General features: G+C 35.8%; 3 protein-coding genes and 2 long non-coding RNA genes across 5 annotated transcripts; 1 reads left to right on the top strand and 4 right to left on the bottom strand.

Annotated features, from left to right (window-relative positions):
- Positions 1–5,132: 5,132 nt before the first annotated feature.
- LOC124439250 lies at positions 5,133–5,794 on the top strand. Its single transcript, XR_006946330.1, has 2 exons — positions 5,133–5,305; positions 5,500–5,794. It is a non-coding gene; the product is annotated as an uncharacterized LOC124439250 (long non-coding RNA).
- A 3,141-nt stretch (positions 5,795–8,935) lies between these two features.
- On the bottom strand, positions 8,936–12,451 carry LOC124439100. Its single transcript, XR_006946272.1, has 5 exons — positions 12,336–12,451; positions 10,752–10,826; positions 10,331–10,414; positions 9,687–9,724; positions 8,936–9,005 (listed from the first exon to the last, which is right to left on the bottom strand). It is a non-coding gene; the product is annotated as an uncharacterized LOC124439100 (long non-coding RNA).
- An 892-nt stretch (positions 12,452–13,343) lies between these two features.
- LOC124438070 (laminin subunit gamma-1-like) lies at positions 13,344–30,333 on the bottom strand. The gene is made up of 14 exons (XM_046988061.1): positions 29,184–30,333; positions 26,016–26,322; positions 25,000–25,274; positions 23,913–24,170; positions 23,214–23,544; positions 22,589–22,824; positions 21,799–22,032; positions 20,596–20,913; positions 19,350–19,487; positions 18,670–19,151; positions 17,222–17,528; positions 16,184–16,434; positions 15,452–15,652; positions 13,344–14,121 (listed from the first exon to the last, which is right to left on the bottom strand). The coding sequence occupies exons 1-14, from the start codon at positions 30,217–30,219 to the stop codon at positions 13,636–13,638; spliced, it is 4,860 nt and encodes a 1,619-aa protein (XP_046844017.1). The 5' UTR covers positions 30,220–30,333; the 3' UTR covers positions 13,344–13,635.
- Positions 30,334–32,806: 2,473 nt separating this feature from the next.
- On the bottom strand, positions 32,807–40,455 carry LOC124438072 (NADH dehydrogenase [ubiquinone] 1 alpha subcomplex assembly factor 3-like). Its single transcript, XM_046988063.1, has 5 exons — positions 40,274–40,455; positions 39,950–40,154; positions 37,400–37,466; positions 36,824–36,924; positions 32,807–33,536 (listed from the first exon to the last, which is right to left on the bottom strand). Exons 1-5 carry the CDS (start codon positions 40,327–40,329, stop codon positions 33,444–33,446), a joined length of 522 nt encoding a protein of 173 aa, XP_046844019.1. The 5' UTR covers positions 40,330–40,455; the 3' UTR covers positions 32,807–33,443.
- Positions 40,456–41,795: 1,340 nt separating this feature from the next.
- Positions 41,796–47,711, bottom strand: LOC124438071. The gene is made up of 6 exons (XM_046988062.1): positions 47,227–47,711; positions 45,382–45,448; positions 45,168–45,294; positions 43,133–43,233; positions 42,696–42,810; positions 41,796–42,159 (listed from the first exon to the last, which is right to left on the bottom strand). Exons 1-6 carry the CDS (start codon positions 47,273–47,275, stop codon positions 42,043–42,045), a joined length of 576 nt encoding a protein of 191 aa, XP_046844018.1. The 5' UTR covers positions 47,276–47,711; the 3' UTR covers positions 41,796–42,042.
- Between the last annotated feature and the right edge of the window lie 10,402 nt (positions 47,712–58,113).

The following is a 58,113-nucleotide window of genomic DNA, read 5'->3' as shown; positions in this document are numbered from 1 at the left end:
AGAGAATATACATAATATTAATCCAAACACGGTTTTTATATGCACATGAGATTTGAACTTGCACCTTCGGGTGCTTGTCCGCCGCTCTACCAGTTGAGCTCCCAAGCCCACAGGGATTGGTGACGAGTCAAATCTTGCTTAAACTGCGTATGGACGAGAGATTCTAGAATACCCGAAGGTGCGAGTTCAAATCTCGTCCAAGTCACATGTTTTTCATGTGCAAATAAAAACCGTGTTAGGAATAATATTATGTATATTCTCTGATGATGGCATGATTTTCTGACTTTCCTGCACATTTTATGCGTAAATACTATAGCAGACACTATCACAATTTAATTGTTGAAGAATTCTTGCCTTTTATAGTAATTTTAGATGGTTTAAGCAACTCGCATTTTGCAAAACATGTTTGTGTTTCTTTTATACTCATTCAGTAAATTCATTTCTTGATAAAAAGACCTTTTTCGTCTTTAATACAACTGCTAACAGACTTCAAAAAACATATATTTGGAAAAATGTTAAAAAATGTGAATATGTGGGTTGTAAAAACAGAAAAACAAAAAAGAATAACACAAGTTTTCATCGCGTGTAGTTTAATTAAAGCATACAAAGCATCAACGTCACCTCTAGTATTCCAAAAGTCCAACACTTATACTCAGAATTACATCATGTTTACACCTATAACTGCAAAACAGAACAAAACCAAATGGTTGTTTTTGCCTTTCTTTATTTCAACCAACTGCACAAAACATGTGACATTCTTCTGTTGTCAAACAAGAATATAAGAAAAGGCGAGCAAAACGCATCAACAGCGGACTGTGAAAAGATGTCTTTGTTACATTCACAAGAATTCTGTGCAAACATTTGCCAACTATGAACGACAAAAAGGCAAGCTGGACGAATAAGGTGATCTGCTAGTAGCGCGAAATTAAATAAGGCGAGAAAAATTAAAACGGAGCGAAAGTGAGTACTGCCGTGGCGTTGTCTTGCACAAAGGAACGCAATATATAAAGCAAAATGGGGCCAACGAGCGCTTCGCAAGCAAAGGCTAAAGTTATTTTTTTTCTGGACAAAAAAAAACTTTATGCCAGGTATATTTAGTGAAAATCTTTCCTGTATTTACATTAATCCAATGAAAATCCTCGTATTTCGTAGAATATCACGTTAACCCGTTGCAACACAAGCAACAACGATAAAATCACACGCAGAGCAGCGAGCGAGACCATCAATGTTTAATTACAAGTCCTTCAAACTTGCTCGTCATTCGAAAAAGACGATTTATTGTGTCTAGTAATTTGACTATCTGTCTTTGTATCAAGGGTTTTCCAGGTGTGCAAATGCGCTACATGCGATTCAAGTTAATGTGGCGCGATACAAGCGTCAGTCGACATAACATATCTCCCACTTTAGAAAATGGCGAATCCGCGCGCTAATGAAAAGAATTACGGTGTGCAAGCTTCTCATATACTCGGATATTCTTTTCACGTTTGTTTACGTTAGACAAATAAAAAAGCTAGCTTTTTAAAAACGTTTAGGGACTATATTGACACGTCTCTAATTGCCGTAGAGGGGTTACCAGGCCGACTCACAGGTACATAGTATATAGCTAACAGGTGTTAAACGTTGAATGTTTTAAAGATCAGACGCGCACATTTTCTCAGCGTAAAAAGCACGAAAATGCACTCAGCTCATGCAATACAAATAATGTTAGGCATTTTATTCTCGTTATACCAGTAGAATTCGAAAAAATAAACGCCGCGGGTGTTGATACATGTAGAAATATCACGATAGAGCTATTTATATTATCATTATAAACAACTTTTATCGTACAGATAAACGCGCGGAATTTATTGCTTACATAGAAACATGGAAACTGGTGGGTTAATCATATCGAAAATGCAAAATGTTTGCTAATATGATGAGTGGCATGAAAACTGAAATACCGAATCGTTGGACACGACAAAAGTTGGATACCTGTTGTATAAATTCAAGAACAACTTCGATTCATTAACTCAAGAATAATGTTAGTCTTAATCAAACAGACGATGTACATATTCGAATAAAAAAATCAACCCAAAATTCAACACGGTTAAAGAATCGTAAACTTGGAACAGCACGACAACCGAAACTTTTAATTGTATACCGCAGACGAGAAATACAATACTTAGTATCTGCAATGTACATCACAGCTGCAATACAACCTGATATCCTAGTTGATAAATTGTAGTTTCGTCGTCGTCGGTGCTAGATCCTTCCAAAATCGTTCTTACGGCAAATATTTCTTTCTTTTAGCCGCAATTATATCATTGCAGATGAATTTTATTTTTACATTCGACTGACGTAAAATTCTCATATCTTGCACGTATTATGTGGGCATAAATTTATTCAAATTAGAAAAACAAGATTTCAATGAAAGACCTTTTTGACAAGGGGTACACCAAAGTCAATATTGAAAGAAATACGATTTGGAAGTTTCAAAAAACTTCGAGCAAAAGAAATGTTCAATAAACACCATCGTTCAAAAGCTCGCTCGGTTTAGTCGATATATGGACGATTTTTGAAGTCTGCAAGTTGCACGTATTTTAAAGCAATATCGCACCTTGTTCAAATTCGTGCATCTTAAATCATAAAAATTTTGGTATAGAATAGGGGTATATGGCAATATGGTTTTTGGCTATGATTAGTGTTTTTATTGTCATAGTCTTTCCGTTGAGTGATGGGAGAGACATAAGTATCGCTCGCGAACAAGAGATGTCTGGTATTTCACATACATGTCTTTTAAAAAATATCCGAAGAATTTCATTTCGTATTTCCCACTTACAATGGAGGGAGGCATATTACAGCAGAATTGCCTTGACTCTAAACGGTTTAATAGTAAGGTCTGCCCAAAACAATGTCGAATAAAGATCGTTTGGCACTTTGACGCGAGACAAATACACGCATTGCAAATCTGGTGAACTATGCCAATGCGATGAATGAAAATGCTAGTTACTGCTTTCCTTTACTGCTTTTCCTTTCGGAAGACCACGAGTCGCAAGTGAATTGATTGTATAGTCTTGTTTATATTGCACACGACGGGTCAAGGAAATGTTTGTATCATTAAACAACTTACAACATTCTTCGCGTGAGTCAGACATACCTTTACGGGGAGAATTGACGACCAATCTTTATCTAACACTTCACAATTTCTCTCCTTTCTTCGATCGTTCGATGCAGACATACATCGCCGTTCTCACGACGACGTCTGGAAAGTGTCTCGAGTGAGAAAGCCAAGAACAATTCACTCGTCGAAAGCAGCTGTTCTAGCGACTGTATTTTGAAGGCGATTTATTAAACTGGATAAAAATAGCAGCCAAAGGAAGTCCGCGAACCTTCCAAAGGAAGTTTACCAAGCCACAAATGATGAAATGCTACGATCCATCAAAACAGACTTAAATCTCATTCGATTATTAATCACTCGACATAGCCTTTTGGAGTGTTTATGGAGTAGAACGGTTTGAAATCGTGGACGAAGGTTATTTCATCGACTCGCTGATGAATCCTATTTCACAGCCGAATGCAAAAGCTTGTACACTAAAGAAATCGTCTGGTAATCTTTGCAAATGCTGTTTTAAATTTCTTAACGTTTTTGATTTTTCAGCTGTGTTCCAGGTGCTGGTCTTGGAAAATCAAAACGCGTTTCCTTTCACGCAATGGGACTTTATTGTTGTTAAAAGTAAACACTGAAATGTCGAATTTCAAATTTATTCAACGGCCGCGTCGATACGGAGGGAACTGGATCTTAGCGTTGTTGTTAGCAGTAATCGTGAAAAATGTCTTTCATTATTAGTATTTTATCACACAAATAGAAATTTTAATTGACAAGCGTGTCCCTTCACCTTCTCAAACTAAAAGTTTGCGTTGTAACGTTCATAATAGTGAGCTACATGGCGATTAATTATTCGGGGTGAGGGGTTTATGCATGCTTGTTAAAATCAGTAAAAAAATGAATTTCAAAGGACTCGATACGGCATCTAACATGTCTATATAGTTGCAACTTTCAATTTCTACTCTGCGAGAGTCTGGGTACGCGTATATAATTCATATATTCTTCAGAAACATTTCATTACCATGGCTGCCTAAACGTTTCAAATACTATTTTTGCAATTTTATTTCCAGAGGCTAGTTGCATGCAAAACTATTTTCGGAAATTTTTTACTTTCCTTTTGATGACACTCACAAAGTATAAGGGAAAGGTTCGAATTTTGACTTGAATCTTTCGAGAAAAAGAGAAATTTTCGTTCCCTGGAAGAGCTGTTGGTTGCAAAGCGAATTTCAATTTTGATCGTTGGTATCCATATTTTATCCGAAGATCAAATATGTTCTTGCATTTGATCACTGGTACCTCTCGTACGTTGGTTTAGGTTAAATGTGAAAAACAAAATAACTTTTCTCTGTGGTTGTCAATATCGCTTTCTAGATAATCGGAGCTCATTAAACCGAACTGTCATTTTAGAAGACATTTCACCAATGCTTTTAAAGGAGATTATTCAGCTCTAAGAAATTAGTTGATACTGTTGACTACATCAGACAAAATTGAAATTGCATGCGTGGTACAATTACATTTGCTAGGAGGGCGAATAAATTATAATTCAAAAGATTTGCTTGAAGCGAATTGTTCGTTGTGATGGACTATTCCCAAAAAAATCCCGAATTTTTTGTGCAATGCCCAACTTAACGAGGGTCAAGATACTAGGTCTTCCTAGTGGTGAAATACCCCCAGATTTCTGATGTTTTGGTGCAATGCTCAACAGTCCGATGGTCCAGTCTGTCTAGAATCTTCTTTAAGTGGTCTGCGGTTACTTGACAAATTTTGCAGCATCAAAACATCTGATTGACGACAATCTTTGTTCAAGTTATGAGAAATAATTGATTTGCACTTCAAGGCGTTAAAACACAAAAACGTTATAAAAAGCGAAGAGTAAAATGAAATTGTAAATTGAAAGAAGTACCTTGCTAATTCAACATATTTTTGATTCATCAAACTTGAGCACCGACTTCAGGTCAAAAAAGTCATTACTTAAAATGTTCAAACATAAATCACAGAATAGATATATACAGAAGCGCCACTCAGCGAAAAATCTGTCCCCTACTTGTACCCAGTCTTAAGTGCGCATCTTTTGCGTCCGCCATTACTCCAGCCAGATAAACTGGCCAGAATGTATATAGATTAATATTATGAAGAGTTGTTTTTCGAAAATTTGACGAATTTAAATTCACTTATGGACAAAATTTTTAATGCCATCGGATAGGATACCAAGCATATGAGGTGAGAAACAGTTTTGTTGTAAAATACGTTCTTCAAATATAATTTTACGGGTTTTATAGTTTCTTGCCTTGAATTGTATGTGAGATCCATGTTTAGAACGTCTCTTATATTGAACGGCAGTTGCCCTAAGAATTTATAATTTAGAACAAAAGTAATAAATATATTTAGTGTGATTCCATTTCTGTATTTTCTAGTAAAGAGTTTCCTATTAGAATGGTCAACGGATTTGATAGAAGCGATAAAACGACCTACTGTGCGTAAAGAACGTTCTTCAGATGAAGACGTTATTGGTATAAAATTTGGACTAAACTAATTTATATTTGATTCTTGAATCGGGGCTTTTTATTTTCAATGTAGCTTGTCTGCATAATTGTAATTGATTGTTTTTATTTGTAATTGTATATTGAGTTCCTGTGGCTATCATGTCTGTCAAATTTGTATTAACTTACAAATAAAGATGTTTTTTGTTGTCTTATTTTTAATAAACAATATATGAAATTACAATTTTTTAAAGAATGAAGTTATTGATAAATTGTTACAATTAAATTAACAACTTTACCATTATGTCAAACATATTGTCAAGCTCCTACAGCTTACCTCTTTGGTTAAACTTCACTTGTGAGTTGTGACCAACAATTGCATGTGAAAAATGATTAGAATTATGTTTGATTCACCGCATTGATCAACCAGCAGAGAGAAAGTATTGCAACAAAGGGCTCGAAAATTTAATTTTTGCTAAAATCCATAAACTTCATTCAGTAAATTAAAATTTTTATTGTAAGTAATCATGTCACAAACAGAACTTATTCTGACAAAAACCAGTTATAGTTACTCTTAATGCAATCGTAATACTTTACACAGTAAAATGTTTACCAAAAGGTGAAACACAGATACACCAGAAAACTTTTTTAAAACATTTGACAGGGGGAAACTGTGCCAAGCCAACACGAATCCAATTCACAAAAGCATTCAGGAAGCTTTTTTATGTTCACTTCTCACATCATCAATAAGCATCCATGTCAAATATATAAATAATCTCCTGATTGAGTTTAAAAAGGCAGAAATAACAAAGTTAAGTCATGTGGACCATATGGCAGTATATGTTTTACAAATTGCTATTCAAGCACTTTATTGGTGGAGGCCAACATGCTGCTGCTTATGTTCCAACTTGCTCAAAAAGTCATTCAAGCTTCACAAGTCACAACTGTGATGAATACAAAATATTTTGGCATCAGATGACTTTCATAGTGGCCATGCAGCATCGTTTCTGATAGTTTAAAACACCTGGGTAGACAATTTTGGTGATTCGAATGTCCTGCCAAACGTTGTTTGAAATATATAAACTAACTGGAGGATAATTTGATTTGTCACTTGTTTCAGCCACGACCGAGATTTCAAATGTTAGAACAAATGTCTTCAAGATTCTCTGCAGAATTCTTATATGATAAAATTAAAACTGACGACAAACCATATACCGAGTACGCATCTCGTCAGATACATATCTACTTTGTAAATATTCCGAATAAACCCTCATTTATCAAAACGGACGTCGAATTAATGATAAATTGTTGAGAGCTTGATGTGTTAACTGTATCCACACAAAAAAATATTAAAAAAATGACCAATCTATAGAAATATTTGGGTTTATTTGCCAAAACCCATCCATAGAACTATATATTATATTGCGATCTGGCTGCATTTATCCAGTGAACTCGACATTTGAATAACTGGAATGATAACCGAAGCCAAAAATTGAAGCCAAAAAAATTTTTGTCGTCATCATTCGTCATCACACGTCAGGCTCTAGTCTCTCGCGTGTTCATTTTAATTTTTTTAAATCATTTGTCCCTTGGTAATGGTAGAGTTCGGATCTTGATCAGAGCGTAAAAATAACGAAATTTTTGGGAATGAAAAGGTTCACGGAAAGTGAATCAAAGTGATAAATCGAGAAGCAGGGTGAGGTGAACTTAGTCGATCTGCTTTTACGCTGCGGTTTTCCTTTAAAACATATCAAAGTCTTTAAGGATATTCAATTACTGATATCGAGATGACAGCCATTTAGTATTTCAAGCACTATCAAAATCGATGAAAGATACAATCGCTCTGTAAAAAGTAAAATGCGAGTTATAGACTCAACATATTTTATGAACCTGGATATTCAAGTTTCTTTTTTCTTCGGAAAAACAGATCTTTAAATCCATTGAAACGACAAAAAAAGACAAACACTGTCTGACACCGTTTGAAAATTTACCTTCCGACGAAAGAAAAATTTATGCTTGAATATTTCCTCGTCATATTTTCTTATTGTATTGCCTTTTTAGCATAAAGTGTAATTTTCAGTTGGCTTTTCCTCGTTACAAGTTGTAAGTTACAACGAACTCACTGTAGTAAAGTTTTAGCTGTAAAAAATAACCTTTTGCGAAGAGTTGGCCTAGTGTGTTGTTTGTCGTGATGTTGTTTATATGTTATGCTTTTGCAGTTTGTATTCAAATTTATATTGGCCGTGTATGTTTAGCACTCAGGGGAATGAAACTGACGTACAAACCGCGTGAATATTCGACTTTGAAGGACTGGAACTGACGTACAAACCGCGCAAGAGACTAGGACTTTGGCTTCAATTTTATATCTATAAAATGTATTGTAGTTATCATTCCAGATACATATATATGGAGTTCACTGCATTTATCTGGCTGGAAACATGGCTGCCGTGTAAAGTTCCCCGGATGCTGCGGACACGAACATCAAAGGTTCCGACATCGAGTGGCGCTTCTGTATATATCTATTCTGTGCATAAATCAAGGAGAAATTCAATCACCACTTACTTGGCACTTCCCTATAGAAAGCTTAAAGACGTCATTGTTCAAATATCGAAATCTATACGAACGAAAACGAAACTCTAACTAGAGAACATGATCAAAGATATATTCGTATCTAAGGGTACAGCACGTGATATCATAGTACAAAAATGTGATATCAGTGTTCTGTAACTAGAGGTAACGTTTTTTCATAATTAGTTGGACACTGACCTTTTTGACACCAATTCGCTTTATTCGACACAAATAGTGAAGAATACTCGATGGATCATAAGAAGCTTCATTTTAGCCGCGGAAGTCGTTTGACTAATTCTGCTAGCGTACACAATTCAACATGCACTTCGAAGTTTGCTTGCTCTCACTTCGTGAACAGTACGAGTTGACAAACTGGATAACAAATTTAAAGAGCCAACACGACTAGCCAATCACCATGGTCAATAGAATAAGCAATTTTCATTTAAGTCCCAGTTGCGTCGTTTCGCAACATTTCCGATGTGAGATGGTATTACTGCGACACTAGACATTTTTTGGAAACAAGGTTTACATATTTTTGTTGTTTAATTAGTCGAGGTTATTTCCGACAAGTTATTCCAACTATGACTTCAATAGAAGACAAACGCTATAACGACTGAAATAATGATAGCAAACATATTGAGACTAAACTAATACAATTTAACTTACATAAACTATGTACATTGATGGTGACTATACACAGTGCATTTATAATTATAACAGCTGTCAAGTTTAGTTCACAGAGTAACAAGAGGTGATAAAAGTCTACAATAATCACATCTATATGGGAATATGTAAATTTTTCGACAGTAACAACACAATAACGATACTCTATTGATAATATAATTCAAGATTCATTCCATCGTGAATTTCATCTAAACTTGACGTTAAGGTACAATACTTCAACAATTTAGGAACTCGGGTTTAAATAAACATGGGAACTCTGGGGATTTCAATTCATGAAGTATCGACAGATGTTTGTAGATGTACATCATCCAGTTTAGTGTAGTCCTATAAAGGACTGCAGATGTTCATGCTGACAGACAATTTGACAATCTTAGCTGCAGTTGTCTTTAGAGTCAAGTAAAGTCTCCTGAAGATGACTATTGAAGTTGACTACAAAAGATGACTGTTGAAGATGACTACTGAAGTTGACTATTGAAGATGACTACTGAAGATGACTACACATAATATAAATCCTAACACGGCTTATTTTACATGCACATGAAAAACATGTGACTTGGACAAGATTTGAGCTCACACCTAAAGGCGAGAACTTCTGACTATTGAAGATGACTACAGAAGATGACTACTGAGGATGACTACTAAAGATCACTACTGAAGATGACAATTGAAGATGACTACTGAAGATGACTACTGAAGATGACAACCTTTTAAGTGTGAAATGTCAGTCAACATAAACAACAAAGTCTTTCTCAGGACTCTGCTAACCTGGACTATCTACATCTACATCTACAAACATAAATTTCCATAATTAGTATTATTTATTTCTTCAGAAATTTATATGTTATTGCTACAATTGAAATAAAGGATACAATCACCCAGTGATATATGATCTTTGAAGATTGTATACCTGTATCAAAGTTACAAAAATAACAAAATATAGCAAAAAAATGAACAGTGTATTGAAAGAGAAACATGTAAAAGATGCATAGAAAATATCCGAAAAAGATGTCAAATTTTACTAAAGCTGTTGACAAAATCAAGAACCAAAAGCTAACTAAATCTATTGATTTAAATTAGCCTTTGAAAATTCAGAATATTTATTTGAACAGTCGAATACTTTCACAAACTTCATGTTAGGTTTTGTCAATCATATGTTCAAAACTTTCGGAATGCAATCTGATTGGTCAATATTTTTATTCGTTGTTACATTGACCCATCAGATCATTTTCTATAAGTTTGAAGATGCAAACCACCAAAAAGGAACATCTTAATGTTCATACCATGAAGGTATGAATGTTCAAATGAGTGTTCTGAACTTCTTTTGAAAAGCAAAGTGCAATTGAATGACCACCACCAAAACAAAATTCTAGGTTAAGCAACTTATACTCATGCACAATGTTAAATCACACAACTTCTTCAACAAGAAGAGTGTAAGACATTAAACATATTGGTAACTTATATGTGGTAACTTAATATATCAAAATTAATCATTGACACAGAGGATTGAACCAACCATTTCTTTAGCACTATTCTGTCCCACTTTGTTCCAGTCTGAGCAGCAACGAGTTTCTTGAGATCACCAATTGTATCATCAGAACTAATTCTCAAATTAAGGAAGACATACTATACAAGTTCAACAGCTTTCTGTGTTCATTAAATAATTTATAAAATCAACACAAAACAAATGTGGTGATTTCGTCTGTAGCTGTGTTGCATTAGCTTGTGGAAACTGATCAGAGCTTAACAAATCAAATTAATCAATCTTGCAGGACAGCAAAAAATTGACCCTAACAAACTCTTTGGAATAACCGAGGGAATATACGAGAGGTCATTTCTGGAAGTAAAACTATAAATGAAGACAACAAACTTTAACTTGTCTAAGTATTCTTGTGGTTTCAATTAAATGTTATTTTGGCATTAATGTCAAAGGATACTTGCATTTTACTCGAACTTTCTTCCCCAGTCTATCATTACATGTAACTTCCAACATGATTAACAAGATTCCCTGACTAAAAAATATTTAATAACATCAATACTGAATGACCATTGTCAATAAGTGTTCTTTTCTAAAAATATTTTAGCTTTGAAGTTAAGAAGCCTTTGTGAGACTTTGAATATCTTTATCTGGACTATACGGCATTTTTAACTCAATGGTTCAGGTATGTATATCCTGCAAGCAAGGAAAAGGAAATGATTGATGAAAGTCACAAGCAGACCTACCAACCCCTAGAGAAGCAGAAAAATTGAGTGGCTTCCAAAAGTCGTGAGATTGTCAGCAAATTTGATGTGTCAAACTACTTAAACTTACAATATCCACAATATACAATAAGTGTAAAATGTGCTTTTTTGGATATTTCACGATGAATAGACATAACTTTTCTGTAATATAAACATTCAGCTTTGCGTGTGAGAGGAATCTGACTATAAAGATTATTAATATAACGACACAAAATACAACATTCCATCTCTAGGCAGTTTTTGCATTTGTGTTTTTCGCAGAAATTTTGCCAAAAATCATGAGATTTTGGATATAACTCGTGAAAATGTGAGAAAGCAAGAAAAATAGGGAGTCTCACAATTAAATTGTGAGAGTTGGCAGGTCTGCACAAAGGAAACAACAGATAATTGAAGAGTGCGAAACATGCTTCCTCCTTACAAAATAGCGATACCAACTTAAAATGAAAAAGAATGATAGCATAATGCTATAACCAACAACTACAAACAATAAGGACCTTATCTAAAAACATTTGAGAAATTAACCTTCCACTCCTCTTCCTTGTAAACGAGACAAGCCTACTCAAAAGCAGAGACCCAAAATATGGAATTAAGAGCTTTGTCCATATGAACTGTTCAACATGCTTCCAATAAAAAATGAGCAGGAATATTCACTTGATTAATCTATGACAAACCTTTCACTTTTTAACTCTGCCATACCAGTCACAGGCCCAGGACTTGTATCGTACAAGGCTCTCTGCTTTTGAGTAGGCTTGTCTCGTTTACAAGGAAGAGGAGTGGAAGGTTAATTTCTCAAATGTTGTTATATAAGGTCGTTATTGTTTGTAGTTGTTGGTTATAGCATTATGCTATCATTCTTTTTGTTTAATAACATTCCAACTATTTAACCTTGTGACTTAAAATGACTTGATCATCAGACAACTATACTTCATATATCTTCAAATGTATTAATAAACTTATAATTTTATTGATGTATTTTCACATTTCGAAGTCTTTATTAGTAAGGGAATAGTCCGTTGCAAATCAATGAAATAAATAACAAGTAACAGACCATAAATTCGTAGGTTCATCACAAACATAGGATGTTACATGTTTGTAAATGTAGATCGTCCAGGTTGGTATAGTCCTGAGAAGGACAGTGTTTGTTGTTGTTGACTGGCGTTTCGACAACCTTAGCGGTAGTCATCTTCAGAGTCAAAAAGGATGTGTTATGAAGCTATAATATACACTTGAATCTTCGAATTTCGACAGTATTTTATATCCTAAATACACTACAAACTTACCAGTAGAATTCGCTTGATACAAAATGGTTATCGACAAATTGAACTTTAGTTTTGCCTTATTGATAAAAATTTGCTGGGCTGTAACTAACTGCGTCAGAAATTCCAGTAATGCTTTACTGCGCAGAGAAAGCGTAGCATACCTTATAAGATTACGTCACTCGCATGGGAGACACTGATCTCAAAAAAGAATTATTTAGACTCTAAATTTTAGAGGTTATTTCTTACACGGAACACAGGTGATGAGCTCGCTCGAGACGATGGACATTTGGCATCCAACTGTCGTCTGAATAAGATCAAATGAACTTCTCTGCCTAGTAACCCTGTAAATTCTGTAAGTAGTGAGATGAATTTATTCCTTGTTTTTTGCATTTGTTAGAATTATTTGTAATTATTTAAACCGTACGTAGTAAAGTAATGCGCGTCTTGAAGTATCAGAAACTTGGCTGAGAATTGTAGAGCCCTTAATCGAATTATACAATGCTGTGTTCTATTCTGCGCTGCTCCATGCAATTCAATATTGGTCAACTCTAGTCGATTCGGTCGGGGTCTACATCATTCAAGTCAGTTTAGGGTTAAAAAATTTTGCCTAAAATGTTGTATAGTGTTGAGACTCAACATTTTCAACAATCATTAAACGTACGAAACAGATTTCATCACCATACAACGTGGTTTAGTTCAGTTAATGTCCTCCAATTACAAAAACCACGTTACTGGGACTTCTAAGGCCAAAGGTGTCTGGATCAAAGGACACCCAAAATCTTCGGAGTGTGCTCCCCCAAATTTAGCTTCTTGCAATGAACGTTGATATGTCGAACGATATATGTACCAAAGTTTCAAATGAATGAACAAGCTTTTTGCTTTGACACGATCTATTTAAAAGAAAACTCGATTTCGAAGTAATTAAAAGCAATTAAGCAGTTTCATAACTACTTTAATATCCGTGACCACAATCACATAGTGAGCAGGGAACAGTCACAACTTTTAAAAACTTTCAAAGCCAATGACTCCTTACACTTTGCGTCGCGGTTCTCACGACTTTTCTAATGGTAAAAAATCCTCAAAATACAACAATAAAGTTTATTTCTAACGTTAATAAAATAAAATAAAACTTTAAATCGCATACAGTCAGTCTTGGACATTTGAGTAGATAAACACGACAATTCCGTTCTGCAATTTCCATGACCGTTATTCCTCTACAAAAACAGTCATTATAATACATGAAATCTGTATGATAACGATATGGTTTGAATTTTCACTATATATAAAGGCATAGGTTTATTGCTCTTATGTCAAATTTCTTTTAGTTGGGATCCGGCACTTCCTTTAAACACGTGCCATGAAGTTTGCCGTGGTTCTTTGTAAGTTCTACCAAAGCTTCGTTTAGTTCGCTCAGATCGATGTAGTAGCTCTTGATTTGTCGATCTATTCTTGTCTTATCAACCTCGAGAAATGCTACCTTTTCTTTGAGATCCCTTTCCATTTTCTCTTGCTCCGCAATTGCCTTTTCGAGCTCGTACAACCTATCCCAGTCCAAGTCTCCCAAGTCAGCAATTTTCGACTCGACTTCAATGATGCTTGAGCGAACTTTCTTTATGGTATCTTTGACGGATTGCGCATTCATTTTCGATTCGTTTACCGTTTTCTTCGCATTTTTAACAAGACGCGACTGATTTTTTACCCGTTCTTCGTACTTCTCGATCATTTTTTCGGCATTTTTGACGTCTTCGTAAATATTTGCGTCCGGAACGACAAAGCTGTCGACTTCCCTTTTCAATTTTTCGGCGTCCTTAAAAGAAAAAGAAGCAGTGTTGAATGTGGTCTGTCCACCTCGTTCTTCAATCTACGAAACTGCGAATTCAGAGAAATTGTGCCAAAATGTGTAGAATGAAGAGATATGAAGGGTATCGATTTGTCAATATCTACTTCCTTCTTATTGCAGAAATAAAAGATGTTTTTCACAAAAAACCGAAGTTCGAAGATTTATACCTGCTCGAGAGTTTTCACAAACATCTCCGAGGTTTGCATAAGTCAGTGCAAACACGAAAAACATCTTTTATTACTTTTATAAAATAACAATAATGCGAAACAAACATTTTCATTTTTCCTCCATAATGTATTCATTATTGATTTGCAATTCTCGTTGATTGACTGATTGATTTAATTGGTTGAGCTCAGATCTGTTTAGCGCAGGCCAATGACGAACTACCTTCACGAACCTATCGTTACCATGACGAACCTAACGTTACCATAACAAACCTGTTGTTACCATGACGAACCTATTGTAACCTCGACGAACCTATTGTTACCATGGCGAACCTATTGTTACTTGACGAACCTGCTGTTACCATGACGAACCTATTGTTACCATGACGAACCTATTGTTACCTTGACGAACCTATCGTTACCATGACGAACCTATCGTTACCATGACGAACCTGTTGTTACCATGACTAACCTATTGTAACCAATATGAACCTATCGTAACCATGACGAACCTATTATAACCATGTTGAACCTATTGTTACCATGACGAACCTATTGTTACCATGACGAACTTATTGTTACTATGACGAACCTATTGTTACCATGACGAACCTATTGTTGCCATGACAAACCTATTGTTACCATGACGAACCTGTTGTTACCATGACGAACCTATTGTAACCATTATGAACCTATTGTAACCATGACGAACCTATTGTTACCATGACGAACCTATTGTTACCTTGACGAACCTATTGTTACCATGACGAACCTGTTGTTACCATGACGAACCTATTGTTACCATGACGAACCTATTGTAACCATTATGAACCTATTGTTACCATGACGAACATATTGTTACCTTGACGAACCTATTGTTACCATGACGAACCTGTTGTTACCATGACGAACCTATTATAACCATTATGAACCTATTGTAACCATGACGAACCTATTGTAACCATGTTGAACCTATTGTTACCATGACGAACCTATTGTTACCATGACGAACCTATTGTTACCATGACGAATCTAATGTCAACATGACAAACCTACTGTCACCTTCACCCCTGTGATCAGAGAAAGTGAGCTTTGCACTTCCTACACACGTGATCCCCCACATGAGCACTTACGTCATTTGTTTTGGACGATGTTTCACTTCCGCTTTTAGCAATATTCTCAGCATCTCCGACAAGTTTTCTGGCATCATCGATCTCATCATTGGCCTTAGCGGTGTTGTTGTTGGCGAGAGATATAAGACGACGTATTTCGACTAAATTTCCCTTGGCCTTGTCCGCTCTAGTCATACTTTCGTTTACTTCTTTGTTGAAATTCTGTAATAAAAGCGAACAAAAAAACAATTGCAGAAGACTTATTCATACGGCATGCATGTTTTTGAGCAATTCCGTACTATTGGAATTACGATGGCACATTATTTGTATTAATCTCACAAAAGAATCGCGTGTACTTTTCAAAAACACGAAAAAAACTCTTAGTAATAAAACATCAACACCTGTATACGGAAATGATAAATTTAAAGCTCACACACATTCAGTGAGTTGACTTTCAGAATCACTCTGCCGATTTCAAGATTCAAAATAATAGAGCAAAAACCCGCCATAGATGAGACAATGTGTTTGCATGAGACAATGAAAGCGAGTGTGAGCGAGCTTTTACAACACAACCGTCAATGTTCCCAAGCTTAATGCTAAAGTTTTTTCTGTAGCAAAGCAACACTTCTACGAAAGCTGACCAAACCAACGCGATTCATTTTCATATTCAAAATTTCGTGCTTCGAAAAATAACCGATTAAGAGCGCAATGCATGATGGTTGGCATCGAGGTTCATCACATATTTTAACAAACCTCTAGAAGTTTAAGATTTTCCTTCGCAAGTTCCAAAGTTTTTGTACCATTAACGATAGCCTCGTCTGCCGTTCTATTCGCTTGCTTTACTTGATTCAAAAGATCACTGGTGACATTTTCAATGCGATACAATTTTTTAACTCTCTTCATCAACTCTGCGTCAGAAATATTCTGTAAGTTTGTGTTTCCTTTAAGGCTTCTTGCTTCATCTTGCAATTCCTTTGCTTCGTTTGTAGACGTCGCAGCTTCGGCTGAAGCAAAGAAAATCACCGTATAACACAATTTCAAGAAGTAGATTATGAAATGTTTTTAGATAAAACGTAAAAACTGTTAGAGACATAACAATACTAACATGACATATCAATGCTGACGTGACATATCTATGACAACGTGACATATCAACGAAAACTGACATATCAATGTTAACGTGAAATATTAATGCTAACATGACATATAAATGTTAACGTGAAATATCAATGCTAACGTGAAATATCTCAGTGTTAACGTGAAATATCAGTATTAACGTGACACATCAATGCTAACGTGAAATATCTCAGTGTTAACGTGAAATATCAGTATTAACGTGACACATCAATGCTAACGTGACATGTCTATGCCAAAGTGAAATATCTCAGTTTTAACGTGAAATATCAGTATTAACGTGACACATCAATGCTAACGTGACATGTCTATGCCAAAGTGAAATATCTCAGTTTTAACGTGATATATGGATGTTAACGTGAAATATCAAAGTTAACGTGAAATATCAGTGCCAACGTGAAATATCTCAGTGTTAACGTGAAATATCAAAGCTAACATGACATATCTATGCCAACGTGAAATATCAATGAGAACGTGATACCTCAGTACTTACTTACGTGACTCATCAAACCCAACGTGATATGTACCATCAACACAAATTCTAAATATCAAACCTAAAACACTAACCTTTCATAACAGCACTATACTAACGTATCCACGACAACTTGTCAATACATGCGTAATGTCACTATGATAAATAACAAAAACATTCTCTACCTTTAGTTTCATTGACATTGACAAAAGCGAGCGGTTTGCTTGCTTCGTCCAAAAGTTCCTCAGCCTTTTGAAGTGTGCTTGATGCGGCACTTTGACTTTTAGAACTGTTATCGTAGACGTCATCTGCAAGGGCTTTTAGTTCACCGATCGTGTTGTCGCTAAACATCAATTTTGCTTCAGTATTTTTCTGATCGAGCAGAATATCTTCCATTTCTCTGTTTGCCAATGTCGAAGCGTTCAAAGCCTCGAGTGCTTTCTTTCTCAATTCCTCTATTTCCCGCTGTTGATCCTCGGAACGGTTTTGAATCTAAAGATGAATGAGATGATAGCATTTTAATGCTTATGAAGTGAAAATGTTCATATCATCTTTATTGGCTTAAAGAAATATTCAAATGTTCACAACCAATTTGATATTTTTGACTATGATACGCTGTGTAAAACGTGTGCAACTTTATGGCCGCCATGTATGTTTGCTCAGCCGAACGGAAATATCTTTCGATAAAAACTTCACGTCTGAATGTGTACTAGTTATGACATCATAATGAGCAAACGTGGAGGCCAAAAAACGTTCGCACACGATGTGTGAAATCCCAACTTCAGACGGCTATAAAAGCGGTTTAAAATGATCACTTTCAATTATGTTTGTAGAAAAATGACTTTGATGGCAAATACTTTTAATTAAACCAATAGAAAAGAGCATGAAAATTGCACTTCATAAGCACTTTAAGAGCTAACCGGTCGAGTTCCTGAGCAATAGAAGACACTAAAGTAAATGGTGTGAACCCGGGAGTATCGTTACATGTTTGTAGATGTAGATCGTTCAGGATAGTAGAGTCCTGAGAAGGATTGTTGTTGTTGGTAATGACTGACGTTTCGACAACCTTTTTTTTTCGAATCTGAAGATCACTACCGGTAAAGTTGTGGAAAATCAGTCAACATCAACATCTACAGTCCTTCAAAGGACTCTACTAACCTGGATGATCTACATCCACAAACAAAAAGCAGACATTAGACCGTAAATTGAGATTTTTGTGGTGCATGTCATTCAAACGCTTAAGACGATTTTCTTTCTACGACACACGGACAAAAACGCATCCTTTCTATAAAACATAACGTGGTCACTTAAAGACATCAATAGATTACTCGACAGTGAAAAAATAATTGCCGATTGGGCTGCGCATAATCTTTACATATGAAAGCTTGTACAATATATTTGATTGTGTGTTCCAACATGAGACAATTGCGTAACCAGCTCGACAATTGGGGAGGGAGGGGGGGGGGGATTATTTATGCATGTATTAAGTCTATTGAATCAATTGTTTTCTGCGCATTACTAAGCCCTTATCAACATAGCGCTAGGTCTTTACTGAGAAGTATCGGATGGGTAGTTTTTTGTACGGACCGAGCACGTAGGGTGAGTTTACATCACAGTTCACAGAACCTTATACCTTATTAACAGTCTCCCATATGTTTATGATAGTCTTGTTCCAGTTAGAACTGATTTTGTAGATTTCATTGATGATCTCGGATGTCCGATTCGTCGGGCCACGTATTTCATCGACAAGTTTCCAGGAACGCTCAATTGACTCTTCGGCCAATTTCACTTCACTGCTGGCAGTCTTTGCATTCACGTCAGCTTCCGTTGTCTTAGTTTCGCTGTTTTTTAGCTTTTCATCGATAACATTCAAAGTTTGATTGACGGCATCCAGTCGACGCATTAGCTCTTGGTCGGCCTCAGAAATGTTTTCTGCTCTCAATAATAACAAATGTAACTCATCTTTCACAATGTTCAAGCGTTTTAAGAACTCCTTGTCCGGATTTGCGTCTGCGGAGCCACGGGTTATGTTCTCGCTGGACTCGTTCAATGCTTTCAAAAATGCCCGAAGCTTGTTTACCTTGATCTGAAGTTCGTCATAGCAAGGAGGGCAGCCTAAAATGGACGAAAAAGAAACAGGAAATATGACGCCCGCCAAAAGTGCAAGTACCGTATACCCTCTGATTAGTCCCAGTCTCAATCGAGAGCTTTCCTTCTACTAGACCTTCAGTTGAAACGTAGCGTAAAACAACCCCAAGATAGAGACTAAATAGAGTTAATACGGTTATCGCAATTTTGACCAACGGTGCTTACGTGTACATCCAGCAGAAAGATTGAATCGATTTTCGCCACATTGATCACATTTGATTCCTAAGACACCTGGTCGGCAAACACAACGTCCGTCCTCGTCACACGAGACGCCTAGAGATCCGTTTGGATCACAATTGCAAGCTAAAATGAGAATATGCATTTTGTTAGCGGAGTTGTTCGATTTAATGCGACAATAGTAGAAAATGGACAGCCATTGCATTATGTATTTGTATAAACGAATTACATTATGTATTTGTCTCACGAAGACTTCAAGCTTCAAGTTAGAATGAAAAATCTGTGTGCGCTGTAGTTTATTTTCACAAAGCCGAACAGCAAAGCCATGTCAGTCTAGAATTTGGCTGCAAATCAGATTGTTTGGCTGAATCAGAAGATTAGAAATGAACATTAACTATTCGCTATTTAGATTCATCAATTCTGGAGGGTATTGTACTTAACTGTACTTCACACCAATCATAAACCTTGATCATATATGTAAACACTAAGCCTATATTCGTTGAAACGCAGTTTTAAATGTGGAGGAAAATAGACGCAAGTTTCTCATTAATTGTTTAACCTAGCCATGCAGCTTCATATATCCCAGTATGTGATGTTTTTAAGTACAATGAAGTACAATACGCAATGAAAATGAAACTTTAATAGACTCGATTATACACACAGAGTTCCAAATTAACGGTATGCGCACAGATTAGAATTCCACATAACTAAACATAGATTATTGATATTAATGTCGTGAACCAAAAAACATGGTATCACGCATGCGCTGATTGGTTTATAACTGAGTTTGCATTAGCCTGCGCAAACTGATCAAAGTTACATTAAATAATCGACAAAAGGGAATTTGCAAATCAATCATTGCACCAGTCTGCTCTCGACATTTCCCAAAAGGTTTCCTTGGTTTGCGTAAGCTTCTACAAACACAGAAAACATCTTTTATTTCTTAAATCGGTGCCATGTTTAAATATAGTGCCACCACAATGAAACGCGCGGCGGATGTTTTTGAAATGAGCTAATAAATGTTCACCCACAAAATAGCGGATTAAGGGTAGGTTAGAATAACTTACCACAAATATATTTTCAATAACAGCAAATCTCAATCAGGTAATAGTTTAGTTTCAAATATTTCTTAGAAATTTCTAACCAACAACGTTGTTCCAAAAGTACTTCGAATTTAAAATCAGCTGCAATGATTCTGCCCTACCGCTTACCCAAGATCCGCAATTGCACCTACCTCGGCAGCCCTCGGGCGAGAATTGGTAATGATCTGGTAAACATTGATCACAACGTCGACCACCAACACCAGGCTTGCAGACGCATTGTCCAGAGAACATGTCGCAACTATCATTGTAAGCACCCGTCGAGTGACATGCGCACGCCTCACAACCATCCCCGGAGTTGATGTTCCAGTAATTCTCCAAACATTGGTCGCATTTCAAACCAACGACGTTCTCGCGGCACGTACACTGACCATTCTGATCACATGGTAAGGGTGTGCCATCGACGACATTCAACGATGATGAGTACGTTCCATTTTCGTGACAGTCGCAGGCTGGATAGAAAGAAGGATAGCAATGAACAAATAATGGGCAACTCTAGGAAACATTACAAAAATACGGCCAGGCAAGTGTGCTTGATATTACTGAATGGATATTGCCATTTGTAAGCGACCGTTAGGCACATATTATTTTGTGCGTTGATTTCTGGCTTAAACGTCACGTTTTGTGTGCGAAACACATAAGATAAAACAAGTAAAGTAAATAGTTTGGACTGTGAGACGAATCGTTTGACATGTCTTGTCTGTGTGTTAAACAACATCATTTATATCATTTTCGTCAGCGATGGTGACTAATCTTTCTTCTCGTTGCCAGTCTCACCCTATTGGAGTTTTTGAAGAACATTTTTCACAAAAGTCATGACAAAAATCTTAGTATTACATCAAACATACAGACGAGACATGTCAAACGTCATCATCTCACAGTTCAAAGTATTTACTTTACACAGCTACTAAACAACACGCAAAATAAAATATGCCTATCGGTCGCTTGCAAATGGTAGAGACTAATTCTCATTCATCGCAAAGAGTCGCTGGAATTGGCGACATTCATCGTCGATAGTCTGTGATTGCCAGATCACGAAAAGTAGGCAGTTTTGAAGTGGCGTTAATTTTGTTAAGAGAGAGTCAATAGTATTGATTTGAAGCTATACTGTGTACACCATTGTTCAAGTCAATTTAATGATGACTATTTAAGTGATGATAACATTTGTAAGAAAGGTCTAATGATGATGATTCGAAGCAACACTGTGTACACTATAGTCATAGTCAATAAGGTGATGCTTATTGTCAAAAGAAAGGTATAATGATGATTTTATGGTTTCATTCTGTCACATAATCTGCATGCCTTCTACTGTCGTACGCAAGCTTTTATCACGGTACCTTTGCATCCGGGTTTTGGATAAGTCAACGCATCACCATAGTAACCGACTTTACAGAGCTCGCACTGATTCTTCGGACCGTTTCGTGTGTTGTATATGCACTTTAAACAGTCGCCAGAAATGGAGTCGCAATTCTGAACAGCGTTCGCATCGATGTTACCGTTGCAATTGCATTTTCTGCAAGGATCCCCGGGCGCAGCAAAATATCCGTCGACACACGATTCACAAAGTTCACCTGAAATAAGAAATGGATAGAAACATGTTAAATGTTGAAAACTGAAAACATCACAACAAATCAACACTTTTCCGCGCTTAAAGAATGAGTGGCAACCAAGATGCACCTTGCACCCGAAGCTAAGTTTATTGAACATAAGTCTTTTTGTTATAATTTGAGCGGCGAAGTAAGCAGTTTTCTCTCACACACATCTGGGATCTGCCGCAGCCAATCCGCTGCAGGCTTGACATTTATGACTTGTCTGAACAAGTAATACACAACAACCATTACAACGCCTAAAACGGCCTTTCTACTAAGAGCAGTCTAAACTAAAGAGTCTAGAATACTAAATTACACATGCAGATGCAACAAATCTTAACTTCACGAAATATTTAGAAAGAGAAATCAGTAGTACAGTTGAACTGAGTTTTTCTGGGCAATGTTGCAACACTTTACGCAGCCTTCGGTGGCTACGCAACCCAAACCAACCTAAAACATTTCCGCCTGTTTTATTCCTCATTCGGAGGAAAACGACACTCAAAAATACAAATAAACCAACGAAATATCAAGTTATTACCTTGATGTCCTTCATCGCAAACTGTACACGTGACTTTTCCGCCAATTTCGATGCACTTTGTCCCGTATTTACACGGGCATGGCTTGCAATCATCCGGAGTACCTGCGGTTGGGTTGCCGTAAAAACCGTCTTTGCAAATCGAGCAATCATTTCCAACTGTGTTGTGCAAGCAGTCACATTTTCCCGTATCGGCATCGCAGCTGTCCGCGTGCTGGTTACATTCGCATCGAACGCATCTTGAGTGATGAAAAATAAAAATATTAATGTCCAATTTAAGATGTCTTCTCGTCGTCAGTAGCAGCACCATTCTGCACTGCGAATTCTACAACCAGATTGACTGAACAGAAACGAAAACAAGCAACATTTTTTTACAACTCAAAAAAAAACAAGGCGGCAGTTGTAAGTAAACAGAGACTTCCATTATTGCAATCGTTTGAAATTAAAAAGAATACAGAAAATAGGGTGAACTTTTATAACAGCTCGACCGCGCAACGAGGATACAAATCAATACGGCAAAAATGCCCATATGAATGTTTGCACCCCCCTCCTCCCCAATTAAGGCACTGGGGACGACAAAGAATGCTGTAAACTTTCTCACGATTCTTGGTGGAACTATATCTTTTACCTGTCATACGCAGAACCATTGACTATCTCGTGCTTATGCCCCTCGCGACAGGCATCACAGGACAATCCAACGTAGGGGGGTGGGCAGGTGCACTCCTCTACCCAAACCACGAAGTCGACGGCATTCGTATCTTTGGTCGCGTACTCCAGAGATATGTCGTCGATGATGCCCGTGCCTTGGTCGGAATACGTCATTCTGATTTTGATTTCATCCAAATGGTTGAGCAAGCGTTGAAAATTGAAGCCATTTAGCTGTGGGCCCCAGTCAAACGACGGGTCCTCGTGAAGACGATATTGGTATAGTTGGAATTCACGCGTCGGTACGGGGTTACCTGGAGATTTGAAGAGAAATAGTTAGTGTGTAGACACTGACTACAGTAAAAGCCCACATGTAAGAAACTAGACTTTAAGAACCTGTTACGCCAAAATTTCCGATTTATACCATCTTTTCATGAAGACCTGTCTAGGTTAAGATTTCGACCAGGTTCTTATTTTGTTTTCATCGCTTCAAAAGGGTTGAAACGAAAATATAAAACTCAAAGAAAACAAACTCTTCACAAAGTAATGAAAATGATTAAGAAGTCGGAATTGCCACCTTGTTACCACCTCGACACGTTAGTTAGATATCTATGGGACTGGGTTCGAAAGCATACTACCACGCACAACATACTATTTTGACGTCATAAACTACAATAATCACCTTGTCCCGTGAGAGAAGTTGAAACCATCAATCCATCTCTACTCCTTGATATCAACATGATGTCGCCTTTGGTGAACTGCATGTTTTCTGTACTGGCAACTTTAAAGCGGAAGGACAAGATCCTCGAATAACTGCTGCGTTTCTTTTTTAAATATGGAAGCGGTGCGGTGAGGAAAAGAGAATCTTGGTTGATCGACGTCACCCCCACGCTTTGTTCACCAGCATTCCACGTTCCAAGCGTTGCCGTTAGGTCCTCGCCTGTTTGAAATGAAAAGCAATATCGATGACGTTATTGCTTTGTTGGTTAATTTCATTACAAAATTATCTGTTATAGGCCAGTAAAACGAAAATTTGGCTATTAAAACAGTAGCTTCATTGAAGAGAACTTGTTACACGACAGCGGACTTTCTGAAACAGTATAGTCATATCTCTATGCATTTTCAAGTTATTGAAGTTTTGTGTTGTCTAATTTCTAGAGTGATTTTGCATTGCATAATGAGTCCCTTGAAATTTATAAACATACTTTAGTTTCTAGCCAACTTACCGATGAAATACCTATGCAGGATTTTACATCATTGACACTCAACACAGGCAGAAACTCAGTCCTGTTGATGTAGCATAATAGAAAATATTCCTAATCATTCAACTTTTCTTCAAGCAACTTTCTCTATAAATCGGACTCCATAAAACTTCAATATCTTCAGAATGAAACGAAACATGACTAAACTGTTTTTGATCGTAAAGCGAAATTACCATGGTGAATGGCCAAAGACTATAGAGTTCCCAGAAGTTCTGAAAACAAACGGAAACCCGAGAATTCTGAAACCCAAGTGACCCAGGAGAGTCGAAAAATTAGAGGTTCCGATAATTCTGAGATGAGAGCTGTTTGAAATGCTCAAAAAGCTTCTAAAAACCTTTACTACCAACTAAATGTCACTTGGTTGTTCAACATTCAACATTCATGATTCAACATTCTCTTATGAGAACGTGAAGGGTGATTTATCAAGTAAATTAAACCACAATACACCTTCCCCTTTTATTGACTCAATTTTCATCCCAAATGCAAGTATGAAATTTCGTTGCTAACCTCCGCTGTTAAATGCTCGCCATCCCTCAAAACCAGTACGGAAGGTCGATGTCAGGTTGACACTGGAGTAGCCAGCAGCTGACTTACAGTCGGATGAATGACCATAGCAGAAGCAGTGACGACATCCATCGGGATTGTCCTTCTCCAGGGCAAAGTGACCGTCAAGACACTTGTCACAGTTCTTACCAACAACGTTTTTCTTGCAATTACACTGACCGTTGTCGTCACATTGGAAGTTATCCAATCGCGTTCCTTTCACCGAGCATTCACACGGACTGTAAAAGAGCGAGAAGTTTATGTCAATTTGGATCAAAACAAAAACCTTGCAATAGTTTATAGAGCGGATACTAGTTGACGTTAGTAGAGTTCGATGGAATAAGAACAGAAGACCAACAGAAACACGAAAGCGCTTATAAACAAAAGCAATTGCAATAGTTGCTATTAGAAAATAATAAAAATAAAACGTGTGCGCTGAGTGGTCTATAGCATTGCTTGCAATAGCCTTTGCAAACCAATCAGAGCTAAATCAATTAAATCAATCAATCAATAAAAGAGAACTTGCAAATCAATCATGAACCCATTTAAGAGGAAAAATCAAAATTTTTGCTTTACACTTGTCTGTTTCACGTTATTGTTAATATTAATAATATATTTTATAAAAGAAACAAAGACGTTTTTCTTGTTTGCACTGGCTTATGAAAATTTCGTAGATGTTTGCGAGAGGTCTCAAGCAGGTCCACACCCTCGATCTTCGGTCTCGAGTTCTCCCAAAAGTCTCTTCGGTTTGCACAAAAACAGTAAACATCTTTTATTTCGCACACTCCTAAAAATATCTCCTAATCGTGGATTAAGACTAACAAAACTTAAGCACCATTTCACTTCTCCCCGCTACATAAATATCCAGGACCATCTCAGTACTAATGACCATTGTGCGAAATAATAAACGCAGTACTTTAACAAATACAAATCCTATATTAATTCCTGTATTATTGTTCACATGCACAAACTCCACAAACCTGCACCCATCCGAAGAGAAACCGTAGTGGTTAGGCTCGCAACGATCACATTTATCCCCAGTTACACCAGGTTTGCAGTAACAGCGACCGTCCTTGTAACACTGCAGACTCAATGAACCAGTAGGATTGCAGTTACATGCTCGGCAGTCTTCGTGATCTTGTTCACGGTGGTAATTCACACGACATCTCTCACAGTGAGCCCCCCCCGTGTTATTACGACAGTTTATACATCGACCACCCTTGCCGGTCCTTTCGTAAAGTTCTGCCTCGAATTCGCAGGTTTCCGCAAGGCCATTACATTCACACGCTGTAAAAGGGAAATTGTAGTATCAATATAATTCGCATTACGGGCTTTCGAATAATTTTTTGGTAGTCATGTCTATGGTAGACTAGTTTATAGTAGGCATGTCTATAGTACACTAGTTTAAGGTGGCAATGTTTAAGGTAGACTAGTTTATAGTGGGTGTGTCTATACTAGACCAGTTTATGGTGGGCGCGTCTATAGTAGACTAGTTTATGGTAGGCATGTCTATAGTGCACTAGTAAGGTGGGAATGTTTATGGTAGACTAGTTTATAGTGGACATGTCTATACTAGACTAGTTTATGGTGGGCGCGTCTATAGTAGACTAGTTTATAGTAGGCATGTCCATGGTACACTAGTTTAAGGTAGGAATGTCTATGGTAGACTAGTTTATGGTAGGAATGTCTATAGTAGACTAGTTTAAGGTTGGAATGTCTATGGTAGAGTAGTTTATGGTAGGGATGTTTATAGTAGACTAGTTTAGTATAAGCATGTCTGTGGTAGACTAGTTTAAGGTAGGAATGTCTATGGTAGACTAGTTTAAGGTAGGAATGTCTATGGTAGACTAGTTTATAGTAGGCATGTCCATGGTACACTAGTTTATGGTAGGAATGTTTATGGTAGACTAGTTTATGGTAGGAATGTCTATAGTAGACTAGTGTATAGTAGGCATGTCCATGGTACACTAGTTTAAGGTGGGAATGTCTATGGTAGACTAGTTTATGGTAGGCATGTTTATAGTAGACCAGTTTATTATAAGCATGTCTATGGTGGGCTAGTTTATGGTAGGCAAGTCTAGGTCTAGAGTGGAGTTGTTTCCACTCTCCGGTCTATTGAAGATTGTTTAACAACAAACTCGCCTTTGATCAATATAAGACGTTTAAGAAAGATTTCAAAAGACTGTTCTAGAATTTTTGGCGGAGAAATTTGATAAAAAATGTTTGAATTGTTTCACATCTTTGCGATCATAACAGTCTCATGCATCAATAACTTCATGTAACAGGAACAAAACATCGTATACTACCCATCTGTAAAATCGTTTTTTATCATTTGTCAACAAATATCTTCTCAAAGTTATTGTCATCAAGATAGTTATGATTAGCCGCATGTCTAGCGCGATAAAACTACTTTCGTCACAAATTGAAGAAGAACTGTTTAATGAACAAACAGCTATATTCATTAATAACTGAACAATGGTACGTTAAACAGAATAGTACCATGATACGTCCGTCGCCGAAAACGCTACGTTTGAAATAGAAATAGACGCTGTATCCACGAAACCTGTGCGCATTCCCTTCAAGTCATTGTCTATAGTTAATGTTGGATTAAAGATCAAAGGTCTCTAGAATCACTAGAATCACTAGTTTTGTTTGCGATTTTCAATGACTACAGCTTAGATAATGGCTCATAAGCAAACTTCCTCCACCCAGCCCTCAAAAAAAGAAAAATCTGGACTTTGTGAACGCTCTTTTTTGAGAAAATGTTTTTGTGGTGATTTTTTATTGTCCATGTCTCGCCTCTCGGATCTCCAAATATGAGATCAAAGTTGCTTTCGAAGTGACAAACATTTTTAAGTAACACATCTTTTTCAAAACAAACTCGACGATGAGCGCGTAAACTTGAAAAACAAAGCGCAAGTTGAAAGCTGTGAACATTTTACCAGATGACAACGTTCGACAAAGCCAAAAATTGACAGTTTTACTTTTACTAGCGCTCAGTATTTCCTCGATGTTTTGTTTCATTCTGTTTATGGCATTTGTTTTCGTAGGGCTTTTCTTTATGTTGTTTCAATACATGCACTGAGCACGCTATACACACTAATAGTCGTCCATCTGCTAACGTATATATGTTTATATTTATACATGACGAACACCGAAGGCGATTTAAAGATGTCGCAAACTGCTATAGCCGGTATAGCGAGGAAATTCCTCACATATTTGAATGACAGCAAAAAGAAAGCAAAAACCATTCACGCCAGGGTAATCGAACGGCGTGTGTCTGTAGAAAACTTCGTAAGCTGAGTACTTTTTTTTATGCAATATATATCAGCTTCTGTTTACAATCATAGAGCGGATGCCTTAATTTCATGCAGCAGTGAAATGAAAATTTAAATGAGAATTTCAATTTTCGCCAAATGCTGAGTACTTTTCTTTTATACACTATATACCAGCTTCTCGTTACAATGAGCGAATGCCTAAATTTGCACCAGTAATGAATTTCAATGACACACAAATTAAGCATTGAAATACGTTAATGGTGTTAAAACCATTTCGCTACGGCTATCAGAGCAAATCGGTCATGGGTTGTTTATCTCAAACGAATTAACTTCTTTAGTACGTTGACATTCTGTTCAGAACAACGGCATGAATTAATTTAAATTGTTTAGGCAAGAATCGAATTCCGTCTTCAAAGATGACAGAGGAACCTTCACACAGAAACGTTCATTAGGAAGAAAAGGAAACGAAGCATTCATACCCTCAATTTTACCCAAATCTTGAAGCTCAAGGTAGGTTCTAAAACTAACGAGTCATACAATTGATAGAAACAAGGGCAAGATTGCCGTAAGGTAAAAGGGCACCTGTGTTCAACCCAAGTCTCACACAATTCTCTCGACAGCTTTGTCTGCAACCTTTGATTGATAATTTTACAGCATGAAATCGTTTCTAATTACCTCGCAAGCTGCTCAAAGGGGAAAATCTGCATGATATCATCTTGCACAATCCATGACTCGAGATAGTTCAAAAAATATCACATTCATATCTCGGTTATGTTGAAAATACCGCTGTTTTTTTCCGATTTTATCAAAAATTGAAAGAACAGTTTACGGCAGCTAAACTTACTCATCAAAAACTAAAAAAAGATTTACCTTCACAAGCAAAAGCATTCTCACTAGTCGCTCTTCCCCAAGGTTTATTGTTGTGTGTCGGTAGGCATTTCTCGCAGTCAATACCAGTCGTGTTGTGTTCGCACTCGCAGAAATAGTTATTACCATTTCTTGGTTTACAAATCGATGCGTGACCATTGCAGTGACATTTTCCCAATACAGAAAGGTCAATGATGGCGTAGTAGTAGCTCCTGAGAACGTTGGGATCGCCAAAAATGTCATCGGCAAAAGTGTTCAAACGGTCCAGTTCGAATTTTAAGGACGTTGCAAGGATCCATTCCTGTAACTCTGGTAACTTTTCGATGTTGTTCTTGCCCGGTCGGTTCTTCAGTGTTCGAAAAAGTACCTCACCTCCGAAAATAGGCACAATTTGACTGTATTTCGCAGTGCACAAGGCTGTTTGAAGGTTACTATCACCGATTATAAGTTGGTCGGGTTGAATACCGTACGTTTCTTGGCAAGAGGTGGAGTAGTATTGATAGGGAATCCACGGAGCATTGTCGTCGGCCGTTGTTTTCTTAAATATTGCCATGGACTCGGGCCGCAACGAACGGAAACGAAGTCTTATGCTTACGATATCAAAAGCTTTGTTCAAATCCAGGGTCAGCACAACCTTAGAAAAACGATTCGTGCGATCGTATATATTATTTCTTAAGAACGTATACAACGTGTCAGATTGCCACCAAGAGTAGTTTCTGTCGTCCTTCACGTCAGTGATAAGAATCGCAGGATGACTTGTCGCGTTACTGCGACTATCGCAATATTGGCATTCCTCTCTTTGACCGGTTGACAGAGTCTGAACGCAATATTTAGTAGCAGGTGTACCGCAAGTGTTGTTCGACTTCACTTCGCGTCGAAATGCGGCGTTCACAAAACCAGGAACACATCGAATGGGTTCGGACTGTTCGTTATAACATTTCATTCTGCCTTCGCTGTTCGTGTTACCATTCCTGATAGCTTGCGCATCGATGCATTGAAGTACTAGTGCGACCATTAAGCATAGCTGTAGGCAAATCATTTTGATTATGAAGGACGCAAAACCCAAAAGCGGCCTGTTTGGTGAGGGGAACTCTGGTCGACTCCGTTAAAGTGTTGTCTGATATGGCGGCGCAGTTCACGTAATTGAATCTGATGGAATGCGACGTGAAACACGACCTCCCGCGCCCCGACATAGTGATGCATTGGACACAAATGATCAATTCAGCAATGAAAATATTTGTAATTCGAGAAGATGGGTGAAGTTTGGAAAGTGAAAAACGAGCGTAAAATGCATTGTGCAGATTGTACTTATTTTGTGGAGGATTTTGTATTCGTGATAGAAAACCCAGAGTTCGAGTTATTACTTACTCGTGGGTTGTTTGTTTTTCAAATTGCTTTACACAAGCGATTGTGTGTCAACAATCAATACAATTACGATACCCTCTTTAAGGATTATTTTAAAGTACTTGTACTTATAGTACCAATAACACAAAACTTTACACCCATTTTAGGCTATACTCGAAGAAATCGATGGGCTGACTGCTGAAACCTGTATACGAATCTCCGGGGAATGTATCAAACCGATGCAAATCTCCAGAGTTGCAATTAAGGCTATTTCGGATCAGAGTCTCAGCACGAACCTGTGATGTAAAATAGTCCGTTGCCTGTGGCCTCAAAATGTCCTTAGAAATTAAGTTTCGTAGCCACCATCGCGGTGCTAAATTTTATGAATGGTATTCTATAGTTTTCGACATGCTAAATTCGAATTTCTTTTTTCCCACTCACCAAAACCCGCAGTATTTTAGAATTTTGACGATGAAGATCGCTCCCGTTTTGTTGTTTAGGGGACATTTTTACATGAAGGCTACAACTGGATTCCATGCATTTTCAGGTGGGTATGTGAATCTACTAAAGTCAAGGCAATTCAAAAAAATAGCACTACTCTTTAAGAAAACCTGGTGTCATTACTAGGTTTTTTTAATAATTTGAAAAATAATTAATATTCATATGTTTTTATTGGTAGGCTGTGGCACAACCAGTTTGTTTTATGGACATAGCAAAGTGTTCAATTGTAAGCTTCTGTCAGAAGATGCCCATGTTGTCAAAGCTCTTCAGGAACTTGGAGAATATCTTGTAAGCACTAAAGAACTTCACAAGAGTCTGGAGGAGGTATTTACCACTCAATGCCTGGCATTGGCATTAACATGGCTAGGTACAACTTGCCACCTAATAAAGATTGTCTGGAGAAACACATCAAACGTGCCAATTACCAAGCAGCAATATGGAAATCGTAACTGTGCCCCGCCAAATGCGTCCAACCATGGATGGCAAATTAACAAAAATAAGTCTATCTCCATCGATTGGATGGATGGCAGTTGTGCACCAATCGATGTGCTCAATATTTACAATTGTACGTAAATGCACTGCTGGTTGCTTAGAAAATAGATGTTCGTGTAAGAAAGCATCCATTTCTTACACTGAACTCTGTTAATGCCTTTCGTGCTTTAAAAAACAGAAGAATTGGAAACGGATGTGTATGGAGAGGTTCTGGATGCAAAAATTACAGATGAAGAATTGTCAAGTGACAATAAAGTAAATGAACAGTGAAAATGAACAAGTAGCATCACGATTCACATCTTTCTCCATTGAACCTTGTCTTCGTATTATAACACCTCTTTATTAAATAATTCGTAAATGGATTTGACCTTGTAGCAAGCTTCAATATTCTGTCAACTTGTATAATCTTTCTTACAAGAAAATTGTGTTTCGCTTTGTTTACCTCTCTAAATGAACTGTGAGCCCACGACTCGGCTCAAAATAATAGCGGTATCAATTTACTTCATGTAAAAAGATCGCCTAAACAACAAAACGGGAGCGATCTTCATCGTCAAAATTCTAAAAACTGCGGGTTTTGGTGAGTGGGAACATAGAAATTCGAATTCAGCATGTCGAAAACTATAGAATACCGTTCATAAAATTTAGCACCGCGAAGGTGGCAACGAAAGTAAGTGTTTGACGCCACAGGCAACGGACTAAAATGAGCACGTTCTCATTGTGGAAATAAAGATTGTGTAGTATAGTAAGGGGCTGCTTACATGAACATTACGGGAAGGGCTAGCCTTTAAGCCGCGAAATCTCGCCATGCTGAGCTTGATATTTTCGATGTACACGCAAGGCCTCAACGGGAGAGGCATCAGAAGGAACAACGGGAGAGGCATCCAAGGCCTCAACGGGAGAGGCATCAGAAGGCACAAAGAAAGCGTAAAAAAACAAAAAGCAATAACTATTTCGGTTTGTTTTTATCCAATTTGTATTTCAGCGCTACTACTCGTTGTTCAAGCCGAGCTCTTGATGTAGGGCTAGAATTTGCTTGTAAAGCAATAGTTAAATACAGCCCTTCAGGCAGGGCTGGCCCTTCCTGTTGGACTTATGAAAACAGCCCCTAAGTCAGTAAAATATTGAAGGCCACACAGTTATGAAGCGGCGAGCAAACGCTCTCAACGTGTTGAGCTTTACAATGACAACACGTAAGATCATGGGATAAATTGTTCAAGACGCATAGCAACTGCATATAGCACAATTCAATCAGTGCAGCAGGATCACAAAATGAAAGTAATAGCGATAAATTTAACTTTCATTTACTTTAATTTTTGAGTTTGGTGTGGCGATTTTCCTGCTGTATAGCAAAGTTACATAAATAAATAAATAAATTTAACAAGATACATTTTGAAAGCCTGGCGGACCATAACCTGCTGATTTTGCTTGCTTGCATTCTTTTATTTAAGACTTTATGGAGTAGAACAAAATTTGCTCTCGAACTGTCGTCGTTGAGTTTCCCCGCAGTCGTAATGCGTGCCCACAGTTTTAACAATCACAACAAAATGGATACTGGCGTACGGTAAATTACACTAAATGAACTAAATATACAACAGGAAGGCTACCTTTTTTATAATCATGCACGTACTTGCATTTTCTATATTGGGACTAGTTACATAGTGGCTTCAAATTTTGGCAGGAAGTAGCTTTCCAGTTATATACAGTTCAATGACTGCACTGCAGCCAATCAGAGACATTATTTTGCAATGACTTATACTTCCAGAACGGCCAGTTCTTTTTGGGTCATTTGAAAGACGCAAGAATGGTTGGATGTGCAAACATGTACAAAAGAAATACAGCAATTGACCGGTCAGTTATTTACCATCCTTCCATTCGTCCACCATTTGCATATCACCAGCGTCTATCAATCCAAATTCTGCCACAAGGTTACCTGTCGGGCAACATAGTTGGAGGAATCAATGCTGCTCCAGTTACCCTGCCTTCTTGAAGAAGAAAATTATACGTGGCACAAGCATTTGCCTAAATGGAGAAAATATTTACTCAAAACCAAGATGGCAGTCTGACTAAAATGTTTCCTTTATTTATATTGTCACGTGCTCACACCAAATAAATTATGATTTTAATTCTCTTTTGCCAGCAATATTGAAGGTCACACTTACATCTAGAGAGAACATCTTTTAAATCAGCCGATATTTAGAATTGAAAAAAATAATACATACGAATAGCAGCTACTGTTTATTGCAAATTTCAAGCATGACATTCATTTCAATGGCGTTTACGTGGCGTCTCCTTGAGTATCAAGATTTCTGAATCATGGCTGATTTCATAATGATTTCATTACAGTGATATCACTTTGATTTGCTGAATAACGTTTTTCCCTTTCTTGTTACATACAAGTCGGATATTCTCCCCCCGCCCCATTCCCCCCATTGCTGCGTCGTAATCCTCGTCGAATCCCAAATCAACATTTTTGTTTCATTATAGTAGTGTAAGGAACACCATTGACAATGTTTTCCAAAATTTACTAAACCGCGTAATCAAGACTAAGTTCTGATGCGATGGAATTTTAAAACATTTCCTGGATTGATGTGAATTAGTAGCGACAAACACTGATGGAAAGCTACATTTTCAAAATGAATTAAAAGGAGAGATGCGATAACACAGGAGCAAAGGATCGTGACTAAAACACCACACGAGTACATACGAGTACATACGAGTGACATACGAGTACATACAAGTACATACGACGACTGACATACGAGTACATACGACTGACATACGAGTATATTCTAGACTTCTCGTCACAAATAAGAAGTGGCACAATTTCATTTACTTTTGCTTGGTTTTGTCTGGGCTCTTGGGCAACCATTTCATGGATTTAACTGCTGAAAAGGTAATTTATTTGCATACTACATTCATTTGTATGTTTCGATTGAATTTGTTATCTGATGTGGATTTACTCCTCAAATTTTGCATTCATTACATTTATGATACGAAAGAAATATGAGATAGTCTAGTAAGGAATCAATTGGATTGCACATTAGCTCACATCCAGCCCTTATTTTATACTTTATAAATAATTTACGTCTTCAAGATACTGATTTTGCAGTTCAAAGACTGAATTACATCAGGTAGAACTTAAAAAAATAAAAGTAATCTGGAATTGCACGCATAGTATGACATATACGTAACACAGTGCAACTGTCATTCAATTCAAATATGTATAACGTACATTTATTTTATACAGCACGTTTGCAATGTCGTATGTGAGTATTTAGTCGATTTCATAATTATGTATTTCCGCAAGGAGAAAGTTTGTTAAAAAGTGCTAAAATACTAGCAAATCACATTGACAAAATAATATTGTTTATGTCCAGGAGTTTTGTTTATAGCATCTCCAGTAAAAAATTGCCGTTGTTGATACATTCAAATCGTTTTATAGATTAAGACATTACGCACAACAGACACCAAATTCAAATGAAACATACAAATGAATGTAGTTTGCAAGTAAAATACTTTTTCAGCATTTAAATCCATAAATTGGTTGCCTCAGAGTCTAGATAAATACAAGCAAAAGTGATTGCAAATATCAATGTATTATTGAAGAAATTGTGCTACTTCTCATATGTGACCGGTATATACTCGTATGTACTCGTATGTCCCTCGTATGTACTAGTATGTCCTCATATGTACTCGTATGTCAGTCGTATGTACTTGTAGGTACTCGTATGTCACTCGTATATACTCGTATGTCAGTCATATGTACTCGTATGTCAGTCGAATGTACTCGTATGTACTCGTGTGGTGTTTTAAACACGATCGGAGCAAAGGCCTAAAACCACTCTTCATACCTTAATTCTCGGTCGCTAATCGATTGTGACTAAAACACCACACGAGTACATACAAGTACATACGACTGACATACGAATACATACGACTGACATACGAGTACATACGAGTACATACTAGTGACATACGACTATATACTGGTCACAAATGAGAAATAGCACAATTTCTTCAATAATACATTGATATTTGCAATCAATTTTGCTTGTATTTATCTGAACTCTGGACAACCATTTGATAGAAGTAAATGCTGAAAAGATACTTTATTCGCACATTCATTTGTATGTTTCAGTTAAATTCGGTGTCTGTTGTGCGCAATGTCTTAATCTATTAAACGGTTTAAATGTATCAACAACGGTAGTCTTGCGCTGGAGTTGCCATAAAGTAAACTCCCGTACAAAAAATATTAAGCAGTTATTCTGAGAACTATTAGCGCATGTGTACACTATTTGTTATCTTATATTAATATATTAATAAGTTAAAAATCTTGGACAAAAATAACAATTAGATGTACTTGTAATATAATTAATTGATGTGGATTTACTCCTCAAATGTTGCATTCATTTTATTTATTCTACCAAAGAAATATGAGGTAGTTTAGTAAGGAATCAATCAGATTGCACATTAGCTCATATCCAGCCTCTTTTTTAAAATTTATAAATAATTTATTGAAGTCTTCAAGATACTGATTTTGCAGTTCAAAGACTGAATTACATCAGCTAGAACTTTAAAAACAATAAAAGTAACAAGAAATCGTATGCATAATATGACACATATACGTTACACAGTGCAACTGTCATTCAATTCAAATATATATAAGGTACATTTATTTCATATAGCACGTTTTCAAGGCATTACTTATACGCTGCATATATAATCGCTTTCATAAATATGTATTCCCTAGGTGAAAGTGTGTCAAAAAGCGCTCAAATACTGGCAAATTGCATCGACAAAATACGTATAATATGTTCTTTGTACGAGAGTTTACTTTATGGCAACTCCAACGCAAGACTACATTTGTTGATATATTTAAACCGTTCAATAGATTAAGACATTGCGCAAAACAGACACCAAATTCAACTGAAACAATGGTTGCCCCACAGTTCAGACAAATACAAGCAAAAGTGAATGCAAATATCAATGAATTATTGAAGAAATTGTGCTATTTCTCATTTGTGACAAGTATATAGTCGTATGTCACTCGTATGTACTTGTATGTACTCGTATGTCACTCGTATGTACTTATACGCACTCGTAGGTCACTCGTATGTACTCGTATGTACTCGTGTGGTGTTTTAGTCACGATTTCGCTAATCAACTTTAATTTGAAAATTGCGACAACGCCGTTAGCTTTTATTACATCTGTTTATGGATATTCAATTCCTGCATCAAACAGTATGTACACCTGTCTTGAGCTGGCGCCCTTTCGACGTACGTACAAATATCTGTAACTCACTCACCGTATCTTGTACTTCTAAAGCAATTCGTTTCTTTCTCATTTCCTTGTGTATATCTTCGTGCAACCTTACGACTTTATCGCCCGTACCCACAACAATGATGTCTATATAAAACAATGAAAAGAAACTAGTTAATGTTGAAAAGTAAATAAAGTATGAGAAGATGATGCAGAGATGTTTTTGGGGGGTAGACAAGGACTAATTTGAGGGAAGGTGTTGAACGGGGTTCGCACTTCTCCAAGACTTGGATGGAGGGGTGCAGGAGAAGAAGGATCCCCTCTAGGCCTTGGATAGTGGGAGTGAGGGAGAAGGGAAAAATTCCTTATAAAATACTAAAACAACAAGCAACAAAGCAATAGCAATTGTTCTTACTCATGAATGAAGCACAAATCCAAAAATCTCTCGATCAAAATAAAAAGGTCAGAAAATTTAGCAAAAAATTTGTACATGCTGTGACAACAAGTAACAACCGATATCTAATCGAAACAAGAGCACCCCATGTACAAAATGGATCTATCTCTGAGGGTAGATATTTCGCAGTATTCCTCGTATTTGTACCAACATGCATGTCAAACTTACCAATAGGCGGCTTGATGACGGTGAATAATTCCAGGTTAGAAAGACAGATTTCAGTGGCATTTTTGACCTAAAGCATATTACAAATTATCTGACTGCAAAATGACGCTGAGTGTATGTGTCTTACATGGTTACATTGAGTGTATGTGTTTCACATAATGACATTGAGTGTCTGTGTTTTACATAATTACATTGAGTGTATGTGTTTCACATAATGACATTGAGTGTATGTGTTTTACATGTTGACATTGAGTGTATGTGTTTTACATAATAACATTGAGTGTATGTGTTTTACATAACGACATTGAGTGTATGTGCTTTACATGATGACATTGAGTGTATGTGTTTTACATAATGATGTTGAGTGTATGTGGTTTACATAATAACATTGAGTGTATGTGTTTTACATATTGATATTGAGTGTATGTGTTTTACATAATGATGTTGAGTGTATGTGTTTTACATAATGACATGGAGTGTATGTGTTTTACATATTGACATTGAGTGTATGTGTTTTACATAATGATGTTGAGTGTATGTGTTTTACATAATGACATTGAGTGTATGTGTTTTACATAATGATGTTGAGTATATGTGTTTTACATAATGACATGGAGTGTATGTGTTTTACATATTGATATTGAGTGTATGTGTTTTACATAATGATGTTGAGTGTATGTGTTTTACATAATAACATTGAGTGTACGTGTTTAACATAATGATGTTGAGTGTATGTGATTCACATGACATTGAGTATATGTGATTTACATAATGACATTGAGTGTATGTGATTTACATAATGACATTGAGTGCATGTGATTTACATAATGACATTGAGTGTATGTGATTTACATAATGACATTGAGTGCATGTGATTTACATAATGACATTGAGTGTATGTGCTTTACATAATGACATTGAGTGTATGTGATTTACATAATGACATTGAGTGTATGTGATTTACATAATGACATTGAGTGTATGTGATTTACATAATGACATTGAGTGTATGTGATTTACATAATGACATTGAGTGTATGTGATTTACATAATGACATTGAGTGTATGTGATTTACATAATGACATTGAGTGTATGTGATTTACATAATGACATTGAGTGTATGTGTTTTACATAATGACATTGAGTGTATGTGATTTACATAATGACATTGAGTGTATGTGTTTTACATAATAACATTGAGTGTATGTGTTTTACATAATGACATTGAGTGTATGTGTTTTACATAATGACATTGAGTGTATGTGTTTTACATAATGACATTGAGTGCATGTGTTTTACATATTGACATGGAGTGTATGTGTTTTACATATTGACATGGAGTGTATAGTTACACAGACCCAACCATAAATGCTAATTTCAGCACTGCAGTTATTAAATTTTCCCAATCCTGAGTGTGGCACTTAATGGTGTTTAAATATACCAATGCCGATATATATAATGTCACCTAGGTCCATACAATGTTCTATTGTGTATTAAAGTCTTTCAAGTTAATAACCTGCTAACCTATTGTAGCATGAGCTGCACAAGCACTGCAGACAGGTGGAGCACTTGACTGAAAACTGTGCATTTATGGTATGTAAGCACATATAAATCACAATCACATTCAAAATTTTGCCAATTCATCTCTTAAGTACATAAATGCGTGTGAAAGAGCTACTACATAAGCCCTTCTGGTCAGCTTCTCATGTTGAAAACTCCTTACCAAACACATTGGTAAACCTACTATCAATTTTTATACTAGAACATCATTTAACACAAAACAATTCAGCAAAAGAATTAAAATATTCCATATTAATAAAGCTTATTGCAGATTACCAAAAACAGTCATTTTAAGAAAGCAATTTTTTATAGAAAGCCAGTTGCAAGGCTATATGATGAGCCATGCATGATTACCTCATAATGAGAGGATGACCAGACCTGGTGGTTTTTATTACAAGATCTGCTCCCATCCACTTAAATAACCCTAACATCTTTAACTAATTGCATCATTTGAAACAGGGGGAAGCAGTCTGATCAGATTAAAATATGTTTGCTGATAATTTTTTTATATATGATCAAACTGATCTCATGATGACTCCATAGCAGGAGAATTGTTTACTTTAAATGCTAAAAAATCTCTTAAGTCAGCTTCTGTCTTAATTTTTTATTTTCATTACGAAAAAATAACTAGCCTTCCCTTGTCCCATCTCTCATTATGGTACATGTCCGTGATTACCAGACAAAATCTATTTGTTGACAGCCTTTACTTAAGACACATTTTACATTCACGAGCACATGTGAAACCAGCATTAATTTTGCACAAGCTTAAATATTCAGTGAGTAGATGGATCGAGATCTTTAGTAGAAATGGTTAGAAACTAAGTAGGATGAAATTCATCAATTACAAGTCCTACCAACCACTTGCAATTAAGATTCATTAACGTTAATAATCAATAATCTGACAATAATCTTACAGTCATGAGATGCGTTATGTCATTGTGGTTAATATCATGTTTCAAGACCATTTAACACGAATTTTCGATGACACAAACCTTCCAGTTCAAAAAGAGACCAGGTAAAATTGCCAAAGAGCCCAACACCCTAGAGCCGTGTACAACAAATCCTTTGGGTCCATATCTAGTAATGTAGGCTGGTTTTTGTTGATCGTGTTTCTCTTTAGGATGAGTGATGAAGTTCACAGATGTTTTCTGTCCTTCGTCATCAATGGCTGCTAATGCACCACAGCTAGTCCTGTAACTGCAAAATAAACGAAGAGGGAGATTAAATGCAGTACAAATTATTCTTTTCCTGTTTTACCACGGTAATTGTTTGACAGAAAAATACCTCAGGCAACGTAAGCAAATTATTGTAGTTACCTTCTTAAACTACACATATCATAATTCCTACAAATATTCCGTATCTTCAACAACATTATGGTGGGATTTTCGTTTCAAAGAAACTCCAAATGCATTTTAACGAAATATTACACCTTACTTTCTTAAATTGTTTTGGCAATTCGTTCTGCTATTACGTCATGTAAAACTCATTGACTGCGTACACCGTAAACTATCCAATGAACACTCCCTAATCAAATAAACACCTCGTATCTAATAAATCCCTCCCCCCCTTCCCTGCAGCTTACAGCTCGATTTTGTATCAACAGCTACCCTTTCTCTAGAGGTCATGAGCAACAACCGAATTGACGAATGAATACCCCCATCATTAACGTTATAAAGACGAGCCCCTTTATAACAGACGCCTCTCTCTAATGAAGGCCTCGCATGTAATCGATGGCCTCGCCATAATACCATTGTGGTGATCTCATCATGGTGGGTTGTCCATTGGGCTCAGAAACCGTATACTTTGTCTTAGTTTTATTCTTAATAGTTCACACTGAGGAAATCATGTAAAAACCAATCTCTCTATTACGCCTTCTATCTATTTATCGACTCTTAAAAAATCGTCGTGAAGTCAATCTCATGACGAAGTCGATACAAAATGTTAAAGAACACCTCATTGATAACAGCCATCACAAGCTTGACAGCATATGAACTATTTTGCACAATTACTGACTAAATGCAATTTAGCTTGAATATACAAATGTACTTAAGTTGTTTTGTTATAAATAGTGGCGTAGCCTGCTTGATGATGTGGTGGGTGGGGGTATATTCAGAAATTAATGTTCTGTCGTATTAAGTTCCTTTGAAATCGCTTTGTTTTCTTCGAGTTGTATTTTTACATGTGCATGTATATTTGAATATTGCCCCCACCCCATAGCCAATCATCGATGCTATCTACGCCAGTGTCTATAAAAAAACCGTAGGAACTACATTGCGTATTTTGATAAATAGAAATTGACATGGAAGCAATAATAGCCCCCCCCCCCTCAATTATCAATGTTCCGCCGCCCTTGACATGCTAGCATATGTGGAATATTTATCAGTCTTGTTGATGGTCTGTAGCATAAATTTGGGATATCTGGGTGTCAAGTGGTGGGTAGTGGCGGGCTCCAGAAGCCCCAACAGAAAATATTATAGAAATTTCTTTAATTACCAACACCCAGTATTTATCAGAAATAAAATAAAAACTACAGACGTATAGGCGGCCTGTCAATGCTTTCATGTTAAAACTTTGCGATTTTAGTATATTGTGAATAAATTATGAATATTAAGAAGAATCTAGAAACTTTAAAGGCGTAGTCTTATGACGAATATGATCATTTAGCCTATCTCTAGTGAAGCAAAGGAGGAGTGCGCAGAAACGGAGACCTCCAGGGGGTACATGCCATTGCTTACGTTCTATAAAGTTTAACATTCATTTGATTCTACAGAAGATTGTCCAAAATATTTTTTCCTTTTACTAAAAAAACAGGTATCTGCCAGCATTCAAGCCAAAAAATTTTACAGGGAAACAATTTCGCAATTATTATTGAATGCGAAGCGATTACAGTTCCATCATATTACTAAATAAAATCAATATGATTTACAAATACAATAACTATTCAACAATAGATTACTGGTTTTGCTCTATATACAGTTAAACTTTACGTGTCTTATTAAAAATGTTGCAAAATCAACAAACAGGACAAGCAAGTTGTGTTCATGTTCGGTTTGATGTGTCGTCTGACGTTCTGGGACGAAGAATTTTACACAGATTCGACGAATACATCTTTCCAGTACTTTTCGGGAACTTCTGGTGTTCTGTAGCTGTTCGCAAACTGTTTTTCGTGAAAGAGGGGATTTTCAACTGACATGTCTCCCGTCTAGAAGAAAGTTATGAAAAATTATTGGATGAAGTACTTCAAAAACAAATTATTTCTCGACCCAGCTTTTATAAAAATTCGCTGTCAACAAAGCATTAACAAATAGCAAGTCGTTTGACTCTAGATGCTGTGTCTTCAATAAGTATCAACTCATGAAAGACAAACGTTGATTTGATAACTTTCCATGCTGGTTGATTTTCAAAAAAAGAAGATAAAATCTACATCAATCACCTTACTTGATTGTAAAATATTAACTACTCTAAGACAACGGTCACGTGTTTGTCTGTAAAACTTCTGATGTCACTTTCATCCCCCTCGGGATATACACTCAGTTAAGCTACGTAAGACACATAAATTTGAATAAAAATCAAGAAATATGGAAAATCTTTCTGGTTGCTTGATCTGATCATTTCATGCACATGTAGCAAATTACAATAATTGGAAAGTAGAGCGAAGGTGTATGGGGCACGCACCAACAGTAATATTTTATGATATGATTGCAAGTCATGCTTGAAGAAAAATCATTAATTACAAACCGAAGCAGCAAGGCCAGGACATTCGTAAACGAGATCTTCGTTTTCATCAAGATCGTCATCGTCATCGTCAGAAGAGTCATCGATAACCAGTTCAAACAGGCTCTCGTCACTTGCACTAATAATATAAAAACATAAGTTCATCGGCGGAAAATAAAATTGCATTCTGGACGTTCTCCCCACACCTGTGAGACGTGAAAAGGTGAAAAGCAAAAACTTAACAACGAATAGCGAAAATGATAGTTTATAATGACATATTTTCTATTTTCAATGCACTTATAAAATTTTCCACGTTTGTTATGTGTGGGATAAACCTTTGTGGGAAAATCATTAAAGTAAGTGTTACAAAACACTGAAATCCTAATAATTGCAACATGCTAATTTCCCTGCGGAAATGCTTTCGACTAAAAAAGTTGAACCCAATATAAATTGTAACTTACCGAATGATATTGATAGTAGGAATGGCAAGTTTTGTATTGTTCGCCGTTGGCTTTGATAACTCCCTCTTTATTTTGTTATTGTTTTCTTCTTTTTCATCATCCTATAATAAATATTAATTTTGCCGCATAAATGTTGATTTGAAATCAACGTTAACTTCATCCATCAATTGGATCAGTTATAACATGTAAATCATATAAGTTGCATCATCATGCTGTGATACTAAACATAGCACCACGACAGAAGCACAAAGTCTGGTACTTTTCGAACGAAATCAGCGTAGCACAACTGAATACACCGCCCTGATCACTCCTCCTCGAATCAACTGTCTCTCGTTACAAAATGCAATTATCTATTTTGTTTTAAATCAGCAGTTGTTCAGCAAAAATAGATGTTAGACTTGGTGGGCTTCCAATATTTATAAAGCACTTAGTTTAGGGACGTTGTAAACCATAACTTCAGGGACGAGACAAAATTCATGTGTACATGATCTGCTGCACTAACTTCCTTCTACTTATTCTCTTCAGATTATAATATAACATTCTTCTATAAATCAAACCTCCCCCCAGTATTGCTCATCCTACGTCCACGACTTAGATTAGTATTTTAAAAGTTCGCATATCACAAAGATCATTTTGACTCCACAATTTAGGACATATTACGCATAAGAAGTATATTATTCAAGTCAAGCTAATTTAGGATCAACCTACTATTTGGATCGATAATTTAAAATTTTGTGAGAAATAATCTTTGGCGTGGCGAATGTATAGGATTCAACTCGAGCTATTTTTAGAAATTCTTCTAATTGCGAGAGTATTTCAGCAAATCGCTGCTACCTTGCTGAATGATTTGCCTTTGTATGCCAGATCATACTCTGTTTTTAGCTCGCTCTAATTTGGTTGGTTTCCAACTTTAGAGAGCAATCGGCTCATTACTTTAAAACTTGCTCAAAAGCTCTTTAAGAAATTTTTCGCTTGCTAAGTCAGGATGTCATGACAAATAAATCTGATTATCTGCACTGAATGTAAGATTATGCTTATTTTTTAAGTTGTGTAGTAGGGACTGGGGAGGGATCCAACGTTCGAAAAAATAATTTACAACGGCCCATTGATAGGTTTTCAGATTATATGGGTTTGTTTAATGGAAGTTGTTAAGCAATGCCATTCTCACAAAGGTGTGTTGAATTGAAAGTTGACGGCTTTAATTGATTGTTCCTGACTCTTGTTCCGGAACTCTAAGGGATACTTTAGGTAATAAAGCCAAAGCAAAACGATCTACGCTTTAAGTTATTATCTATTTTAGTTTCGGACACTCCTAATTCAAAACATTGACTTCATATTGTAGTATAATATAATTAAATTTATACTTGAAAATGCAGAGCTGCCTGGTGGAAATACTTGAAAAACTAAAACTGATAGACAATAAAATACTTTAAATGTACGTTGGAAATGTGTGCATCGATGGCTTTAGTTTAAATACTTTACAAACTTAAAAATATTGAAGGCGAAAGTCCTGCAGTTGACGTGACTCATGAAATGTATGCTGCAGTATGGTCGCTAAACATTATGTACACAAAGCCGAGAAGTAGCGCCCGGGGATGTACAAAATACATTAATAGTTAGAGGCGATAATTTTAAATTAAAGGCGCAGTGCAGCTTCCCACAAGATTTACAATACCGCTGTTGAGTGATGACTGTCATCAACGGCTCATTATACGATAGTTTTGTCGTTGATAAAAAGGTCTTTACATAAGAGGTAAATCAAACAGCCGATCATGAAGTACAAACTGAGCGTCTTCGTCTATATTACTAGCCAAAATTGATTGTATTTGCTAAAGTTTACGAAATTTACTTTGTCCAAAGTCTTTCAACTTTCGTACGCCGCCATGTTGTTTTTCAAATTCGATTTGTTTTCAAATTGTGGAATATACTGAGCAAATATACTTTTATAACGATGCAATATATACTTACTTATTTATGTAACATGCAGTGCTCCTTTGAGCTATACCAATTACTTAATTAATCAATAAATGCCAACCTTGACTCCAGTCACATTATACGGTGGTTTGTCTCCACCAATCGTAATGGATCGTTTGTATTCTCGTTTTTGACTGCCTTTCACCGACTTCCTCCGCACTGAGAACACATTTTTTGATTTAAGCAGTCTAAAATCGCAGAAATATTCAATTAATGTGGACCAAGAATAAAAAACAACAAGGACGAAAATTAGATTTCTCGTTCAATGTACTTACTCAAACCAGTTGTTGGATCCAATCATTGTGTTAAAACCGAACGGATAAGTTCCAAAGGCCGACGTTTCTGGAATAGATAAAACAGGAAAAATATTGACCATTGCTGTTCAACGCAAGTAATTCATAAATTGAACGAATTCAGCAAGAAAAATCTGTCCCCGCCAACAAACTTTCGAGGAAATGTTTATTAGTTGAAAACTCAGAATTACTTAGCCCTGAGGCCTGATTAAATATCAAAGCGCGAGCTCTTTACAGAGAAATATCTGAGCGTGTTTTTGTACAGTACAGGTCTATCCGGTAGGGCGAGGATTGTAAAAAAAGTCCAATATTTCTCGGTAAAGAAAGAGTAAGCAAGAATAATAGAAGGTTTATTATATGGTGTATTATTTAACCTGCATGAAACGAAAGTAGATTTCTTTTCTGATTGGCTGACTGCTAATTTTCCACCGGACTAAATACAAAAAGTTGAAAAATTTCTACTTGAATAAACATTTTCCACTGGAAAAATTTCATCGCACTCTTCCATTACTTAACGCATGTGCACCTGGAAAATTCTAATTTCCGTGGAAAATATACTTAAGCGGAAACGGGCCTTTAGACCGAGTCTTGTACTATCTATTTACATTGACAAAAACAACATGGTTTAAGTTGTTTTTTTCGTAAATATAAAAATGAGAAGTATAGGCTCTCGCCAATTTTAATATTTTCCATTAATTGTCATAAATATCATCAAAAATACTGAACGACATTTAAAAAATATAAACATGTATATTACGTACAGGCAGAAGACAAACAATGTCTTTTGCCGCAACCACTCCACAAAAGAGGGGAGGGGGGAGAAAGATCCGGAGAGAAAGAATACTTGTGATGCACGATACAACATCAAAAACAACGTTTCTTTGTTCAGATAATGATGCTGTCATGGCGGCTTTGACTGACGTCTTTCGTGCAATTAGATGTTTTTTTAAAGGCGATTATATTTACGAGCCATCCACCAAAGACTGATCCTTATTGAAGTAAGTCAACGGAAAGGCGTCAATTTGGAAATAACACCTAGCGCAAGATGAGCTAAGTGTAAAGATAAGACGACGACTTCGCGGGAGAATCAAATTGTGAATCTTAACAAGTTACAATGACAAGTTACTTTTTTTTAAAGCGCTGCCAGCGACAAATGGCGCAATTTGCATTAATCACAAGCAATCGTATGGTCGTTTACTATTGGCTGTAATCAACGTGTCATGCTGTTTGTTTACCCAGAATAGAAAGAAAACGACAAAGAGATAAATGAACGAATACAAGGCTTTCGAGGAATACCATAGAATGCTGTGAACCGAAGCTATTCTTTTTGCTCGTTTCTTGAAAATTTCTTCTGCCTAAGCGGAGCATCAAGAGCAGATGCAGAGCATTCTTTAAATAGCGATTGAAAATTAGATCTTTGCAAATGTTTATCCAAATTAGTTTCTCAAAATAATCTAAGTTTACTTTCGCTAAGATGAAAGTATAAATGTTTCTCAAAACGGAGCTCTAAAGGACATAGTCGGCATTTGATGATTTAGGCAAATGGTTGTTTTGAAAGGGAAAAACCCCCGATAAAATAACGCCGAGATTACACAGTCACAGTGAATGAACTTAAGGTAATTATAACATCAGATTATTTATCCAATACAATCGACATGGTTTCTCTTTCTCTAGTTCAGCCGGTTTAAAGCAGATCGTTGGAATCATTAGACCTTCTTGTATCATTTAATACACACGTTGTAACGAAATGGAACTAATTTCACATACTTTCGACATGCAGTAAACGCTTGTACATTACCGCCTAATAATTCATAAAACCAAACAAACCTGGAAGGTATGCGTCGCCAGTATCGGGTGCTGTTTTACTCGTTCGCATACTGATAATAGCAATGGGCAAACGACTTTGGACAGACGACTATTGGATAAGCAAGATAACTCTTTTTATAGTGAATGTTTTTCACCGCTGCACTCTCCTGACAATTATCTTCAACTTCTTTTTCTTTTATTGAATTGAAGCTTTGATTGTGTTATCGTTGACGCTATTAATGTAGAAGTACGTTTTTGCCGAATTATTATCTTTATTATTTTGCTATTGTCATAACATTACGCCAGCAAGCGTGCGAAGCGAGTCCAGTGTGTCTTCGCAAAACGACTTTATCTAGAATCTTCAATACACGAAGAGACAACAAACACCAATTATTTTCACCAATGTATCACTATAACGTACATCCACGAGCTTCGAAAAGTTGTGATTATAAACAATATATATGTAATGCCTTCGTTGAAGTTTTTTTGATCGTACTGTTGTCCCTTTGTGCTTTTGACCTCTTAAAATCCTTAATTTGCATAATAAATCATGCGGAGCCCTCGACATTGCGTAACATCGCATAAATTTATATTAACTACCCATAATTTAGACGTCAAAGGTTTCTCACAATGACATAATAAAAATATTTCATTGACGGATATTATGTCATAAATGGACCATCCCCGCATTTACTGAATTGAATTTAAAACGCATGAAATAATTATAACATTCCGAGACAAACATGCACGATTTTGATGGATTTGTTCAAAGAATTGTGTCATTTAACTTTCTGAAATATTCTTGTCACTGTGCAATCTGCTGCTTGGTACTTTATCGACGCTTACTTGAAGTAATCCACAGCAAACTAAACGAAAATGTATTGACAAAATAATTAATTAACAACATAAAAAACAACTAGAGTGTCGCGTAATTATATTTTTCGTAAAAAAATTTCTGCTTCCGAAGAATGGAATCAGAATGCAGTATTTAATATTGATGTAAATCTTTTACTAAATGTAATAAATATCAAGTACTTGCTTTCGTCAACTTCTGCCAACGCGGAAGTTCTTAAACGACTACGTTCTTATTCCGCCCAACCCACTCGAATGTGGTATAGTTGTAAAGTGCAGGTTTTATTGGCAATTGGAATAAATACACCTAAATATGGTTGATGAAAAGTTTTTCATAAGAAATAATTGTGTAAGTTGGTTCATTATTTATTCCTACCATACTTTAAACCATAACCTTTAGTTGGGCAAAATTTTTCGATACTTCATGTTAAAGCAACTACATTTGATATAATTTCAAAGAAAAAGGCAAAAGATAATTGACGGTGATTTTTCATCCTTTGCCTATTCATGTTTAAACGTACCACTTATTACTTGGTTTAAACCTCATAGTACGCGATGTTCTGCCATACTTCACTATTACACGCATTCGTTACACGATAATATACGATAATGGTACATATCAAAGATGAACTTTTATGACGAACTTGAACTTTGCGAAGCAGTGACCTCTTGATGATGAAACCAAGAGGACAGTCGTTTTCGTTACGTTATTCGTAACTTGTGACTGATATTTGATTGACATGGAAGTAAAAATGTGTTTCAAGGTTGTTTCGCACCAAATGTGGAAGTCTAGCTTGTTCTATACATGAACAATATTCTACTAATTTTTAAACAACCATGCACCCAATCAACATTTCCTCTGTAAGTATGGGTTTACTTACATATATACATATATGGAAATCACATCAAGATACGAATGACGAATGTTCGATGAAGTACATTAGGAAACATACTCATAAGAAAAGGTCAATGTTGAAATCGATATTTGAGAAAACAAACAAAGCAGTTTTGCATATAGTTATATTTCGAATTAAATGGTGTCAGGAAGACGTAATTATTTAGGGGCACAACACTGTATCACAGGTGATAGAGGACAATAATTATACATCGTAAATATAATAAAAAAGTCTGTGGTATATACTTTTGCAAATGTAATATTATGCCAAACTGTTTCAATCAAAGTAACATCGCTACGTAATATAGCAAGAATTAACTTGAAACTTCCAAAGTAATTATGATAGTGATATCTGTGGAAAATTTGTTGGTGGCAGGCGCCCCTCGTTCTTTATTTATTGCGGGGCATGCCATCAGCCCCCCCAGTCCTATTTTCAATGCTCAAATTTATTGCAAACTCATCATGTGAAAAAAATGTTTCTAACATTCTTAATAATATCAATAGGCTAATTATGATTTTGCAAAAAAAATTCGAAAAGTAACTGTATGAAAATATGTTTTGTTTGTTTTCTCAAGTACTGACCCAAAAATGGACCTCTTCTTTCCAAATATTTCTACACTATTTTCTTTGATATTAAATCTGATTTTTTAGTTTTTTACAAATCAGCAGCGAGCAGAATCGTAGCCTTTCCTGCAAAATGATTGGATGTAGCAGCGGGCGGATTTTTACTATCTCTGCCGCGTTCCGGAATCCTGTAAGCAGCGGGTGGATTACGATATCTCAGTAATCGCGGTACATGATCATTTAGCTAATGACTCGAGCGAAGGGTTTGTTTTGTTTTGTGTTATTATGTTTAACAAAGGAAATTATTAGCCATCTTTTGATTGTATTTCTCTACTTTAAGTGAATTTCGAGTTTTCTAATGTAAAATGAACAGCCATGTTTTGATTGTTTTCCTTGCCGCCATATTTTTTGTACCTGAAAATTGCATTTCTTAATCTTTTACAATTCAAGACTTCATAAGCATAATTTGAACATAGAACAATCATGTATTTTAATAGAGCTCTGTCACTGATTCCGACAAAGTCAGTGAGCCTCTTTAGCGGCTGTCTTGGTAGTTATCGCATTAGAAAGAAACTACAATCATCACTGAAATTAACATATGATAATTTATACAACGACTGTTGTCTCAGATTCAATATTTTCTTTGTTGAATGGCGTTTTATACACAGAAAGAGGGATTTGGTTATCTCAAAGTGTTAATATAGCTAGTTAATCGTACGTATATTTAGCTAGTGGCTGTGTAATTTTTTTGCGTTGTGAATATAGAAAAATGGAAGCCTGCATGTGGTCAAAAATCGAAAGAAATTTGCCAAAGAGACAAACAATTCGTTTGGAACTTATTGTACACTTAAAATGAAAAATGGGGTTCCAATTTTTAGAGTGAGTACTAGGGATTCTTTTCACGCAGGTTTTGTCTTAGGAACACTTTATGAAATCCAACTAACTGTACAGATTATGTGTTGATTTTATGAAATCGTACAATAATTTCATACTTCAAAAAAATAAATGGTAAAAATGTGACATGAAAATGTACAAAAATGGCTAAATTTGCTCTTTGCGTTAAACTCATCGGAAGAAAGTATCGGAAATTGCCAGACCTTGGAGATATTTGTCAATTATTTACATGCATACGAGTGCCCTACATTCGAAGTACGACAATAGCTACAGACGAAAGACTTTGGCATTACGATAGATAAACAATGCTTATCATGCATATGATATTGATTGAACTTGAGACTGCTTTGATTCTAATATCCTTAATTGTGTACGCAATTTTGAGAAAACGATTTGAAATGTTAACATTTCTTGACCTTGGCTGTAGCTACAAGGTTAACAACTGTGCCAGATCTCACGGTCAAGTACATCTTGTGACGTCAAACTTCAATAAAAAGTCAAAGCACTATAGTAACTGCTACAACATTTTATTTTATGATCAGTATGCTTCCTGGGTAAGACTTGTTTACTGGTCATAAATAAAAATCAAAAAGCTTGCCACAAAAGTAAACAGACAAAAAAACATGAGTTATTTTAATGTAGGAGTACTGTAGGATTGCCAAACATTAATATTAATGGTGGATTGAATAACAAAGAAATTTTGCGGTTTTTGTTGCTGTTTTCATTCAAATTGGTGTTCCATAAGACAAGTAAAAATATCTTTCATTGCGTGCTAGCAATTTGCTTTATCTAATCCTTTGCCTACATCAGAAGTTTAATTACTTAAGAAGAAATATGTTGTTGACAAGCACTAAATGAATTTGATTTCAAATCAAATTCTCTTCCCAACTTCTACGGTGTGGGCAAAAGCATGCATTTAAGAAAGCGTAGGTTTTCTTATGTGAATTATTTCAAATTGAAGATACTAATTTCATCTTTCATAAGCTTTGTTTGATATCTGAAATTCCATTCACTATAGTGCATAAAATGTTTCATCAGAGGGTGGTGGGGGTGGTGGGGGTTGTGGGGGTGGAGATAGCTGGCAAAAATTAGCTACCTCACGTGCCAGTGAAAAATTGAATAGCAAACTGGTATGAACAGGCTTATAGAGTGAAGTAAACTCGTTTTAGCTTTTTATTTCGATTCGTTTTTTTTGTTACATAAAGGTTTTACTGCAAGCATCACACACATAAACTTGAAGAACATTTTTCTACAGGCAAGTGAAGCTAAGAAACATATTACAATTCCTTTGTTAGTATTGTATAGCTTGCGCCCAGGTGGTTTCCAAACCTTGGTGTTTTTTATTGGGCTTACATATCTAAATGATTCCGACAAAAAAATACAGTAAATTTTAACTGAAAAACGACAAAATAAAGAAATTTTAACCGACGCGACTTTTGAATATCTTTATTGGATTACAACCTGCATTTATTGAGTGAAATATAGTAGCCAAGTGCGAGTTTAAAGGGAAAAAAACCTATACGGTTGATGAAAAAATATTCATGAAAACTATTTTCATAAGTTGGTTCGTTGTTGATTCATCGTATACTTTAAATCATCATCGGATAATTAAGTATATTTTTTCAATGTACAGTTAAAACACCTACATGAGTGTGACTGTACAAAAAATAGGCAAAAGCAGGTTCCAACCCAAATCGTTGGGACTTGGTCACTGCAGAAAATATACATACTTTCCATGGCAATATACATACATGGTGAGCAATACATAATATCATATTTAATCCAACAGTTATCAAAGTGATACCGGCGTGCGCGAATTTTACTTTTCGAACTTATCAAGGGAAATGGGTGGAATGTTTCATGAATTATTTTCGCATTGAAAGGACTGAAGAAACTTGAGTAGAATTAGAAATTCCGTGATAATGCAAGATATTTGCAGGTGATTTTTCATCCATTGTCATTTCATGTTTAGCACGTGAGATTCTACTATACTTCATGCACTATTACACGTATTTCCTCACACGACAATATACGATAATGGATACATATCAAAGATCATATATGAACTTGTTATGGTAAACTTGAACTGTGCGAAACAGTGACCTATTGATGATAGGACAAGAGGTCAGTTGTTATTCGTAAACTGTGACTGATATTTGAGTGATACAAAAATACTAAATGTGTTTTAAGATTGTTTCGCACCAAAGTTGGAAGTCGCAACAAAATATATACTCATTTTTTTAAACAACCGCTCAGTCGACATTTCCTCTGTAAGTATGGTTTTACTTACATATATACATATATGGAAATCACATCAAGATACGAATGACGAATGTTCGATGAAGTACATTAGGAAAGATATACGTAATAAAAGGTCAATGTTGAACTCAATATTTGAGAAAACACAAAGCAGTTTTTCATACAGTTATATTTCGAATTAAGTGGTGTCAGGAATACGTAATTATTGAGGGGGCACAACACAGTATCATAGGTGATAGAGAACAACAATTATACGTAGTAAATATAATACTTTGTTATATATACTTTTGCGAATGTAATATAAATACAGGGTGTATGAAAGAAACAGAACAGTTTAGTGAACGTTGCTAAATTTATCAGCGTGCAAGATTTACAAAAATCTATGGTGGAAATAGTTAGTTGGACTTCCAATGGTTCATCTTTCAGTAATATTTTTGCTAATAGCTAATAACCATGCAATTTTAGAATGAGAATTGTGTTACCGAGAAGCACTTATAAAATAGCTTTCGCACGAAAATAACGCAGCTAAAAACTAATTGTAAAACATAAAGTGTTAAAATATGGAACTTGTTGTTCAAGCTAACAAAGTGTAGAATAATTGGTTAATGTGTACACGAACGATTAGCTTTGAAAGTCCCACTTATTTTGAATTTTTCGTTATTAAATGCTATCTTGTTATAATCCTCATCAATTCTGCGTAAATTTGAGTTTAAATTAATCCAAATACAAATAGTTCATGAAGGTTTCAAGAAAATAGCAATAACAAAGGAAAAAAGCAGAATAATTTGCAATTTGGATGCCTAGAGTTCGTGCCAGCTTTGGTCAAATTTCTCGAACCTTTGTTAGCTTTAAAACATTCGTCATATTTTAAACTCACGTGTTTCAATTACTTTTTAGCATTGTCATTTTCGTGCGTAAGCTATTTCAAAAGTGCTTCTCGGTAACGCAATTCTCATTGTAAAAATGGTTATTTGCAAAAATTTTACTGTCAGATGAACCATTGGAAAGTAACTAACAACTCAATTAAAGATTTTTGCAGGTCTTGCGCGCTGATAACTTAAGGGGCGTTATCCTAACTGTTCAATTTTTCGATAAACCCTGTAAGTATGCCAAACTGTATCAATCAAAGTAACAAAGCAACGTAGCTAATATAGAAAGTATTAACTGAAAACTGCCAAAGTATACTTGTAGTAGTGTACCTGTAACAAAATATTGGTGAGAGACGTCTCCCTACTTCTATTATAGTGGAACATGCCATCAAGCCCTCCGTTCTTCGGTCATTGTTTGAATTTATTGCAAATTTATCATTGACAGTAATATTCTTGATTTTAAAATAGAGACTTTTTATGGTGACAAATTTAAAATTGTTTTAAAAAGAGCAAATACCATGATGAATGGTCAAAATAATAACGCAATAGTTCTTAAAAGAACTGTTTAAAACCATATGAACACTAACCCAACAATTCTAAAAGAACTGTTTTTAAAACTGAAAGACACTGTGCATTTGGGCAGATTACTCCTCAGGCGTCAAAGTCTGCTAAATGAGAGCTTCATTTTGATAACGATTTTGATAATGATCTTGATTTTCTCGATAGTCTTAATATTCTGATGATGAATTTGCATAAAACTCGAAAGATAACTGTATGAATAATTGTTTTATTTGTTTTCTCAAATGCCTAACATGGCCCAACATGAACCTTTTCTTTACAAAGATCTGTACACTATTTTCTTTGATATTTAAATCAGAATTTTTTGTACAAGTCAGCAGCGAGCAGAATTGCCTTTCCTGCAATCTGCGGTCCGGAATTCTGTAGCTGAGGGTGGAATTTTACGACACCTCAGTGACTGTGTTCCGGACTCCGTAATCATTTTGCTAAACACTTGGGCGAAGTGATGATTTTCTTTTGCTTTATTGTGTTTAACAAAAGGAATTATTAGCTGTTTTTTTTTACTCTATTAATCTATTTTAAGTGAATTTCAAGTATCCCGATATAAAATGAACAGCCGTGTTTTGATTGTTTTCGTTGCTGCCATAATTTTTATGCCTGAAAAATGGCATTTCTTTAATCTAGAGTGGCATACATTCAAGAAACGACTATTGTAGATACGATTGACTTTGGCATTACGATAGATGAACAATATCTTCATTTGACATTGATTAAACTTTGAGACTGCTTTTATTCTGATATCCTTAATCGCGTATGAAATTTTGAACGAACTAATCAACATTTTGATCTTGGCCGGGAGGAAGACTTCAAATTTTGTTTCCTTAGAAATAATGTTACTATCTAAAAAACTGCCAATCAGGCAACCCTGACAACTGTGCCAGTTTCTCATGTTGAAGTACATCTTGTGACGTCAAAACTTCAGCAAAAAACTTATATCACTATAGTAACTGCCACATCATTTGATTATATAATCGGTATGTTTCCTTGGTAAGACTTCATAAATAGAAATCCAAAAGCTTGGCAAGAATGTAAATAGACAAAAAACACTGTCAGGATTATTAATTATTTCAATGTAGGAGAACTGTAAAATTAAAAAAGATTAATGTTAATGGATTAATTAACAAAGAAAATGTTGTAGTTTTCGTCGCCGTCTTCATTCAATTGTTTTGTGTTGCATGAAACAAGTAAAAGGATCTTTCATTGCGTACAGGCAATTTGCTTTATCTAAACGTTCGCCTACGTCTGAAGTTAATTACTAAGAAAAAATATGTTGTTGGTAAGATCTAAATGAGTTTGTTTTTAAATTGAACTCTCTTCCCAATTTCTAAGCTGTGCTCACAGCTTGCATTTCAGCAAGTGTTGATTTTTTTAAAGAATTTTATATGAATTTCAAGTTGAAAATACTAGTTTTTCCCCTCTCCGAAATTCTGAACACAATTTCACTCTTGCGTGCACTAATACAAAAAATGGTGCGCTCATAGGGGTAAGGTCGCAAAATTACCTCGCTCGCCACAGAAAAATTGAACAGCAAACTGATGAACAAGCGCATAAAAAGAAGTGAATTTATTTTAGCTTTTTCATTTAGACTTTTTTTTTGGCTGAACAAAAAATTATAAAAACATCACACAGATCAATTCGAAGGACATTTGTCTGTGAGCATGTGAAGAAGTTAATCGTGACTTCATTTTTAGCCACAATGGATTTGGTTCGGTTAACCATTTTTATCAGCGATTGTCAAATGACGAGTGATATTTTTTCCTCTTTGAATAAAATACACAAATAATTGATTTGACCACACAGTACAACCCTGGAGGGAGGGAGGGGGGGAGGGGTTCGAGTCATCGCGTGTGTTGTTAAATTTCGTGAATGAGGCCAATAAGAAAGCATTAGAAGTTTCACTCTTCCTTTGAAATTGTAAGCTAGAACAAAGCAAAGCAGTAAACAAAATCTTCAAGTGTAATCACATATATTGAAAATGTGTGTTTTATATGAAAGAACAAAATCGGTAATATCTTAAAGTTAGAATAGGTTAAGACGCTATTGAGACGAATTCTTTATAAATGAGTTTTGAAACTAAATTGCACATATAATTTATTAATATCTTGTTTAAATCGAATAACGCTATGGCGGCAGGAAAAAGGGTTTAAAGTTTTAGAACGTTCCAATTATTAAAACAAATCAAACTTTAAGTCCTTATTCTGAACTGCATTCGGTTCACAATTCGTTTCAATTTCATTTCATGTAAATATTTTTGGGCGTATCAAACTTTGCTGGACCTCGATGGCATTTCGCCCACTATTTACGTAGCGATGGCGTCAAAAGTTATTCCACGCGCAAACTTTTCAGATGGAGTCAATAAATGAATGAAAGGTCTTAACAAAAGTAAAGAACAAAAAAATAGAAAATAGAATAATTGGAACAGATTGAATGATTGGAACAAGAATATTCAGACGAAGAATATGTCACACAAGTTTTGAGGCTAAATTAGATGTGAATTAATAACTGCCTGAATCATTTTGTTATAAACGTTAAAGCAATACGTGCGAAAATTTCGACATAATAACCTCCCACTTTGTTCACAATATTTGTCCAATAGTTACATACAATCCAATTCAATCATGATGAACCTTATTAATATGATAATTGTCAAATCATTGAAATAGACCACGCTTCATTTTGAATAAAGAATACTTTTTCAGAGGAATTTCACGCGTGTTTCACGAGATGCATTGTCGTTGTATTTAATTTAAACGACTAATTTTGAGTTGACGGGTATATTGACTTTAAAGTAAATTTAAAAATTTAAGTTCTTTCTCTGGATTCCTTAAAGTGAATTGAAGTTTAAGTTCTTACTCTGAATTGTCTACAGTGAATTGAAATTTAAGTTTTTTCGAATTTCTCTAAAGTAAATTGAAATTTAAGTTCTTCTTCTGAATTGTGGTTCATTCACCATTCATTTTACGGGTGAATATTTTTGTGCGTATAAAGCCTAAATAGACCTTCCGCTATTTACGTCACGTAACGCAAAATGATTCCACGCCAACTTTTGGATTCAAAGAATGAATGAAATTGAAAGGAATAAAAAATAAAAAGACTGGAAAAAATGGAGTAAGAAATTATATCGATATTCAGACGAAATATGTCACAAGTTATGTGGAGGAAAAAAGAAAACTATTACCAGCGTAATATTCCATGAAGCCATAGAATGACTGTCTCAATCTTTTTGCTTTTAAACGTTAAACAATTTTTTCCAAAAATTTCGACATTATAGCAATAGCATCCCACTTTGTTCACACTATCAAAGTTGTTCCCATAGTTACACATTCAATCATGATGAACGTCATTCATGTGATGTTTGTCGAATCATAGAAATAGGCCGCGCCACGTTTCCTTTTAAAGAAAGAATACATTTTCAGAGGAATTTTACGCATGTTTCTTGACTCTAAAGATGACTACTGCTAAGGTTGTCGAAACGTTAGTCAACGACTACACCAACAGTTCTTTCCAGGACTCAACAAATCTGGAAACTCTACATCTACAAACATCTGACAACACTCTCAGTGTTTAAAGTTAAAAGAATTCACTTTGGTAATAATAGCTGGAGGGTATAAGTATACAAGACCTTGACAATCTTGGCTTAGTAAAGAAGAATTTGGCAATTTTAATAAGTTACTTCAAGGTTTCATATGAAAACATGTAGAGATGATAATTTGCTTATAGTACATTTATGTCATGTACATCTCAAAGACTACTTGGATGTCAATATATGCATCATCAAACATTTACTAAGAACAGCAAGTGTTGTAATGTTTACACTCTGAAATGTTCTTTTCATAGGGTGTGTTGAAGCACCTACTTGCCAAACATACTCGCCAAATTCAATAGAGTACAATACAAAACGAAATTAAAACATAAAAATTCAATAAAATATTTATTCCTATCTGCTCTTACAAATAAAACTGATCAATATTCATTTTGTGCGGAGGATTAGCTAAA

The sequence above is a fragment of the Xenia sp. Carnegie-2017 genome, unplaced genomic scaffold, assembly GCF_021976095.1.
Source record: "Xenia sp. Carnegie-2017 unplaced genomic scaffold, XeniaSp_v1 HiC_scaffold_19, whole genome shotgun sequence".
Taxonomy (NCBI): Eukaryota; Metazoa; Cnidaria; class Anthozoa; order Malacalcyonacea; family Xeniidae; genus Xenia; species Xenia sp. Carnegie-2017.
This window is presented reverse-complemented; position numbering and strand designations above follow the sequence as displayed.

What these genes read in the sequence shown, in the direction of transcription:
- LOC124438071 (XM_046988062.1), bottom strand. Translation starts at nt 47,275, where the DNA reads ATGCGAACGAGTAAAACAGCACCCGATACTGGCGACGCATACCTTCCA. An exon ending in TGGCGACGCATACCTTCCAG is followed by an intron (nt 45,449 to 47,226) that starts GTTTGTTTGGTT and finishes TATCTATTCCAG; the next exon opens with AAACGTCGGCCTTTGGAACT. An exon ending in ATAATGTGACTGGAGTCAAG is followed by an intron (nt 43,234 to 45,167) that starts GTTGGCATTTAT and finishes TATTTATTATAG; the next exon opens with GATGATGAAAAAGAAGAAAA.
- LOC124438070 (XM_046988061.1), bottom strand. Translation starts at nt 30,219, where the DNA reads ATGATTTGCCTACAGCTATGCTTAATGGTCGCACTAGTACTTCAATGC. An exon ending in TTGCGATGAAGGACATCAAG is followed by an intron (nt 22,033 to 22,588) that starts GTAATAACTTGA and finishes TTCTTATTTCAG; the next exon opens with GTGAACTTTGTGAATCGTGT. An exon ending in TCCAAAACCCGGATGCAAAG is followed by an intron (nt 20,914 to 21,798) that starts GTACCGTGATAA and finishes CTTTCTATCCAG; the next exon opens with CCTGCGACTGTCACGAAAAT.
- LOC124438072 (XM_046988063.1), bottom strand. Translation starts at nt 40,329, where the DNA reads ATGTTGTTGAAGATACGGAATATTTGTAGGAATTATGATATGTGTAGT. An exon ending in GATATGTGTAGTTTAAGAAG is followed by an intron (nt 40,155 to 40,273) that starts GTAACTACAATA and finishes TTTATTTTGCAG; the next exon opens with TTACAGGACTAGCTGTGGTG. An exon ending in CTTTAGAAGTACAAGATACG is followed by an intron (nt 33,537 to 36,823) that starts GTGAGTGAGTTA and finishes TTCTCCATTTAG; the next exon opens with GCAAATGCTTGTGCCACGTA.